This window comes from Rattus norvegicus, chromosome 5, assembly GCF_036323735.1.
Source record: "Rattus norvegicus strain BN/NHsdMcwi chromosome 5, GRCr8, whole genome shotgun sequence".
NCBI classification, from domain to species: domain Eukaryota; kingdom Metazoa; phylum Chordata; class Mammalia; order Rodentia; family Muridae; genus Rattus; species Rattus norvegicus.
Window position 1 is genome coordinate 86,622,627 of NC_086023.1, and position 72,089 is coordinate 86,694,715.

General features: G+C 37.3%; 1 pseudogene; it reads left to right on the forward strand.

The window, feature by feature from the left end:
• The first annotated feature begins 8,247 nt into the window (after positions 1-8,247).
• Tra2b-ps4 (transformer 2 beta, pseudogene 4) lies at positions 8,248-51,447 on the forward strand (annotated as a pseudogene).
• Positions 51,448-72,089: the final 20,642 nt, after the last annotated feature.

A 72,089-nucleotide genomic window follows, 5' to 3' on the forward strand; every position in this document is an offset into this window, starting at 1 on the left:
AACTTTTATTTTAAATATGAAAATGTGTTTATCTGTGTTGCAAGAAGTGTTAAGGAGAAATAGGAAGCACAATGAAGAGCAAATTTGTTTTTAAATAACACACGATTTATCATTTTATGTTGATATGGAAGAAGATTAGTACATAAATGAAATATAAGTAAAAAATGAAGTTATATTTAAAACAAGATATAAATAGACAAAAAGAAAAGGACATTGGAGAATGAAATATGAGAATAGGGTCAGGTCATGTCTAGCAGTAAGTTTTGAGAAAGACTCTTGTTACATTGAGTTACGGGTTGCCCTCAGCTATGTGCATAGGGAAGATGTTAAAGTTGTTGTTAAGTAACACAGGCTAGAAATGAAGAGGCCTAGCCCAAGTACACCTACTGTGCTTCTTCTATCAAACTCACCATCATGAACACATTCCTTCTCTTACAGGAAAGTAAATCAGGAGAGGATATGAGATGCTTTGTAAATAAGAGTTCTACAGAGAATCCTGATGCCAGGAATAACACATCTCATAAAAGATCTCTTGCAACCTAGTCCTAACTAAAGATTGTCTTCATCACAATTTGCTCTTTAGATTTGAGTTGAATGAGAACAGGACTTATTATCAAATCTCAAGGAGTTCATGAGTCCTGATTTAGGGAATCCAAATCAGAACCTATAATATGAAAAAAAAAGGTCTATTTTTTCCACCTTTATTAAATTGGGTATTTCTTATTTACCTTTCAAATGTTATTCCCTTTCCCGGTTTACAGGCCTACATACCCCTAACTCCTCTCACTCCCCTTGTATGTGGGTATTCCCCTTGCCATCGGCCCCCCATTACCGCCCTTCCCCCAACAATCCCATTCACTGCGGGTCCAGCCTTGGCAGGGCCAAGGGCTTCCCCTTCCACTGGTGCCCCTACTAGGCTATTCATTGCTACCTATGAGGTCAGAGTCCAGGGTCAGTCCATATATAGTCTTTAGGTAGTGACTTAGTCCCTGGAAACTCTGGTTGCTTGGCATTGTTGTACATATGGGGTCTCGAGCCCCTTCAAGCTCTTCCAGTCCTTCCTCTGATTCCTTCAATGGGGATCCCGTTCTCAGTGCAGTGGTTTGCTGCTGGAGTTTGCCTATGCATTTGCTGTATTCTGGCTGTGTCTCTCAGGAGAGATCTACATCCAGTTCCTGTCTGCCTGCACCTCTCTGCTTCATCCATTTTATCTAGTTTGGTGGAAAAATTGAAAACAAAAAAAGGCTGGCCAGAATAGTAGTGCATTAATAAGGAAAGTACAATTTTTAGATTATAAATTACAAACTATATTCAATTCCTCTTGGATGTGGCATAAGAGATGATTTATGATAACTTCAGTGGACTAAATAATTCTAGTTGTATTTTACTTTGTACACTTTGCTCATTTCAGGTTACACAAAGGGTATTTCACATGTTTTACATTTCAGCAAATTCTATTTAATCTGGAGATAACTAAGGAAACTCTGTCAACTAAAATTTAATGAAACAATTAAATTGTACTATAGGTTTTTATAAGTGAAAATGAAATATGAAAGAACTTTCCCTAGTACTTTTCTGGCCCTAGGTTCACTCTTTGCTTTAATCTTCTGGAAGTCAGCCAGCTAATGCACCTTTTTAAGAAAGTTGCTCTATTGATAGGGAATATGAAACTTGCATATAATATATTTGTATGAAGAACAATTGTGTACCCTGTGACTGTATACAAGAAAAAGGACTGTGAGAGCTAGGCTCAGTGCTGACTTCTCTACCAAATCTGTCCCTAGCTGTGTGATAGTTCTGTATTTTTTCACCACATTCTGCCACCATTACTTGTTTGTCCATATATACCACATTATAACTCACTAAAACCACCTAACCTACCTATGTGTTACTTTTTACCTGTGATATCAAAGAATCTTAAATTTCTTCTGCTAACAGAGAAATCAGACAAAGCACAGACCATATTCAGTCCACAAAACCTATAGCTCTTCACCTATATATTTCATTTGTTTTGTAATGACTCCTCACAGGACCTGACTCCTAGTCCAATGCCTTATGAAAACAGTAATAGCTGACCTTCCTATTGGTATAAATATAATATGTATTTCAAACCTCTTCAGGTTCTCTCATTTGACTGAATTTACAACCTTTTCTTCTTTTCTGGGACTCTCATCACTTTGTTCTTTTTATTTCAGAGTCAGTCTGCTTTCTCCATCAGCCATCTTACTCTTATCTCTCTTATTGTCCAGGAAATGTCTTCTGTGGCTCAAGAGCAGTTTGCATACCTGCTCCATCACTGTGACTTTATTAGTTCTGCCCATACCTTTTTAACAGGCCATATTCTACACTGAGTTCTACAGACGCAAACTTTATCTGCCTGTTCATCATTTGTCAGAACTTCGAACAGTGTCCAAAGTAACTTAAAAAAATTGACACTCTCACATGGGATTGAAGTGTTTTAACAGGACATGTATGAAAACTTCTAAAATAATGTGGCATAGAGAACCAAGAATTTCTTTTTAGATTGATTAGTTAAATTGATGAGCTTTAAATATATCTCTTCAAGGGGAAAAAAAAGTATCAGTAAATGCCAAAGGTCATTGCTAGTCAGAGTAACTTTAAACATGTCCTGAATGGAACATACCATCTGCTCAGAGAATTAATGTGTTGTGGTTTGTGGCAAAATTAAGGCTTCAAGTTCTTAGTGGATGATGTGAGAGAAAGAACAATCTACAAATAGGTTCCAATTTTTCCTTTTCTTCTATTATTATCAAAGTCAAATGATAGATTTTTATTTTTGGAGGAATGGTTTTAACTTTAGAGTCAATCAAACCTCCTTTTCAATAAATATTTCTTGAAAATGTTGTTGTCATTTAACTATTCACAGCTTCAATTTCTTTATATGTGAGCAGAATGACATTCATCAAAGCATCAACAAAACAAAACAAAACAAATGAATGACAAAAAAACTTCCAAAAATCAAAATAATAAAAAATGGAATCTAGCACCAAAATAAGTCAGGCTAATATAGTAAGAATAAGTTTTAAGTAAGAATGTAAACCTGATAGAACACAGTTTATGGTTTTATTCCTCACTTAAAAATAAAGTTCACATTTTTCAGGAGGTACTGACCATATGGAATACAAAAATAACTTTGGTTTCCTCCTTAGGGAGCACAAGCCAGGAGGAATGGCAGGAACTTTGACCTGATTATCTTATGATATACTATGTTCCAAAAATCTGTCAAAATTCAGGAAGTACTTAAGAACGAGTTAGCACAGCCATAGCAAATGTTGTCAAAGATTTAGGGATCAAAATACTGGGGATATGAAATAGAAGCTTATACAAATTCACAAGAATATTCCATCTGAACCCAGTTAAATCATTTATAAGAGTAGGAATATTAAATGCTACCCTTTCAACTACATACCTTCAAATAATTTTTAGTATAAAAATAAATTAATGAGAGCATGCTTCCTGAACAATAGAAAGAAATCCAAGTAGGAACATACAGGAATAAAGAAATAAATCATGACTAGGATACTGTAAGGGAAACCTGGGAGGATGTTGGTTAGATAAGCCTAAACACTGAGGAGGCAGAAAAGGCTTTAAAAAGCATTAAACAGAGTTGGGTTTGAGGTGAAGAGGACAGTGCCATAAAAACAGCACTTCTTCATTGAGGAAATATTTATGTTGTGCTTATAATGTACCCAGCAAAATTTATCAAGTAAGAAAACAAAGTAAAATAATGATATAGACCCATCAGAACAGATCTTCGACATTCTGAAGCTAATGGGGCTTGGATGTTTGGTAGGGAGGTGGCCTATAAAGAAGCATACTGGAAAACTAAAATGATGTCAAATATACTACAATTTCATATGGCAGAGCTGCTAAGAAAATGGCATACCCGTGAGAAAGTAGCCCAAGCATGGAAGATTCTGTGCCAATCAAAGTAGGGACGTCTTGGAAGTTTATTTTAATAAGTAATATTTGAACTGACACATAAATCAAAAGACAGGAAAAAGATCTAGTCCAAGCCTTCAGACTAAAGAGAATGATTGCAGCCATGAGGTATGAGCAGAGGGGTGGCTCATGGCTAGATACAGCAGAAGGGCATGAAGGAAGGAACAAGAAACTCATGAAGATTTGTAAAGGAAGGAAAATTAATCCTATGAAGACTTGCAATGGAAGGAACAAGGAGCAAAGCTATATGTAATTTTAAAACAGACCTGATGTAATGAGAAACTGTCCATAAAATTGAGCAGCAATTTGAGATACTTTGAGATTGTGTGTGTGTGTGTGTGTGTGTGTGTGTGTGTGTGTATGTGTGTGTGTGTGTGTGTGTGTGTGTGTGTGTGTGTGCAGGCATGTTTACTGTGCATTTGATGTGAATGCTTTTTTCTGAGTGTTCAGTAATGAGAGCCATGGACTGTGAGTAGGTTAGCATGTCAGTTACTATGTCAGTCCTCCCTTCACATCCTTTTGTGGGCAGGTACCTTGCTCACTGCTCTCTATGCCAGGTGAGTCAGCCTGCAGTATATGGGGATGCTTCTGTCTACACATTCATTCTCAACCTAGATACACTTTACATAATACCGTAGCTGACTTCACAAGTGTTTATATCAATATGACTGTTGCTCCTCAATTTTGTTCAAAAACTAGATAAATAACTGAGCCACCTTCCCAGTCCTTGATTTATTTTTAATGATTTCTGTCAGACAGTGTGAAGAGTGGAAATGCAAAAGTCAACCAGAAGCCCACTTCCTTCATTCAGACAGGATATTACAAAAGGCATGCTTTGGAAGCACTTGGACCTCCCTTCTTTTCTATGCACAATCTTAAGAACAGATATTTTAGAGCAGAAAGACTTCTATGACTCAGAGTACAGAATAAGTGAAAGGGAAGAAAATATCAGAGACTGAGGTGTGAGTGGGGGAAAATTGAACTGCCCACCTAGATGTTTGATTTCTTTCCCATAAAATTCGAATCTGTCAGGATTATGACCTCACATAACTTTGGCCTTTACAAACCTTGGAGGCTTGTCAGAGAAGGTGTGAAGGAGGCAGATGGGAAATTTCAGGAGAAAACAGAGATTAAAATCTTAGCAGGCTTTAAAGATAAGAAAAGATGTATTCACATAATTAATCATGTAAGACACTTAAAGCATTGCATAATATATATGGTAATTACATCTACTGAATGGTTTCTTGGAATTCTAAGTGAATTAATGCATGAAAACTAATTAATTAGATGAGGATCAGCCACATGGTAATTGCTCAATAAATATTGGGCATTATTTATATATTTCATTTAGTTTTAATACTTTTTATTCTAGCCTTTGTGTATCGGTGATGTCTCTATGCACTAAGCATAAAAAAACTATGCAAGTACGCAAATACCTATCATTAGATTGGGCCAAAATTTGCAAAAAAATAAAACAATAACAAAAATAAGCCAACGAAACAACAACAACAACAGCAAAAACAAAAACAAAATTAAACCCCCGAACAAACAAAATAACAACAACAACAACAACAACAACAACAACAAAAAACATGGCTGGCAGTAGGCATCATCAGATCTTAAATCCTCATAGTGCTATTATATTCTGTACAGGTTGTTTAGAGAAATCTGGAACCCTGATAATGATTTAAAATAAAAATACTATTTAATGGAGAATTGTTTTGTTTTGTTTTCTCATATCAGCAGGGGGACTAAAGACTTGTCAAGATAGGAAATGAACTGTTTTCTAGGAATATTTTTAATTGTGCCTATATGCATGTCTATCTGTGGGTATGAGTATGTAAATGAGGATCCATGGTGGTTAGAGTTATCAGATCCCCCTGAAGCTGAAATTAACAAGCAGTTGTAAGCCCTCTGACCTAGGTACTAGGATCCAGACTCAGATCCTCTGCAAGAGCAGTAATATATGTATACCCTCAAGAGCTGAGCTATCCCATCAGCACCAGAAGAAAATTTTAAATAGAAAGTAACATTGAATCAAAATCAAAATTTCAGAATCACACTGCCATTTAATCCTGTGCCATACCTGAGCTTTAAGTTCTTTTCTACTACCTGCTGTGAACCTCAATTTGGTCCTCTTTAAAAATATCACAATTCATAGGTCCTTCATGACACATTCATGATGAAACATTAAGCTAGCCCAGGTGGGATGCATAGCATTCTGTCCTAAGAAAAAGATAAACAATATTTTGCTTCTTATTGCTCAGCCAAGTCACAGGGAAGCTTTACCAGCTTCAAGCCACCAAAGTCTGTCTTCTTTTAAAAGCTGCCTTTCACCTTTTGTGAAGGGCAATTCCTGCGTTGACATTTGCATTTTGTTTCCTGGGTTTCCCCAGCTGTGGCCTCCACATCAAGAAAATCTGCCTTGGAAATGAAGGGGGATTTAATGTTCTTATGCATAGCTGATCTCCCTTCTTTTAGAAATGTGGCATTTGGCTATAATACCCACATACTTCTAGAATGAACTATGCTTTATAGCGTCTGCCCAACATGCAGACATAATGGGTCAAGGAACCAGTGTAAATATCAGAAATTTGAATGTGTCGATGGTTATTAGAAAATATGGTGAAATAAAAATTTGCTCTATGGTAAAGAAATTTCTTTCCCTGTTTGTCCTTCTGTATTCCTCTTTTAACTGTCAGACTCCTGAATCAGAATACACAGGGACAATGAGAAATTCACACAGGAATCTGACAATTATAAAAAAGAAAAAAAAAAATAAAAGACCTAAGGAGATCGTTAAAGCATTTCATTATATTCCTTCTCATTGTTGTATGTAGACACCTTAACCAGCTCCTGAAGAAAAATGTTTCGTACTTTTTGTTGTCCCTTTTAGGGTAGCTATATTTTGTTAAAATTGCTATTCTTGTAATTGTAGGATTTTGCTTGTATTTTTGTTTGCTTGTTTTGTAATAGAGCTGAATATGTGTCTCTCTCTAGGCTGTGTCTGTCTAGTGAGACCCAGATATCTGCCTCTCTCCTGTTTTACCCCTTCAAATATTTGAAACTTCATAGCTCATTGTCCTGAGTTTGTCTTACCTTGGAATTTGGGACTTTTTTTCTCATACTGTGAAACAAACTTCCCACCTATGAAATACTCACTTTTGTGTTGAATACTTATTAAAAGTGCAAAACTATGTTATTTTCAGGGACCATTCCTTATGTTTCTTTGTTTGTGTCTTTGTTCTCTTTCTTTCTTTCTTTCTCTCTTTCTTTCTTTCTTTCTTTCTTTCTTTCTTTCTTTTCAGTATATTGCACCTTTACGAACTTAAATCCAGACGAATGCAAACAACTTGAGGGCCACTCAACTAGTACAAAATTATGTCTGACTGCACCTGGAGATCTATTGATGAAAAGTTTGCAATGTTCCTACTAAGACCTTGTTAATAAAATTGTTTTGTGCAAATTCAGGACAGGATTACTGTACCTGTCAAAACACTACTTTTATTATCAGGACAAATAACAAAAGTTAAGTTCATAAAAGCAGTAAGTTTCTCAGCCCCATGAGTTTTTCATTTTTGAAATAGATTTGAATTCAGATATAGATAAAAAAAGAAAAGAAGAAAATAAAAGAAAAAGGCACACACACAGAGAAAGATTAACTACTGAAAATTATGAAGCTAAAACACAATAGTTGATTTCTGGAACTGTTCCCATTAATATGAAACAAACTAGCTAGTTTAAACCTGAGTCAGAAGCTTTTTATTTATGCTGACTATTGTACTAGTAATAGATCTGTGTGTGTGTGTGTGTGTGTGTGTGTGTGTGTGTGTGTGTGCTCTCTAACTCATAAAAATGCAGGGGTTGCTCTGTTGTAAGATAGCTGGGTTCTGCTGGTGACATATTGCACTGGCTTTTGATGATTGTATTCCTATGCAGGCCTTTAGCCATCTGATTTTCCATAGTGTTGGCAGGCCTGGGAGTCCCCAAGGGCACCAGGCCTCTGGGGCTGCAGATCGAGCTGGTAGTCCCTGATTTCAACTGGCCTCTGGGATTGTAGGTAAAGCTAAGGTTGTCCTTAGTGGAAGCAGGTTTCCAGGGATGCATGTAGAGCTGGTAGTCCTTGATGGTTTCAGGTAGCTGGTTATCCCAGATGGCTGCAAGCACTTAGGGATTCAGGAGATCATTGATGATTGCAGGGTTGTCTTTGACCTGGGCAGCAGCAGGCCTTCAGAAATGCAGGCAGAGTTGTGACCCAGAAATGGAATGTAAAGGTGGCAGGGCATGGCACAGCTCACTGTTGCTGGGTTTGCCCAGAGGAGCCAGCAGGTAAGAAATAGTGGTAGGTGTCTCACTTGGTGGTCACCAATGGCTGCAAGCATCTGTGATTGTACTTAAAGGTGTGGGCAGTCCAGAATATGGAGCACAGAGGGGACAGGGCAGACCCTGTGGCTGCTGGTCTTGTCAGGGATTCCTGTATCTAATTTTTAAAACTTGGGGTTTAATTTTGGAATAGAATCATGAAAATTACAAAGCTGTTGCAAGGTAGAGGTTTGAGGGTAAGGGACTATGGAGTTATATGGCTTTGTGTCTATGCTACTGGTAGGTTTTCATAGGGTGTGGCTTTGTTGGCTTGGGAGAGAAGAGTGGAAATAGCTCTTTTCAGTTTGGTGGGGGAATGTGGAGTAGAGGGGGGACTGGGGGTATTCATTTGTTTTTCTAATGAAGTCCTATAGAAGGTCAGGTCCTTGGGTGAAAGAAGGAGGGCTTGTTTAGCATTACTTCTGAATGGATAAAAGGGGTTAGGGGTGGTAAAATGGGTTGGATTTCTCACATTAATTTGTTACAGGCTGTGACATCTGAAATGGGGTGGTTTTTAAGACTTTGATCTTTAGGCTTATCTGGCAGAAGTGTGAAGAGTATCTGCTTGTCCTGTCGTAAGTTGTCCTATACATTGCTGGATTGCGGATAAAAATGGCTGAAATTTTTTTGGAGGGGGGTTCTTGGGTGTCCCTGCTTTGGTGAGTGAAGCTACTCAGGTCCATGAGCCAGGACTGTAAATATTACCATTGGCTATTCATTGTACAATCTGAAGGATTTCCTCCAAAACAAGGAGGCTTGTTTTTTGTTTTTTGTTATTTTATTTTATTTTATTTCATTTTTGTGATTTTTATTCAGTGGGTGTGGAATTTTAAATGACACATATTTCCCTAACCTGTTTTTTTTTGTTCCCCTTCATAGAAAAGAGAAGAAATGCCTGTTCAATGGGAACCTTCCCTTGGCCTTTTTGCCTTGAAGGGTTTTTAAGCCTTCCAGGAGATTTAAAAACTGGTATTGTGCCCAGATTGCAAAAATCCCAAAGAGACCACTAGGAGCTACAGCTCTGATGCAAGCACAGAAGAGTCTTTACTCAAGTGTGCAAGCTTGGGACACAAAACTTCCTGATGTAACAGGATAGGAAAAGATCGAGGTGAAGGCGGTTTATAAAAGGAAAAAAAAAACACAAGCTGGTGTGGGGGGGGGGTCTCGAAATCTTGGCATTTTATGATTGGGTAAGAGGTTTATGGGAAAGTTGACTATTTGAAATGATTGACCTGTTTTAGGCACCAAGGCTGGCACTGCCATCTCGAACCCCTAAGTGCAAAGAATATAGGAAAGGGAGTGTTGCTAGGAAAAGTTATCTAGTAGAACTGGTGACCCCAGCAGCTGCCAAAAGCCTTTGTGGGTTGTCTGATTTCAGTCAGGGACACAGGGATGTTCCGTCTACACCAGAGAGTGGCTCTGGCAAGAAGGCATCAGTTGTCTTTAATTTGTAAGAATTAATGCGATGGCACTGTTCAAAAACAAAGTAGGAAAAGAACAGGTTGCTGGTTGTCAGAGTTGGGGGTACTTGCACTTCTCTCTTTGAATCAGAGGTCCCGTGTAATCCATGAGGATACCAGCTGAGGGATGTGTCAGTTTCTTGTGTTCCATGTCTTGGCATCAGATGTTGTCTGCTACCTGCCCAGACAGTGAGGGAGAATCTGGACAAATAGTTTTCCACAGGGCTCTGATTCCTCCACAAACAGCCAAAGTGTTACAACTCTTAGAATGGAAGAGAGGAATTCTGTACAGCAGGTGAGTGGGCTGTGGGAGGGGTTCGCTGGGGTCCGGGGTCTCTCCTGCTATTGTAGCAGTGTCAGCGCCATCTGCAGGGGCGATGGTGGCAGCCTCCAGAGGAGCCTGTAGGCAGTGGAGGTGGAGTGAGCATGACCAGCCAGGAGGATCTGAGGTTAAGCCATGAAAGCTTCTGGAGAGAGAACACTTTCCCCAAGAGTTCAGCTCAATAAAACAAACACTCTCAGACAATCCTCTGTGAAATAGTTTGTGCATTTCATTTCATTTGGACAAGGACTTTATAAACATTGAGGAGGAGGGTGGGATTTAGGATCTTCGATGTTTCCTATTATGCTCTTGTTGCATGCAACAGGACTCCAGGCGGTTTCCCTATGTGACTGATTGTTATGGTCCTCTCAGTGAGTTGTCATGGTTACATGTCCTAGAGCAGTTAGAAGTAGGCAGGGAGTGGCCCCACTCATACCTTCTCAATTCTGAGATTCTCAGGGTCTGAAATCACTCAAACTTACCAATTCTTCCGTCAAGGTCCACTTACCCCACAGAGCTGTGTGAGAGAGGTGGACTTGGACGTGGGGAACAGATACTGGGATGTAAAATGAATGAATGAATGAATGAATGAATGAATGAATGAATGAATAAGAAAGAAAGACAATGTCTCTTCTTATTTAGCCCTGTATTCTCAATTCACCAAGATCTTTCTGACAATTCCTTTATTCCTGTTAATTATCAGATTCAGGGCTGTAGACTATTGACTCACAGTGAGGAAACGTATTTAACCCACTCATTGCTCATTCTTTACACACTTTTAAACTTTGCAGAAATTATGAAAATGATAAATACTTCTTCTAGCTCAGGACAGAACTTAGATTTACAGAGGGAAAGCATGCCTAGGTTTCTAACAGTTTCTTATTTCTTAATCATTTGACAAAAATTTATTAGGCAACCATACTGTGATAGATATCGTAATTGCTATGGTAAATGCAAAGATGAACCAAAATAAAATATTCCTTCTTGGTACTTATTGCTCACATGTGGGAGAAATTTACTTATCAAGCAAGAATAAAAACTAACAATAAATACCCAGTCTGTGGAAATGTTGATTGTGTTAAACTCTGAATAATAAACTGGATTAGCTTGACAAAAGGCAAGAAAGGCTGATGATAAGCCTTGGGACACTTCAGTTTTGGTTGTAAGAAACTGTACCATGCTTGTGCTATTGCCTTCAAAAAATAAAATGTGAAGTTGATAGAAATAAAGGATTTGAGTTAGCAAAACATTAACAATATTCTAGTTAACCAGATTTGGTGCTCTGTAGAAGATGCATATGTAGAGATATGTTATAAATTAGACACACATTGATTGAAAACTGTTGCTGAAACTAAGCAAGCTAATTAAATTTAAAATAGTTCCCTGACTACAAAACTTTTTTTTAATTCTTTCTTGTGCTTAATGATTTTGTAAACCATTAGGAGTGAATGGTAGAGTACACCTTTTCCTAAAACTTGTTGAACAAAATTAATCTTTCTATGTCAAATTTTTTTGTTTTTCTTTTTGGTTTTCTTTTAATTTCCAAAACGTAGTTTGGAAAATATATTTTATTTCATTTAGTCTGACTACTCAGATCTCAATATTTGAAGTTCTTGTAATATAGTTCAATCAAACTGAGTGATTCCTTTTTATGTGAGAAACACTTTTGAAATATTTTGTGTATTCAAAATAGTGGATTTGTTCCTTTTCTAAATTTGAAATAATCTCAATGTTCCGAATCAAATAATTAAAATAATTTGCAGTACTTAATCATCTTTGCCCAGTGGACTTTTCTCAATTACCATTGTATGGGTACACACAGATTAAGATGGCAGTCATAAACTAAGAACATAGTGGAACACATGCCCCTGTGGCATGGTGGGGCATCTTTGGGGTATATTCCCCAAGAAGGGTATTGCTGGATCTTTAGGTAGATCTATTTCCAATTTTCTGAGGAAATTTCTAACTGATTTCCAGAGTGGTTGTACCAGTTTGCAATCCCACCAGCAATGGAGGAGTGTTCCTCTTTCTCCACATCCTTGCCAACATGTGTTGTCACCTGAGGTTTTGATCTTAGCCATTCTGACTGGATGTAAGGTGGAATCTCAGGGTCGTTTTCATTTGCATTTCTCTTATAACTAAGGACTTTGAACACTTCTTTAGGTGGTTCTCAGCCATTTGAGGTCCCTCTGTTGTGAATTCTTGGTTTAGGTCTATTCCCCATTTTTTTGATTGGGTTGTTTGACTTTTTGGTAGTTAGATTCTTGAGTTCTTTATATTTTGGATATTAGCCCTCTATTGGGGTTTGTAAAGATTTTTTCCCAGTTTGTAGGTTGCCAATGTGTCTTATTGACAATTTCCTTTGCCTTACAGAAGCTTTCCAGTTTCATGAGGTCCCATCTATCAGTTCTGGATCTTAGAACATGAGCCATTGGAGTTTTGTTTAGGAAATTTGCTCCAGTGCCAATGAGTTCAGGGCTCTTTCCTTCTATTAGATAGAGTGTATCAGGTTTTATGTTGAGGTCTTTCATCCACTTGGACTTGAGCTTTGAGCAAGGTGACTTTGTTCATAGCAGCCTTATTTGTGAGAGCCAGAAGCTGGGAAAAAACAGATGTCCCACAACAAGGATAATGGATACAGAAAATGTGGTTCATTTACACTATGGAACACTACTCAGCTATTTAGAAAAGGAATAGTGTGAGTTTTGCAAGCGAATTGATAGAACTAGAAATTATCCTGAGTGAGGTTAACTCAGACTCAAAAGGACATGCATGTTATGTATTCACTAATAAGTGGCTATTAGCCCCGACAAAAGTGCAGAATACCTAAGATACAGAACTCAAAAATGTCAACACACTGTAGGGCCCAAGTGAGGACTCCTCAATCCCACTTGGAATGGAGAAGAAAGCAACCAAAATGAGGGAGGGAGGAAGGGAGGGACCTGGGAGGGAAAGGGGACTGGGTCAGAGACAGGGGAACACGATCTGGTATTGGGAGAAAAGTACTGAAGCCCTGAGGGCCAGCAGAAATAATGGAAAGAGGCAAGCTCGAGAGGTAGGAAGTTAGGAGGACCCTTCAGAATGTAACAGAGACCTGGGAGGTAAGAGCCTCTCAGGACATAAGTTGGGGGACCCTAGATAAAATGCCTTACAGTGGGGAGAAGGAACTTGTAGAGCCCACCTCCAGCAGAAAGACAGAGCATCAAGTGTGGGATGGGGTTGCTATCCCATAGTCTTACCCATAATTGTTCCTGTATGAAAGAACTACAGGGATGAAAATGGAGAAGATCTTGAGGAAAAGAATATCCTGTGACAGGCCCAAAATGGGATTTAGCACAAAGGGAGGACCCAAGGCCTGACACCAAGGACCTATCATGAGTTTCCCCCAAAAGACTCAACAAGAGCTGAGTCAGATGCAGATATTTTCACTCAACCAATGAACAGAAGCTGTTGATCCCTGTGGTTGAATTTGGGAAAAACTGGAGGAAGCTGAGGAAGAGGGTGACACTGTAAGAGGATCAGCAATCTCAATTAACCTGGACTCCCAAGACCTCTCAGACACTGGATCATCAACCAGGCAGCATACACCTGCTGATATGAGGCCCCCAACACGTATACAGCAGAAGACTGGCAGATCTGGGTTCAGTCAGAGAAGATGCACCTAACCCTCAAGACACTAGAGTTTAGAAAGAGTGGGGGTGGGGACATCCTTGTGGAGACAGGAGGGCAGGGAGTAGGTATGGGATGTGGAATAGTCAGAGGCTGGACCAGGAGGGTAATAAAATCTAGAGTGTATAAATAAATAAATAAATAAATAAATAAATAAATAAATAAATAAATGTTGGCAATTGTGTTTTGTTATTAATTAAATGATTGATTAATTAAGTGGAATTAGTAGGCAATATCTCTGTATTCTAAAGTTGAATACTTGGTTGGGACAGAATCAAAGGAATGAAGGTTTGTCACACTTTAGTTTCATAAGAAAATCTCTTTATACTCAAGAACCATTTTCTAAATTTCATTAATAAATAAAAAATAAAGAGCATTGGTATGAATAAATGATGAAAGTATCTCCCTTGGTAATGTTTTTAAAAGTTTCTAAAAATAGCTCCAATTTTATCTATAAACTTATTGTAGTTAGAAGAGGCACTGAGGGTGCCTCTGTGCTGCATGCTCAATGGGAGAAACAGGAGACAGGCAAAACCTCGAAGACCTGTGACAGAAGACATTTACCCTGTGAAGATCGTTTTCCCAGGGAGAATTATTTACAGTATTTTTCTTGATTGCTGTAGATTGTGTAGTGTCAACATGGGACAAAATTTATAGACCTAAATGTGTCAGAGTCAGATGGCCTTCTGGAGTGGAGCTGATCACTTTAATATGCTAATATATCATCACTGTTTCTAGGATATGCTTCTATTATTACTCATATATCACAGCAAAGTGTTTACATCTTTTTCTCAGTACTAGCTTGTGGCATTTTCTTCAAACTTTGTGGAAGCCATATCTGCTTTGCCTTATTTTCCCTGATATTTACTATACTTTTAGTAATGAAATACAGCACAAAGCCTCAAGACTGATTGGATGCTTCATTGTAAAAAGGAGGCGGTAACAAGAGTGGATCTTCTAAGACCACATATAGGTCCATCCTTGACAAGTAGCTATGCAAATTTGTACAAAATCATGTTTCATGGTATTAAGTGTTTGGTAGATTTGAAAGCAGTCACTTTATGTTTTGGTAAAGGTACAAATCATGCAACCCTCATGGTTTCTTTTAAACAGAAACCATGTTTCTCATGTGCTTCCTTAGCCTCCTTCTGTGGGTCATCAGCTCTTTTTTTTTGACCTCTGTGACCAGTGGTGGTGTCATTTGTAGGTAGCCTATAAGAGATTTGAATGTTTTGTTTTGAAACTTAGATAATTCTGAGTTACTCTCTCCATCTTTCTCATCTCTCTCACCTTTCTCTCTGTCAGATTAGTGATAGGTAATCTTATTGGATTGTTGTCTTTAACTGAAGGAAATCAATTTTGGTTTGAATGTCATAATTTAAAACAGTATAGAAAAAAGTATGAATTTAAGAATTGGAGTCCTGGCCACATCTCTGAGCTCTCTACTTTCAAGAAGCTACTGATCTTCCCCAATTCTCTATTATGAAATCCACAATACAGATGATAAAACTGTTGACATATAATACATTCTCATTATAGTTTCTCCTCCCTCAAGTCTTCTAAGATTTTCCCCTACATTCCCTCCCATCAGAATCCTGATCTTTGTTCTATTATCAGGAAACAGTCACCTAAAAATGATAATGCAATAAAATAAAATGAAATAAAACAACCTGGAATAGGAAAAAACAAACAAGCAGAAGAAAAAGAGACCAGGAAAAAGTAGGAGATGCATATGTAGATGAAAACCACACATGTTAATAGCACAAGAGCACGTGTTATGTATGTAGCATGCCCAGTCTTCTTAGTTCTTTTTAATTCTACATGTGTGTGTTAGTGTGTATATGTATGAGAGAGAGAAAGAGAGAGAGAGAGAGAGACAGACAGACAGAGAGACAGAGAGACAGAGAGAGACAGAGCCAGAGACAGACAGAGCCAGAGACAGAGAGACAGAGACAGGGAGACAGAGACAGGGAGAACAAGTAAAGCATTGAATTTGGGTGGATCTTGAGTGGAGAGGAACTAGGAAGATTAAGAATGAGAAACCTTATTCAGACTATTTTCTATGAAAACAATACATTTTCAGTAAAAATGGAATATATAAAAAAGTGTTCATAAAGAAGATAATTACAGTGGTGCTAATAAGAAAATAAAAATAAGCGAAATATCAGTTAGATAAAATTAAGTCTATTGGAACGTTTTTATAGATTAGCAAGCTCTGAAGGCACTAAACATTTTACAAAAACAAACATGAAGAATAGACACTGTATTACTGTCACTGATTATTTGGATTCTCAGCAATTTCCTTTATTTTGTAAGGTATTGCTAAAGCTTTAGTACTTATTCTTAATTGTGTGTGTGTGTGTGTGTGTGTGTGTGTAGGTGTGTGTGTGTATGTGTGTGTGTGTGTGTGTGTGTGTGTGTGTGTGTGTGTGTCAGATACTGACAGCCAAGTAAAAGGTAGGCATTATATCTGCTACAGCTAGGAGATACGTGATGGTTGTGAGATTACAGAAAAGTAACCAAAGTCTGGTCCTCTATAATAAATATGCACACTCAATCACTGAGCCAAATCTTCAACCCTGACTTTCTTTATATTTTATTTACAATAATATTAATATGCATACATTCACTGTTATATCAAATAATAGAAATACCTCTCTTACAATTGTATTTTCCTTATAATTTTTATAGCATATTGTTAAAGAAAATGTGGTACCATAACACAGTGGTTAATTCAGCTATTTAAAAAGTAACTTGAAATGTGCATCCAAATAAATGAAAGTATAAAAAGATATCGTAGGTGACCTAACCCAGATGCAGAATGACAAACTTGGTATGTATTCACTTAAAAGTAGATCATAGCTGTAAACTGAAAATATAATCCTGTAACAACACAGAGAACCTGAGAGACTAAGTAACAAGAAGGACTCAAGGGGAAACACATGAAGCTCCTTAGGAATGTTAAGTAGAGTAAATTTTGCTGGTAGCCTGGAGGCAGGTGAGGGATAGTAACAGGAGATATCAGGTAGGATGGAAATGGAGGAAGACAGTACTGAGAGAGAAAACAAGAATGAGGGGGCGGGCATTTTAAGCATAGGTAGAAACCTAGACCAATGACATTCCTAGGAATCCATTAGGGTGGCCCAAGCTAAGACTCCTAGTAATAAGGGATACAGACCCTTAAATATCCACCTTCTGTAACCAAGCAAGACTTCCAGGGAAGGACACCAACTCAGCCAATCTGCAATCTGTCCTGCCTACAAAATTTGCTGTGGTCAAGGTGGAACAGAAATCGGGGGAGTGTCTAGTCTTATTGCAACATGAAGGGAAACAGGAAGAATGTCTGTGGGACTTTAGGTGGGGGTGGAAAGACAGAAAGGAGGAGAAACTGGAGTAGAGATGTATATATGAGGGGGAAAAAGAATAAAAAATTTAAAAAAAGAAAAGAACAAGTAGTGGAGTTCTCAGATGTGGGATTACATTGAGACTCTGATGGCGATGCAAGCTATCAATGTGTTAAACCTCTTGTGCTATGTAATAGCTTGGTTTTGTAAAGTTTTTACATTAAGTGTATATTAATTTCACAAGGAGAGGAATATTATTGAAGCCCAACCTTGAAACATATTCAGTCGTAGCGAAAAGAATATTCTAAACCAATTCTCGGTCTTAATTCATGTTCTCTGTCCTTTTCCTGTGAAAACTTTCCACACTTCAGCATGGACTATGGGGTAACCAAACTATGTGTGCTTGGTTGATGGTTCCTCATATTTGGCTCCAGAATAACTCTTATCTCTGTTGATGAGAGGGTTGTGTTTTTGTGTAGACATAATTGGCTACAGAGAATGGATATACACTGATTTTGAAGAGGAATCATCTACAACTATGTGCTAGGGAATTGCTACACTGGATTTATATAATGTACTGATATACCTTAAGTGTGTAACATGATTTAAAGTAGGCATTCAAGACAGTGAGGGAATTCAAAAGCTAACGAGAAAGACAGATTAGTGATTGACTCCTTCGCATTTGGCCAAGGTGGTTCTTGGGCATAAGCAGGTATGCGTAAAAGTGAATATAAAAAAGAATTGCTGAAGAATGAAACAATTCTTTGTTGTGAAAAAGACATAATTAGCACTGTTATAACATTTGCATGTCCTCAACACACATTACTTGTATAGCTTAATCTAATGGCTATCACAGTGCTTTCAATCACTGATTTTTAAAAATCAATATGATATCTTCAATCATCTAAAGATACAGGGAAAAGCCATCACAGATAACCAGAGCACAATTAAATGTCATACCTATTAATTATAAAAAAATGTTTGTAAGTGGTAATATATGCCATTGAATTAAAAAGATGGATTTTAAATTGCCACTTCTTTGTGGAGGCTGGGAACTGCTGATTTGGAAACTGCAGGATCAGGCAAATAAAAATATCAAAAGATTGGGGCAGAAAGAGCTATGCTTGTGATGAGGAGAGATTGAGAGCTGGTGACAAAAGCTGTTGAATCGAGAACACCTTGCCACTTATAGTTAAGATAGCTTGCCTTGCCTTAGGCTCTTTATTTTAATGTAGGTGTCTAAGGGTGAGTGGGTGATTGAGGGAATAGGAGAAAGGTTATGTGTCTTCCCAGGGCAAGATAGCAATTGAATGACTACTAGCCCCTTCCCCTGTGATGCTAATATATGCGTCCATTGTTCCACCTTCTTTTCTAGTAATAGTAAACAACATTTGTCACCTGCAACAGACTACTTATCACTTCCAAACTGATGGTGAACTGACATTTGTATGTCGAGTAAGAAAGCTCAGGCTTTAGAGGCCTAAGTCCCAGAGAAGATGTATGTGTTAGGTGGAAAGAGAGAACAGGACAAGGTTCGCATGCGCGATTCAGCAAATCCTTCATAAGTCTGGCCTCCATGACAGAAGATGGCCTAATGCCTCATTAATTCTCACAGAGATGACTGTGATGTATCACCCCCTTTCAATCTGAAACTAACTAATGCAGTTTAAAAAAACTAATTTGCACATGTTTAATGCATTCATTAAGCTATTATAGTCTTTCAACAAGAGATTTAATAGCAAATTAACATTTCTTTAAATAAAACAACCACTGCCTCCCAAAGTCCCCAGTAAATACAATTATTTTGCGTTCTGAGTGCAGTGGGTGACAAGAAAAACATTTGGTGCTCCAGTGGGGGTGAAAAGAACAATGTTAGGTCCTTTCATTTATTACATGATTACTCACCTCAGGGCATTAATTTCTCCCTAATAAGGAAGAATTCACAGAAACAAAGAACTCTTGAAGTAGATGTTGAGCAAATCAACCTCCTCCCAACAGACACACATGCACACACACACACACACACACACACACACACACACACACACACAAAGAAAAGAAATTTTCAGGGGTGACTTTTGCCAATTGGTTTTAATGACCTGAGGAGAGCAGTTTAGTAGAATGTTAGTTCAATAAGAGAAGTTAAATTTAGTTAATAATCAAATATCAATATTTAATAATAATTTAATACAGCACAGGCCCATCAGTGATAGTGGTGTAAGATACTTGCTATTAACGTGAAAAAAATGGATGAATGTATTCTTTGACTCAATAATTCACTGTATTCAATACATATGTAATACTTTCTTTGACAATGTAATACCAACAGACTATATTGCATATGGACAAAATCTATCTACAACTTACTAAATCTTACACTGTAGTAGCAATGTGTTTTCACAGCAAAGAGGAGTCTCTAACTCAAATGAGATATTTGAAGTAATGTGTGTGTATAGGATAGAGTATAGTAGACGTCATTTTTGAAAATCTATATGTATAGGAAGTTATATGACCATATAAAATCTAGAAACCACAAATGAGAGAATATATTCTGCATTTGCTTTTCCTGGACTGCCTTAACTAATGTAATGCAATAATCTCCAGTTTCTTCTACTTCCTCATAACTGTATCATTCTTTGTAGCAAAACAACAACAACAAAAACTTTCAAAATCTTTAAAACCTTTTAATTATTTATCTATATCACATTTTTCATATCTATACCTCTGTTATTGTACATCTAGATTGGTTAGATATTTCAGCTATCATGAATATAGTTGTGTGGAATATGAGTATGTCAATAATAGGTTGAATTGAAATATTTTGGGTTAATATCCAGGAGTGGTATAGATGGATGATATAGCTGGTGCTATTCTGACTTGTATAACACCTTGATTTGCTTGTATTCCCCCACCAAAAGTGTATTAAGTTATTCATATATTTTTAGTGACTGACATTCAGAAAAGCATCTCAGTTCTGTTTTGTTTTGTATTTCTGTACTTAATCTTTATGCCTGGAGAATGATAGAAATGCATAAAGGAGTAGAAATTAACGACCTGAGAAATTGTGTAAAGCTTAATGGACAAAACAAAAGACACTGTCTCTTGCCTGTGGTGTAAGGTTGGGATTCAGCAATAGAGTATTATAGGGTATGACTTAAAACACAAATGGGTTTCATATATTTTTGGAAATTGAGGATACAGGGTACGTGTCTGCAGAGAGTTTCCCTTCCAGTTTCTAAGGAGTCACCTTCTTTTCTCTGGTCCTTCCCATTGCAGAAAGAGAAGAGGGGAATAGTTTGCAAGGTCTCTTTTTACAAGAACTCTAATCACATTAATGAAGATTTCACTTACATGAAATAATTTTTCTGACACCCCCTTCATGCTATCACATTGGGTATTATAATTTTCCCCTTGATTGTTTCTCTTTAATAGCTTTCTTTCTGGATACTCATCTTTTTTCAATCCTCAACTTAAAAGGTTTTTAATACATGAGGTTCTATTCCCTTTACTATAGGAGTTGAGAAGATAAGAAAATAATGTTCACTGATTAATGTCAAAAAGAAATTCACACTATCTACTGAATGTCACTTCTACTCAGCAATACAACTATTATGCTCCTATTGAAAAGAACATGTTTGATTCTAACTCTCTGTAGTTAATCATCTAATACTAAAACAAATCATAATTAATTTGCTAATATTGTATATTTTGTAATTCTATTATAATTACAATATTTCTCCCTTTTCTGTCTACCTTAGGAACATTCCCATATGCCCTTCCTTGCTCTTTCAAATTTCACTGCCTTCTTTCTCATTGTTATTTTATGTATTATGTTTATGTGTATATATCTGTATTTGTATACATACATATTTGTAAATATAACTTTCTCAATTTTTATCATTTTATGTGCATACATGTTTTTTAGGACTCATCATTAGGTACTGGAAAACCAATTGATTTGCTCTTCCCTGGGGAAGACAATCTGGCCGCCTCAGCATAAGTGTATGTAGTTCTTTTTTCACGGTTGACACCTCATGAGCTTTTGTATATCTCCTTTGGTGTGTATTTTGGTGTCATCCTTGTGAAGCTGCTGTTTTGGCAGTCACATTTGTGAGACTTTATGGGTGTAGCTTCTGGAATTACTGGGAGACACAATCTCACAGAAAACGCACTCATCTTCTGACTGTTACAGGTTTTCTGCTTCATCTTCTCTAATGTTCTCAACAGAGTATAAGAAATCTAACAGTGGAAATGGAAAAGGGGGGCTGTTTATGGTATAGAAAGAGAAAGCTCAGATACAGCAGAAGAATGGTCAAAGAATAAAATAGATGTCTGGAAAGAACATAACTAATTATACCATTAACTATTTGCATATATGTATATCTACATATATGTGTAAATAAATGTATAAATTATTAGCTACTTGTAAGTGAACATTAGATTTCTACATGAGTCTCCCTAGCAGGAGAAAATTACACTTAAGTGTAGGCCACATACAAAAGCATTAGATGGCAAAAAACAAACAAACAAACAAAATTAATCCTCAACATCTTTTAGAGGCCTTGTTGTCTCATAATGTGTCAGGGTTTTTGTTTATTTGTTTGGTTGTTTTTTGTTGTTGTTGTTTGGGGTTTTTTTTGTCTTTTTGCTTTTTTTTGAAGCTTTTAATCCTTTCCTTAATGAATTTCTTCATCAAGGAAACATCTCTTGACAAATGACAAAGATCACTATGTAAATTACAACCAATCAAGGTGCAGAATTGTGGACTCTAGCCCCCAAACTGCCCAATATAACAAAGGTATTTTATGTCAGCCGAGTCAAAGCAAAACAAAACAAAATAACCCACAGCCTCATAGGTCATGAAGTCTGTTAATTCATTGTATCATTAAAAATATTTTACAGACATTTTTCATGATAGATATCAGCTTTGGACATGGGGTTTAGGGCAGAAGTAGAGGTCAGAGCTCATTATCACTTGTAGTTCCCTCAAGAGATCACTTGGGGTTTAGAAAACTTGACTCAGACTAAACATTTTTTTAATCTTAGTAGGAAAGAGTTTTATGAATAAGTTTATGAGGGAGATTTGAGGTTTAATAAAGATATTTTACTACAAGCTCAAACACAAGACTTAAAAGAGTGGTAAAGTTTCAGAAGATAGTAAAGCATTCAAGAGTGTGGGTGACTGCTTCTCTTATAATTAGCACAATGGACAAGACATAATCAATGGTGAAAACTGACTTCTCAAGGGAGCATGCAGGTCAGTGTAGTTGTATGATAGCCTCATACAAGTTTTTTTGTGGAATTTCACGTTATTATTTTTATAGGATTGCTAAGGAAACTAAATGGAATCATTCATTACAGAAACACCTGACAGGTTGATAATTTATGAGACATCCAGGAAGCACAAAGTAGGAAACTTACCAGTCTTTTTTAGTGATTCTCAGAGGAAAATTCATTAGGGAAAGCAATCAAGACCCAAGACAATGTAAATTTTAGCATTGATTCTGTTTCTTTTTTATCTTAACATAGAGTATTTATGTGGTTGGAAAAATGGCTCAGTGGTTAAAGGAACTCGTTTTTGCAGGGTACTTGGGCTTGATTCAAGATGGTGAATCACAACAGTCTATAGCTCCAGTTCTAGGAGATGAACCATCCTCTTTAGTTTTTTCATGGGCATCAAGCATACTTGTGATGTGTGTGTGTGTGTGTGTGTGTGTATATATATATATATATATATATACATATATATATATATATATATATATATATATTATTACCAAATCACTCAGACACAAAAATGTATGATTCCCTCAATTTTATAATTTCTGTGTACAAAAAGAATATTAATGTTATGTTAATAGTCTTCACAACAATGTTGTCAATGGCCTTATATTCTCTTCTCTCAGATAGCAAGAGGCTTTACTCTGACTCCAAGATGAGCAACTTTCTTCGCCTTCTCCTATCTCTATATTTCATTGTCTTTCTACCCAGTCTCAATGTCATATGCTTTCCCCTTAAACATCTTCCTTGAAAATAAAAATGATGGTTTGGGGGGAGTTTTACTATAATGATATATTTAAAATTAAAATGTCGAGTAAATTTTACTTTATTAATTAGCCTCATAATTAATCAGCATGTACTTTAGTTGCCACTCACACACTGCTTTGACTTAAAGAAGATTCATAATTACTTCTGAGAAAAGACTCTATTCTGACTGACAACTGCACAATATCTGTTATTAATATGGTTCCATGTCTGATGGATTTCTCCTGTCCATGATATACTTTGAAAGTTCCTGGGGTGAACGTTGATTTGTCACCTTGGGAGCTAAAGAAAGAAGAAATAAATCTTGAAAAAGCTTGACATCCATCTTTTTGGAATAGAGTAAAAAAAATCAAATGAGTAAATAACACGTCCATCAATATTCCATGTCTACATGCACACCCCGAACTTTCAAGAACATCTGTCTTCCTGCCACTAATGATTTTGTTCCAGATGTAATCTAAATCTGTTCACAAATGGGGACCAAAGAGGTTAGCACAGTTTGCACTTCAGACAGTTGGCGGTTATCACTGATATTTTTTATTTCTTTTAAAGATATATACATTTAAAAAGTGATATGACAACCTGGATTGCCTTTTTTTTTTAAATGACAGTAAATATATAAGAATTGTGCCTTTGGCATTGCTCTAAGGTTGATTTTTTGTTTTTGTTTTGTTTATTTGTTTTATTTTTCATTTAAAGAAAGACAATATGGAGAAGTGGGAAAATTGTGAAATTAAGAAACAAATATGAAATCAGAGCCTAGATGATTAACATTTTTCATGTAGTAATGTGAACATTTATTCCAAGAATATCTTATATGATTTTGAAAAGAACATATTAAGGAATATTACAATTAGGGACTGTAGAGGTGACTAAACAACTGTGAGCAACTGATGCTCTTCCAGGGAGATGTGAGGTATGTTCTTAACATATATGTTAGGGGACTCACAACTGACTGCAACTCTATCTCCAGAAAGACCCTGTTACTGATTCTGATACTCCATGGGTATATACTCTCATACATACAATACACACAAAACCACAGACAACCATATGAATACACACATTTTCAAATGAAATAAATACAACGGATTTTAAGAATAATACTTGTTCACTACACACTAGGTATTCTCATAATTTATATGTAAGAAGTCTTTCATAATCTTGCTACATTCCTCTAGAAGTCCCTACTATTAATTAATATTCCATTTTATGAGAAAAGTCATATAGAAGTAAGATTATGTAATAGATTAAAACCCCCCTCAAGCCTAGAGTGAGAATCACAACTTGTCCAACACATACTTTAATCTCACCTTAAAGAAGCTACATCATACTACTGACTTTAGTCCACCACTTTGCGTACTGTGTCTACAGAAATGCTGAATTGGCCAACAGTGACATCAGTAACCATAACAATAACACTTGTTGGGTATTTACTAGTGACACTGTCCTGAAAATTATTCTCATTAAACATCCAACGATACAAAATAGATTATGTTATGTCTGAGGACCGAATGTTCATCCTTAATGTCTGGGGCGCAAATTCCATGCTATTTGTTTTGATTTGATAGTCTCTAATTCACCTTTTACATACTTATTGAATGAGTGATTCCTCAATTTTAAGAGAATTTTTCCTTCCTGATTAGAAAATAACAATAATCAATAATGGATTTAATGAAATCTATAGTTCACAGTTCTCTGAAACCAAGTAACATTACATTTCTGCTTTATGAAGTTATCAATGTTAGATAAAGTTTTTGAAGTGTCACCAAGTTTTGTATTTAGCTAAAGGCAGGTCAGAACTTCAAGCCTGGCCTAGTCTTCAGTTTCTTCCTGTTGCCTCATCTGAAGCATGACTGGTCTTATTTGGAGTTTCTCATGTGCTAAATGTTTTATAATAGTAGACTCATGTTTTTCCTGATACCAAGTATGCCTTCATTTACTATAACCCCTTGGCAGTAAATAAATTCACTTCAGTTCTAGACAGTGGTACAAGGTATAGGCTTGACTCATTGGGATGTTCAAAAATTTTCTAAAAGCCATTTGCAGAAAGTGCTGCAAGAGAGACTTGATGCATAAAAATTCAAATATATCTTTCTGGCAGCAAACTATCTCTGGGTCCTGGGAAGCCTGAGTCTGGGTAAGCCAGGGAGTAATGAAGCCCTGCGTCTCATGCCATTGACTCCTGCATATCAAGCACCACATTCATAACAGTAGATGCAAGTGGCTGAGTCCCTCTCTCCTTCACGAAATTGAAATGGTTTCATAGGGGAATATAGCAATGGATTTAAAAGAAAAATAACACTCTCTTTCGCAGTGTAGGAAGAAAAGGTTGCTCGTGATGTTCAGTCCAAAAAGGAAACAACTGGAAATGTTGCTGGAAAATAGTGAGATTATGGCTAACCATGCAAATCACAGGGAGATGATTATATGCAATGTTATGGGACATGAGCATGTGTGTGTGTGTGTGTGTGTGTGTGTGTGTGTGTGTGTGTGTGTGTGTGTTTGTAATCAGGCAGTTCAAAACTCTGACCATTTTACACGTTCATCAGTTGCTTCAGTGTATCAGTCTGAGCTTATGGTCACTAGTAAGTAAAACTAGGACTTAAAGTAGCTGAGGTTAAATTTATATATTAGATGCTATAAGTACAGAGTCCTGCTTACTGGCTTGCTTCCCAGGGCTTGCTCAATCAGTTTTCATATAGAATCCAGGATGACCAGACCAGGATGGCACCACCCATAATGGTCTGATACTTTCCCCAATCAATCACTAATTAAGAAAATGCTATAGAGGCTTGCCTGCACCCAATTTTATGCAGGCATTTTATTAATTGAGGTTCTGTCCTCTCAGATGACGGTAACCTGTGTCAAGTTGCTATAAAACTAACCAGCACTTTCTTTGCCTCTTTTCTGATTATATTATCTAGAAGTCTTGTTGTCACTGGTTCCAATATGTTCTGGAGGTTAATCTTTTTTCGTTCCTGTTTGGCAGAAAAGAGGATTCTGTTTCCCTACTGGCTTTTGAAAATATCTCAGAATTTAGTCTCTGTTTCCAATTGGCTTTTATTGAGTTTATATCTAGCTTCGAATGTCTCTTGCCAAAACACAGGATTTGATTTTCTTAAGCTACCCTTAGAGGTAGATATACTTAACTCCAAAAGAACATATAGATTGAGAGGAGAAGAAAGATCTTTCATCTCAGATAAAAATCTGGAATTGTTGTAAAAAAGAGCATAAAAGGGATACCAGGTTACAAAAACAACTATGTTCAATGTACCTCTCCTTCTATAAAAAATAAAGGACATAATGGCAAATTAAATCTCAATCAATCTCAAAACTAAACGAACCTTTACATCTTATCCATCTAGTGCAGAGACGCCTGCCTCTGGTCCAAAGACTGGATTTAACCCAAAGATGTGTTTTACCAAAATATTTTTTAATTAAATTTAAATTATTCATATATTTTAAGTTAAAAATTTCCAATTCAACCTAAGAAACTCAAAAGCTCAGAATCTCTCCTAGCGTTTATCTCCTATTTGGGATCAGTTGCTTTCTTTTTCAGCCAAAACCACAAGCTTCCTGTTCACTTTAATCTCAGTTATCTCCCCAGCACAGAAACCCAGTCTATTACAAATTAACATGATACAAAATATTCATCTTAATGACATTCTTCCAATGAAAAAGTTAGTCTCTGTTGAAACATAGGAAAAAAATCTAGAAAAATATTACCACCTCTAATGCGCTTGTTCCTTAAGAATGAGGGCTGGAGTTTGGATGTCCAGCATTCACACAAAGCTTGGCATGGTACCATTGCTGTAATTCTTTGATGGGAATGAGAAACCAGAAGGATCCTTGGGACTTGCCAAAAGACAATCCTGCTGAATCAGTGAATCACAGGGTCATGGTGAGACCCTGCCTCAAAATATAAGGTGGAAAGTAACTGATGAATACAACTAATGTTGTATGTATGTCCTAACCCATATGTAAAATACACATGTCTATTTCTTCCCTCATTCAAACAAGAGATGACGAGAAGGAACAATGAGTACTTGTATGTATGAGTAAAATGTAAGTAGAGATCTTTTTAAGGTATAAAGAATTTTAAGTTTAATATGCAAATATTAAGTATGCATTATTTAAAGTAAGGAAAGTAGGCTTTTGCTTTTGGCCCAGAGAAATTTGTATTCATTATCTATTTACAGATTGCAGATGCACCCTAGCCAGGAACTCAGAGTGGAGATAGGATTCTACATGCAGATCCTATTTCTCACTCTAATTTTACTATGTACATGTAGCATAAACATACTTTAGAAAATGAGGAAAAGAAGGTTATACTGTTTTACTTGTTTTAACTGTTAATGTAGTGTAAATATCTGCAGGAAAGAAATATCACTTATAATCACATTGAAACTAACACAAAGAAGTTGATTTTCTTTCTTGTCAGTCTTAAGTTGCCTCTTCCTGTTTTATATGGCATTTAAAGCATGCATTGCAGCACTATATTCTGCTCTGTTGAGATGTTTCCAAAGCACTTTTGCCATGAGAATTTATTCATTATTAAATATGTATATAATAGCTCAGAACTAGTGCAATATATTTGCAAGCTTATTTTTTTCTTTTTTCCTTTCTTTCACCTGTTTTTTCTCTTCTATTTTGTCTTCTCTTTGACTCAAATTCAAAATGTTTCACAGAATTCTTCTTTTCTTCCTATGTATCCCCAATAAATGGCCAAGACTGCAAAACCATCACAAGGGTTAAGGTATTAATTAGTATTTTAGAAACAAGCAAAGATATAATGAAAGCTAAGAGAATGTTTCCAAATAGCAGTAACTAAGGTCATAGAAGGGCATAGTGACTAAGTTGAGAAGCCTTCCATAGCATATAAAGAAACACAGCATTATTCAAAATCACCTTATTGTGAATAAAATGAGATTTAAAATGAGATTTTTGTAAATGGAAAATGTACATAAACAATGGGAAAACATGATACCTGATCTAAGGCTATAATGAATTGTTTAACAGTTTCCTTAGCACATGCTAATTTATCCATATTTTTGTGGGCTCTTTTGTATCCTTCCATAAGTTCTATCTATAGGATCTTCAAAAATTTCACTGCTAGTACTACCTTCTTCTATTGAAGTAACTACCATGGAAAGATTCAGTAATTTCAGGCAGAAATTGCCAGAGGGGATATAAATGATGAAGGTCCATTATATATGCATGAGTATGACAAAATGAAATCTAAATCTATTATTGTGTACAATGAGTTTAATTTTTTAACTAGCATATTCATTTGGGTCAAACATAAGTGATCATAAAATATGAAACAGTGTTTCAGGATTCTAATTAAAAGCAGTCTGGAAGGAAAGACAGAATTGTAAAGAAGAAAGGATGAAAGTGTCAACAAAAAAAATCAGAAAATCAGACTTAGCAAAAATAGCTAAATGAGTAGCAACTTGTACTTTTGCTCCGAGGTTAAGTTTCCAGAAGAAAATGTAACAAAGCCAATAAAATTATATGTATATCTTACTTAAATCTAAGAATGTGTTTCAGGCAAATATGGGGTGAATTGATATGTACTTTTACTATAATTTGGCCAGGAGAAAAAAGTAAAACTAGCCTATATAGGTATTAAATGGAATATATATATACTCAATGAAATATTTAAAAAGAATTCAATTGTACGCTCTATAGTATCAGATAATGTTTATGCATGTATTTTCTGATAAGATCAATTTGATATACTGAAATTTAAATTCAGATTTTAATATTTGAATGGAAATTGAATATTACATAATTTAAGGACCTGGGAAGTAAGACAGGGACAGATAGTGTTTCATTCTTGTTCGTCAAGACAGTTAATCTTGATTATCCACTTAACCGTATTGAGAGATAATAGAAGCTCAGGAAAGAACACTTCAGGGGATATTAGCAAGGGCTTTTCTAGGTAAGATTAACTCAGAAAACCGCACCCTAAATCTGAGGATTACACTTCAGTATGCTGAATATGAATAGAATAACTGATGAAAACACTAAAGCTCTCTAGTGCAGAATTCTATCTTATTGCTGGTCAACATAAGGGGAAAATCCTTAGCTATCTGTTGGTGCCACCATGATATGTTGTTAAACTATAGACACCAAACATGGCGTCCAATGATAATGAACTACAACTTTTTATTCTATTGGCCAAAATAAACTTACCCCTCCTTTATGTTGTCTACTTAACTGTCTCACAGAGATCCAAAGTTCAACAAATGCAGTGGTGTAATTTAGGTTCCGTATAACAAAATTTAATCTAAAAGTTCAGTCTTGGATGCTTTTTTTGGCTGTGAAGAGACACCAAGAGCAACTTTTATATAAAAGACAAATAAGCAAACAGCCAACAAAAACATTTATTTGGGTGTTTGCTTATAGTTTTAGAGGACTAGTCCCTGGTCATCACGGCAGGAAGCAGATATCTATGGCATGGGAACAGTAGCTGGGAGCTTCCAATCCTGTTCTGCAGGCAGAAGTCTAGACAGAAAGAGATATAATGTGAACATCTAGCTCAGTGTCCCTCGCACCGTGCATTCAAAAGCCATGATTGACTGAACCTTTAAACTATAATCCAAAATAAGTGCTTCTATCTTTACGTATTTTTTATTGGGTATTTTATTGCTACCATAGGAGAAGATGTTAATTACCGTGTTGTGGAGGTTTGAATGAAAATATTCCCTTATGCTGATGTATTGAAGTACTTGGTCCTTCATAATTGACTCTGCTTGAAAGAATTGGGGGAGTATCCTTCTTGAAAAATATATGTCACTACATGTGGGCTTTGAGTGCTTAAAGATTCAAGCTGTTTTGAGTTCATGTTCTCTGCAATACACATGTGGTTTGAGGTATGAGATTGCAGCTTGGTTCTGTAGCTGGCATGCTTGCATCTGGCTTCAATGTCTTCTCCTCAAGATGGTGGATGATTCTTGTCCTTTCAAAACCATAAACCAAAATGAAACCAAAACTTAACAAAAACTTAACCAAACCAAACCAAATCAAAAAGCAAACAAAAAACCCAAAAAACTTTTATTTCTATAAATTACCTTGGCCATGAGGTTTTATCACAGCAACAGAAAAATAGCTAATACATCTAGTAATTGTGGTTGGATCTACTAATACTAAAAAGAATAGTTGACAACAGTGTAGTGAAACTGATCAAGGGACACAGGCTTTAAATCAACTGATTTTTTGGCTTTTTCCCCCCATCTTTATAATATTGGTTATTTCTTTTTTTTTTTTTTATTAACTTGAGTATTTCTTATATACATTTCAAGTGTTATTCCCTTTCCCGGTTTCCGGGCAAAATCCCCCTCCCCCCTCCACTTCCTTATGGGTGTTCCCCTCCCAACCCTCCCCCCATTGCCGCCCTCCCCCCATAGTCTAGTTCACTGGGGGATCAGTCTTAGCAGGACCCAGGGCTTCCCCTTCCACTGGTGCTCTTACTAGGATATTCATTGCTACCTATGGGGTCAGAGTCCAGGGTCAGTCCATATATAGTCTTTAGGTAGTGGCTTAGTCCCTGGAAGCTCTGGTTGCTTGACATTGTTGTACTTTTGGGGTCTCGAGCCCCTTCAAGCTCTTCCAGTTCATTCTCTGATTCCTTCAACGGGGGACCTATTCTCAGTTCAGTGGTTTGCTGCTGGCATTCGCCTCTGTATTTGCTGTATTCTGGCTGTGTCTCTCAGGAGCGATCTACATCCGGCTCCTGTCTGTCTGCACTTCTTTGCTTCATCCATCTTGTCCAATTGGGTGGCTGTATATGTATGGGCCACCTGTGGGGCAGGCTCTGAATGGGTGTTCCTTCAGTCTCTGTTTTAATCTTTGCCTCTCCCTTCCCAGCCAAGGGTATTCTTTTTCCTCATTTAAAGAAGGAGTGAAGCATTCACATTTTGATCATCCGTCTTGAGTTTCGTTTGTTCTAGGGATCTAGGGTAATTCAAGCATTTGGGCTAATAGCCACTTATCAATGAGTGCATATTCGTTATTTCTTATTTACATTTCAAATGTTCACTTTCCTGGTTTACAGGTCACCATCCCCCTAACCACTCCAGGTTCCCTTCTATATGTGTGTTCCCCTCCCCATTCTCGCCCCATTAATGCACTCCCCCCAATAAACCCGTTCACTGGAGTTCAGTCTTGGCAAGAAACAGATGGAGCACTACTGAATTCCTTCTATGAAGCCACAATTACTCTTATACTTAAACCACACAAAGACACAACAAAGAAAGAGAACTTCAGACTAATTTCCCTCATGAATATCGACACAAAAATACTCAATAAAATTCTGGCAAAGCGAATCCAAGAGCACATCAAAACAATCATACACCATGATCAAGTAGGCTTCACCCCAGGCATGCAGGGATGGTTTAATGTACAGAAAACCATCAACGTGATCCATTATATAAACAAACTGAAAGAACAAAACCACATGATCATTTCATTAGGTGCTGAGAAAGCATTTGACAAAATTCAACACCCCTTCATGATAAAAGTCCTAGAAAGAATAGGAATTCAAGACTCATACCTAAACATAGTAGAAGCCCAATACAGCAAACCAGTTGCTAACATTAAACTAAATGGAGAGAAACTTGAAGCAATCCCACTAAAATCAGAGACGAGACAAGGCTGCCCACTCTCTCCCTACTTATTCAATATAGTTCTTGAAGTTCTAGCCAGAGCAATCAGTCAACAAAAGGAGGTCAAGGGGATACAGATCGGAAAAGAAGAAGTCAAAATATCACTATTTGCAGATGATATGATAGTATATTTAAGTGATCCCAAAGTTCCACCAGAGAACTACTAAAGCTGATAAACAACTTCAGCAAAGTGGCTGGGTATAAAATTAACTCAAATAAATCAGTAGTCTTCCTCTACACAAAAGAAAAACAAGCCATGAATGAAATTAGGGAAACGACACCCTTCATAATAGACCCAAATAATATAAAGTACCTTGGTGTGACTTTAACCAAGCAAGTAAAAGATTTGTACAATAAGAACTTCAAGACTCTGAAGAAAGAAATTGAAGAAGACCTCAGAAAATGGAAAGATCTCCCATGCTCATGGATTGGCAGGATTAATATAGTAAAAATGGCCAATTTACCAAAAGCGATCTACAGATTCACTGCAATCCCCATCAAAATACCAATCCAATTCTTCAAAAGTTAGACAGAACAATTTGCAAATTCATCTGGAATAACAAAAAACCCAGGATAGCTAAAACTATCCTCAAAAATAAAAGGACTTCAGGGGGAATCACTAAACCTGAACTCAAGCAGTATTACAGAGCAATAGTGATAAAAACTGCATGGTATTGGTACAGAGACAGACAGAAAGACCAATGGAATAGAATTGAAGACCCAGAAATGAACCCACACACCTATGGGCACTTGATTTTTGACCAAGGAGCCAAAACCATCCAATGGAAAAAAGATAGCATTTTCAGCAAATGGTGCTGTTTCAACTGGAGGTCAACATGTAGAAGAATGCAGATCGATCCATGCTTATCACCCTGTACAAAGCTTAAGTCCAAGTGGATCAAGGACCTCCACATCAAACCAGATACACTCAAACTAATAGAAGAAAAACTAGGGAAGCATCTCGAACACATGGGCACTGGAAAAAATTTCCTGAACAAAACACCAATGGCTTATGCTCTAAGATCAAGAATCAACAAATGGGATCTCATAAAACTGCAAAGCTTCTGTAAGGCAAAGGACACGGTGGTTATGACAAAACGGCAACCAACAGACTGGGAAAAGATCTTTACCAATCCTACAACAGATAGAGGCCTTATATCCAAAATATACAAAGAACTCAAGAAGGTAGACCACAGGGAGACAAATAACCCTATTAAAAAATGGGGTTCAGAGCTAAACAAAGAATTCACAGCTGAGGAATGCCGAATGGCTGAGAAACACCTAAAGAAATGTTCAACATCTTTAGTCATAAGGGAAATGCAAATCAAAACAACCCTGAGATTTCACCTCACACCAGTGAGAATGGCTAAGATCAAAAACTCAGGTGACAGCAGATGATGGCGAGGATGTGGAGAAAGAGAAACACTCCTCCATTGTTGGTGGGATTGCAGACTGGTACAACCATTCAGGAAATCAGTCTGGAGGTTCCTCTGAAAATTGGAAATTGAACTGCCTGAGTATCCAGCTATCCATCTCTTGGGCATATAACGAAATGATGCCCCAACATATAAAAAAGACACGTGCTCCACTATGTACATAGCAGCCTTATTTATAATAACCAGAAGCTGGAAAGAACCCAGATGCCCTTCAACAGAGTAATGGATACAGAAAATGTGGTACACCTACACAAGGAATATTACTCAGCTATCAAAAAAATGACTTTATGAAATTCGTAGGCAAATGGTTGAAACTGGAAAATATCATCCTCAGTGAGGTAACCCAATCACAGAAAAGCACACATGGTATGCACTCATTGATAAGTGGCTATTAGCCCAAATGCTTGAATTACCCTAGATGCCTAGAACACATGAAACTCAAGACGGATGATCAAAATGTGAATGCTTCACTCCTTCTTTAAAAGGGGAACAAGAATACCCTTGGCAGGGAATAGAGAGACAAAGATTAAAACAGACACAGAAGGAATACCCATTCAGAGACTGCCCCACATGTGGCCCATACATATACAGCCATCCAATTAGACAAGATGGATGAAGCAAAGAAGTGCAGGCTGACAGGAGCCGGATGTAGATCTCTCCTGAGAGACACAGCCAGAATACAGCAAACACAGAGGCGAATACCAGCAGCAAACCACTGAACTGAGAATGGGACCCCAGTTGAAGGAATCAGAGAAAGAACTGGAAGAGCTTGAAGGGGCTCGAGAACCCATATGTACAACAATACCAAGCAACCAGAGCTTCCAGGGACTAAGCCACTACCTAAAGACTATACATGGACTGACCCTGGACTCTGACCTCATAGGTAGCAATGACTATCCTAGTAAGAGCACCAGTGGAAGGGGAAGCCCTGGGTCCTGCTAAGACTGAACCCCCAGTGAACTAGATTGTTGGGGGGAGGGCAGCAATAGGGGGAAGATGGGGAGGGGAACACCTATAAAGAAGAGGAGGGGGGAGGGCGATGTTTGCCCGGAAACTGGGAAAGGGAATAACACTTGAAATGTATATAAGAAATACTCATGTTATTAAAAAAAAAGTTCTCATGTTAAGTTCCAGGTCAGTCAATGAACCTCTCTAATAACTTAAGGTGTCAAGTGATTGCAAAATCCACCCAGTGTTGATGTGTAGGACACTCAAGTAGCCTAGCAGGCACACACGTGCAAACAAACAGAAATACATGAAACATATATAACAAGTAAATAAAAAATGAACACATTTTTAAAGTTAAACAGAAAAAAAAGTCCTCATGATCAGAGACATGACTCTGACATAATGGTGAGTAATAGAAGCTGACAAGTGAACAGAGCTATGATCTGCAAAAATAAAATATTATGTGCAATTCCCCCTAAGCGATATATTGAATATCTAACCATTAATCCTCAGCTATGACGTTGTGTGGAAATAATGTTGTCATAGTTCTACGTAGTGATGATTAAGTACTATAGAGTAGAGTACACCCTTAATATAATGTTGATATCCTTAAAGAAGATAGTCATAAGAGGTCAGAGGCAGTAAGGATGCCCACGTCACAATTGAGTGATGCATGTATCTGCCTATGACTGTGAAGATTATCAGCCAAATACCAGAGGTAGAAAGAAGCAAGAATATAACCCTACTGATACCATAAGAATATAAACTTTTGGTTTTTGTGCTATTCAGTTTGCCATTCTTAGTTGTAGAAGCTTTAGGAAACTAATTTCCAATTTTAAAAATACTGTTTTTGTTCCTTTCTAAAGTAAAGAATTGGCCAATGAGTAACAGATTACAGGGCAGGGAGAAATTAGTGACACTATTTTCAAAAGCCAGATTTTTCTAGGTAATTTTTTTCCTTTATTATTACAGTTTTGTTTGTCTTACACACACACACACACACACACACACACACACACATACACACACACAGATATATACATACATATAATTGATGTTCATGTGGAGGTCAACAAGAGAACTCTCTCTTTCTATGATAAAAGTCTTTTGAGACCAAACTCGGGTCATTAGATTTAACAGCATCATCTTTACATGAACAATCTAAGGGGCTCAAAACACAATTTGAGTTGCACTGAATAGTAAGAAAAAATATTTATAGTAGTCACATGGAATAGTCATAAAATATTCAGCCAACAAAGTACAAACCAAAGTTAATAATAACACTAATATTCAAAATATAATAATATTTAGAACAATAGTAGTGATAATAGAATAAAAGTGGTTGTGTAATGAATGTTTCCTCCTTTTATACAATTAAAAGCTGTGAATAAAACACACATCTGATATGATTACTTCTATTTATATTGAATATTATAATGATAATGTGTGCTGAAGAAGATCCAAAGAAAGATCAAGGTTAAGTGTTGGAAATAGGCTTCAAGCTGAAGTAGATATTCAACACCATAACTTTCTGAAATTTGCCCCATGAGGTGGGAACATTCAACAAAGAAAATGTTTACATGAAGAAATAAAATCTTTAGACTTTAGAAGATCAAATAAATAGAAATGGATTATGGTTTGCACAAAAGCAGCTGAAATTTGAAGCAGGTGTCCTCCTGTGAAAAAGGACACTGGGTCTTTTCTATCAGGGACAAAATTACATCATGTCTACCTCGGTGGATAACCTTGGCCATTTCCTCTGCTTGCAGTCTCCACCGTATTTCAACCACTTCATGAGTGATGTGCAGCTGCATGCTCTCCCCTGTGTTCCAGGAACACATCTGGAAAGGAGTACCACTTAGCCCTGCTGCAGAGACAAAGCCATTGTTTCTTTAACAGCCGTCTCTTTGGAAACCATCTCCAGACCCACTTCAAAAGCCAGGCTGTGCTGACCCTGATGTGATGTAGCTGGCTTGCTTATTTCTAATGGCAAAAGAAATATAAATGAACTATGATTATCACCAAAACAGAAAGGAATAAGAGACCTTGAGGTGTCTTTAGTGAGAGATATTTAGACTGAAAGAGGCAGGGACTTATTTCAGAAGGAGTGTGGAGGGGGACATAAGCCCCACTGTTTCCCTCTCTGTCTCTCTGTCTTCGTTTCTGTCTTTTTCTGTCTCTCTCTCCTCTACTAACCCTCTTTGTGTGTGTGTATGTCTCTCTCTCTCTCTTTCTCCCCCCTTTCTCTCTCTTTCTCTCTCTCTCTCTCTCTCTCTCTCTCTCTCTCTCTCTGTGTGTGTGTGTGTGTGTGTGTGTGTGTGTGTGTGTGTGTGTGTGTGTTGTGGTTTTATCTGGAAACTCAGGAAAATGGAGCATCATATCAACATGTGTGATAATAAGAATACAGGTTTTCCATTATACCTGCTGATTTTACAGTATACAGATATTGGTGTTGGGAAGGGCAAAGACACCATTTGTTTTATAAGCTGAATTAAAAACAATCAGAGACATAAAATAAACATTAAGCAATGCCTACGAAACCTAGAGTTAAGTAGCCAATTATGCTGTCTTGAACTAGCTTTCGTAGGACATTTTCAACTGTCTGGGTTCCAAGGTGTTTCAGGCAGACATCTGCATATATTAGGACTTTCTCTTAGGTGTTTGTTTCTACTAGTATCCAATAACTAGTAATATTCAACTTTACTATAAGTGTTTCATATTCCAGCCCATTGTCTTAAGCATGAGAAGATAAATGATAGATAAGACAGCAATACATGCATTTTTTCTGTTTTTGTTTTTATTTTGTTTTGTTTTGTTTTTCTTAGATTTAGATTACCTGCATAGATGACATATGTTATGTCAGTAGAATGGCAGAGAACAAAATAGTTCTTTGGGAAAACACCGAGGAAGTCAGAGACATCTTTAGCGGGGGCATTGAACCAATCAAGCTACCATAAAAGTTATTCCTGTTAATCATCATAATAATCTTTGATTATATTAGAACTGTATGATCAATTTACATCAGATTTTATTTAAAATCATATCACTAGGAAGTTAGAGAGCTAGGCGATATGATTTTTTTTGGTGTTTCAATTCAGGGATTGATGATTAAGATTTCGTAGAATGAAGGGACAGACTCAGAAAAATGGTGCATTGGACTGTATGCCAAGTATTGTTTACACCAAGTTAAACTGTGTGCCATTCCCACATTCCAACATGCATACAGGGTACCTTGAACTTCTTTTTAATGCTCTTTATATTAGCGTGTATTTGTTTCATGTTTGGTGTCTATCTACAGCAATAATGTTACTTGATGGAGCCACTCAAAATATATGTTGCAGACTTAGTGAGATACACAGTCTTTAATGTTCTATTTTCCTTTGATATTATAATAAGGAAACATTCACAGTGAACAATCAATAAGAACAGTGGTATACAAATACAGTTTAAAAAATGAATGTGATGGACCACATTTGATTAATGGTGGGGTGACCCTACCTTTAGAAAAACGATGGCATATGGCATATGTTCATTACTTATACTTTGCAATTAGCATGACCATGCTCTACAGTAGATATGAAATTACTATAAGTTCAGATAAATCACAAGACCATATGTCAAAATGAGAGGAATTATAAAAAGAAATGCGTACATGGATTTCATACAAATACTTAAAATAGAAAGGAGACTCTGGTTTCTTGTGGCATCACATAAGGACTAGGGTATACTTAAAAGAAGTGGGACGGGAAGTCCCACACCCGCGGATCCTGGCCCGCAGCAGCTCTCTGCTCCCAGACCCCGTGAGAGAGAGAGACCTCACCGCCTGGTCAGGTGGGCACTCCTGAGGCTGCAGAGCAGAAGAGACCACCAACACTGCTCACCCCTGCCCACATCCCTGGCCCAAGAGGAAACTGTATAAGGCCTGTGGGCTCCCGTGGGGGAAGGCCCAGGAGCTGCAGGACCCCTGCCTGAGACACCGCCGAAACCTGAAGGAAACAGACCAGATAAACAGTTCTCTGGAACCAAATCCCATGGGAGGGAGAGCTAAACATTCAGAGAGGCAGACAAGCCTGGGAAACCAGAAGAGACTGCTCTCTGCACACACATCTCGGACGCCAGAGGAAAAAGCCAAAGACCATCTGGAACCCTGGTGCACTGAAGCTCCCGGAAACGTCGGCACAGGTCTTCCTGGTTGCTGCCGCTGCAGAGAGCCCGTGGGCAGCACCCCACAAGCGAACTTGAGCCTCGGGACCACAGGTAAGACCAAATTTTCTGCTGCAAGAAAGCTACCTGGTGAACTCAAGACACAGGCCCACAGGAACAGCTGAAGACCTGTAGAGAGGAAAAACTACACACCCGAAAGCAGAACACTCTGTCCCCATAACTGACTGAAAGAGAGGAAAACAGGTCTACAGCACTCCTGACACACAGGCTTATAGGACAGTCTAGCCACTGTCAGAAATAGCAGAACAAAGTAACACTAGAGATAAATTGATGGCAAGAGGCAAGCGCAGGAACCCAAGCAACAGAAACCAAGACTACATGGCACCATCGGAGCACAATTCTCCCATCAAAACAAACATGGAATATCCAAACACACCAGAAAAGCAAGATCTAGTTTCAAAATCATTTTTGATCATGATGCTGGAGGACTTCAAGAAAGACATGAAGAACTCCCTTAGAGAACAAGTAGTAGCCTACACAGAGGAATCGCAAAAATGCCTGAAAGAATTCCAGGAAAACATAAATAAACAAGTAGAAGCCCATAGAGAGGAGACACAAAAATCCCTGAAAGAATTCCAGGAAAACATAAATAAACAAGTAGAAGCCCATAGAGAGGAGACACACAAATCCCTGAAAGAATTCCAGGAAAGCACAATCAAACAGTTGAAGGAATTAAAAATGGAAATAGAAGCAATCAACAAAGAACACATGGAAACAGCCCTGGATATAAAAAACCAAAAGAAGAGACAAGGAGCTGTAGATACAAGCTTCACCAACAGAATACAAGAGATGGAAGAGAGAATCTCAGGAGCAGAAGATTCCATAGAAATCATTGACTCAACTGTCAAAGATAATGTAAAGCAGAAAAAGCTACTGGTCCAAAACATACAGGAAATCCAGGACGCAATGAGAAGATCAAACCTAAGGATAATAGGTATAGAAGAGAGTGAAGACTCCCAGCTCAAAGGACCAGTAAATATCTTCAACAAAATCATAGAAGAAAACTTCCCTAACCTAAAAAAAGAGATACCCATAGACATACAAGAAGCCTACAGAACTCCAAATAGATTGGACCAGAAAAGAAACACCTCCCGTCACATAATTGTCAAAACACCAAACACACAAAATAAAGAAAGAATATTAAAAGCAGTAAGGGAAAAAGGTCAAGTAACATATAAAGGCAGACCTATCAGAATCACACCAGACTTTTCGCCAGAAACTATGAAGGCCAGAAGATCCTGGACTGATGTCATACAGACCCTAAGAGAACACAAATGCCAGCCCAGGGTACTGTATCCAGCAAAACTCTCAATTAACATTGATGGAGAAACCAAGATATTCCATGACAAAACCAAATTTACACAATACCTTTCTACAAATCCAGCACTACAAAGGATAATAAATGGTAAAGCCCAACAGAAGGAGGCAAGCTATACCCTAGAAAAAGCAAGACACTAATCGTCTTGGCAACAAAACAAAGAAAATGAAAGCACACAAACATAACCTCACATCCAAATATGAATATAACGGGAAGAAATAATCACTATTCCTTAATATCTCTCAATATCAATGGCCTCAACTCCCCAATAAAAAGACATAGATTAACAAACTGGATACGCAACGAGGACCCTGCATTCTGCTGCCTACAGGAAACACACCTCAGAGACAAAGACAGACACTACCTCAGAGTGAAAGGCTGGAAAACAACTTTCCAAGCAAATGGTCAGAAGAAGCAAGCTGGAGTAGCCATTCTAATATCAAATAAAATCAATTTCCAACTAAAAGTCATCAAAAAGATAAGGAAGGACACTTCATATTCATCAAAGGAAAAATCCACCAAGATGAACTCTCAATCCTAAATATCTATGCCCCTAATACAAGGGCACCTCCATATGTAAAAGAAACCTTACTAAAGCTCAAAACACACATTGCACCTCACACAATAATAGTGGCAGATTTCAACACCCCACTCTCATCAATGGACAGATCATGGAAACAGAAATTAAACAGTGATGTCGACAGACTTAGAGAAGTCATGAGCCAAATGGACTTAACGGATATTTATAGAACATTCTGTCCTAAAGCAAAAGGATATACAATCTTCTCAGCTCCTCATGGTACTTTCTCCAAAACTGACCATATAATTGGTCAGAAAATGGGCCTCAACAGGTACAGAAAGATAGAAATAATCCCATGCGTGCTATCAGAACACCACGGCCTCAACGTGGTCTTCAATAACAATAAGGGAAGAATGCCCACATATACGTGGAAATTGAACAATGCTCTCCTCAATGATAACCTGGTCAAGGAAGAAATAAAGAAAGAAATTAAAAACTTTTTAGAATTTAATGAAAATGAAGGTACAACATACCCAAAATTTTGGGACAAAATGAAAGCTGTGCTAAGAGGAAACTCATAGCGCTGAGTGCCTGCAGAAAGAAACAGGAAAGAGCATATGTCAGCAGCTTGACAGCACACCTAAAAGCTCTAGAACAAAAAGAAGCAAATACACCCAGGAGGAGTAGAAGGCAGGAAATAATCAAACTCAAAGCTGAAATCAAACAAGTAGAAACAAAAAGGACCATAGAAAGAATCAACAGAACCAAATTTGGTTCCTTGAGCAAGTCAAAAATATATATAAACTCTTAGCCAGGCTAAGGAGAGGACACAGAGAGTGTGTCCAAATTAACAAAATCAGAAATGAAAAGGGAGACATAACTACAGAATCAGAGGAAATTCAAAAAATCTTGAAATCCTACTACAAAAGCCTATATTCAACAAAACTTGAAAATCTGAAGGAAATGGACGATTTCCTAGACAGATACCAGGTACTGAAGTTAAATCAGGAACAAGTAAACTATGTAAACAACCCCATAACCCTTAACAAAAGAGAATCAGTCATTAAAGGTCTCCCAACCAAAAAGAGCCGAGGGCCAGACGGGTTCAGTACAGAATTCTATCAGACCTTCATAGAAGACCTCATACCAATACTATCCAAACTTTTCCACAAAATTGAAACAGATGGAGCACTACTGAATTCCTTCTATGAAGCCACAATTACTCTTTTACCTAAACCACACAAAGACCGAACAAAGAAAGAGAACTTCAGACCAATTTCCCTTATGAATATCGACGCAAAAATATTCAGTTAAATGCTGGCAAACCGAATCCAAGAGCACATCAAAACAATCATCCACCATGATCAAGTAGGCTTCATCCCAGGCATGCAGGGATGGTTTAATATACGGAAAACCATCAACGTGATCCATTATATAAACAAACTGAAAGAACAAAACCACATGGTCATTTCATTAGATGCTGAGAAAGCATTTGACAAAATTCAACACCCCTTCATGATAAAAGTCCTGGAAAGAATAGGAATTCAAGGCCCATACCTAAACATAGTAAAAGCCATATACAGCAAACCAGTTGCTAACATTAAACTAAATGGAGAGAAACTTGAAGCAATCCCACTAAAATCCGGGACTAGACAAGGCTGCCCACTCTCTCCATACTTATTCAATATAGTTCTTGAAGTTCTAGCCAGAGCAATCAGACAACAAAAGGAGATCAAGGGGATACAGATCGGAAAAGAAGAGGTCAAAATATCACTATTTGCAGATGACATGATAGTATATTTAAGTGATCCCAAAAGTTCCACCAGAGAACTACTAAAGCTGATAAACAACTTCAGCAAAGTGGCTGGGTATAAAATTAACTCAAATAAATCAGTTGCCTTCCTCTATACAAAAGAGAAACAAGCCGAGAAAGGAATTAGGGAAACGACACCCTTCATAATAGACCCAAATAATATAAAGTACCTCGGTGTGACTTTAACCAAGCAAGTAAAAGATCTGTACAATAAGAACTTCAAGACACTGAGGAAAGAAATTGAAGAAGACCTCAGAAGATGGAAAGATCTCCCATGCTCATGGATTGGCAGGATCAATATAGTAAAAATGGCCATTTTACCAAAAGCAATCTACAGATTCAATGCAATCCCCATCAAAGTACCAATCCAATTCTTTAAAAGTTAGACAGAACAATTTGCAAATTCATCTGGAATAACAAAAAACCCAGGATAGCTAAAGCTATCCTCAACAATAAAAGGACTTCAGGGGGAATCACTATCCCTGAACTCAAGCAGTATTACAGAGCAATAGTGATAAAAACTGCATGGTATTGGTACAGAGACAGACAGATAGACCAATGGAATAGAATTGAAGACCCAGAAATGAACCCACACACCTATGGGCACTTGATTTTTGACAAAGGATCCAAAACCATCCAAGAGAAAAAAGATAGCATTTTCAGCAAATGGTGCGGGTTCAGCTGGAGGGCAAAATGTAGAACAATGCAGATCGATCCATCCTTATCACCCTGTACAAAGCTTAAGTCCAAGTGGATCAAGGACCTCCACATCAAACCAGACACACTCAAACTAATAGAAGGAAAACTAGGGAAGCATCTGGAACACATGGGCACTGGAAAAAATTTCCTGAACAAAACACCAATGGCTTATGCTCTAAGATCAAGAATCAACAAATGGGATCTCATAAAACTGCAAAGCTTCTGTAAGGCAAAGGACACTGTGGTTAGGACAAAACGGCAACCAACAGATTGGGAAAAGATCTTTACCAATCCTACAACAGATAGAGGCCTTATATCCAAAATATACAAAGAACTCAAGAAGTTAGACCGCAGGGAAACAAATAACCCTAATAAAAATGGGGTTCAGAGCTAAACAAAGAATTCACAGCTGAGGAATGCCGAATGGCTGAGAAACACCTAAAGAAATGTTCAACATCTCTAGTCATAAGGGAAATGCAAATCAAAACAACCCTGAGATTTCAGCTCACATCAGTGAGAATGGCTAAGATCAAAAACTCAGGGGACAGCAGATGCTGGCGAGGATGTGGAGAAAGAGGAACACTCCTCCATTGTTGGTGGGATTGCAGACTGGTAAAACCATTCTGGAAATCAGTCTGGAGGTTCCTCAGAAAATTGGACATTGAACTGCCTGAGGATCTAGCTATACCTCTCTTGGGCATATACCCAAAAGATGCCTCAACATATAAAAGAGACACGTGCTCCACTATGTTCATCGCAGCCTTATTTATAATAGCCAGAAACTGGAAAGAACCCAGATGCCCTTCAAGAGAGGAATGGATACAGAAAATGTGGTACATCTACACAATGGAATATTACTCAGCTATCAAAAACAACGAGTTTATGAAATTCGTAGGCAAATGGTTGGAACTGGAAAATATCATCCTGAGTGAGCTAACCCAATCACAGAAAGACATACATGGTATGCACTCATTGATAAGTGGCTATTAGCCCAAATGCTTAAATTACCCTAGATCCCTTGAACAAACGAAACTCAAGACGGATGATCAAAATGTGAATGCTTCACTCCTTCTTTAAATGAGGAAAAAGAAAAGCCTTGGCAGGGAAGGGAGAGGCAAAGATTAAAACAGATACTGAAGGAACACCCATTCAGAGCCTGCCCCACATGTGGCCCATACATATAGAGCCACCCAATTAGACAAGATGGATGAAGCAAAGAAGTGTAGACCGACAGGAGCCGGATGTAGATTGCTCCTGAGGGACACAGCCAGAATACAGCAAATACAGAGGCGAATGCCAGCAGCAAACCACTGAACTGAGAATAGGATCCCCGTTGAAGGAATCAGAGAAAGAACTGGAAGAGCTTGAAGGGGCTCGAGACCCCATATGTACAACAATGTCAAGCAACCAGAGCTTCCAGGGACTAAGCCACTACCTAACATGGACTCACCCTGGACTCTGACCCCGTAGGTAGCAATGAATATCCTAGTAAGAGCACCATTGGAAGGGGAAGCCCTGGGTCCTGCTAAGACTGAACCCCCAGTGAACTAGACTATGGGGGGAGGGCGGCAATGGGGGGAAGGTTGGGAGGGGAACACCCATAAGGAAGGGGAGGGGGGAGGGGGATGTTTGCCCGGAAACCGGGAAAGGGAATAACACTTGAAATGTATTTAAGAAATACTCAAGTTAATAAAAAAAAAAAAAAAAAGAAGACATTGTGGGTAAAAAAAAAAAAACAGATCCTACTTGGAATTTAATTCTCAAGTAAACTAGAATATTTGATCCCATAAAACTATTTTGATGATGATGGTGGTGGTGGTGATAATGATGGTAACAATGATGATGATGATGCTTTTCATGGGTTTTCACTTCTGCAAGGAAAAAGTAAGAACCTGCCAATACTATCTTCATAGATTTATTATAAAAGTTAATTTAATCACAAATCTTAAGTGTTCTGGATCTTCAATGTTCAGTAAATACTGATTATTTCAAAAAATAATTAAATGCCACAATGCTACAGGTTAACATAATGGCACATCAAATTTGGACCTGCTGGTTTCTCAGGGGTAGCTTGAAGCTATTTACACTACAAAGTAAGCTACAGAAGAAAAGAGGTAGGAAAGGTGAAGTAAGCACATTGATAAATAGTTCTAAGTGAAAGCAATTTTAGCTTGAGAACCCTTAGGCTGTGTTCTCTCTTTGGGTGACTGTCAAAACCCAGAGAAGTAGCCTCTTACAACAACAGACATAAAGACAAATTATCCTCTGGATAAGGTAAGACTTTCTTTAACTAAACTTGAAGTCGAGGTTGGTTAGCTTACTGTCAGAATAAATCGCATGAGAGCTTGAAAAATGTGAAGTAAATGGTATGCTACGTTGCACACTTGTGTATATGTATAAGAGTAGGCAAATAAAACCATGCACATGTGTGCATAGCTCAAGTAAAACAGGTTTCTTTTTGGAAAATAAATCATGCCTGTCTTCATCTTTTAGTATTTATTAAGTCAGTCAGACACTTTTCCAACTCACTTCATTCTCCATTGCCCATTTATCCCATTTGCTAAAACCTCAGGGGAATCTACAGAGAGCACCCACCAGTGGTGCTGATCATGCCTAGGGCTTCACAACTATCTATTAAGAATTTGATGGCATAAGCTCCTTTCAGACCCGTTATGAGCACACTTTTTTTTCCTTCTGATGACTTCTGGTGGCTACTGGCTTGAACAAACAGCTTAAGTGGAGCATTAGACAATTTGTGAGATTTAAATTTGGAGCAATAAAGAAAATAAAAGAAGCCAAAACATAAACAAAGCAGAAATTCAACTAGTTCTGAGTTTAATGGAATAGGAGTAGTTTTTAGCATGCACTGTAGCAGTTTATCAAACCAATTAGTATTTTTCTATTTGCAAAAACTATTTGAGTTTTGTGGTGTTTTCTTCACAGGACATAAACTAACCTTAAGAAAGAAACAATAACTCCAAGTCTCTGTTGTTCCCATCCCATAATAGGCATTCATCAAATGAAAAAAAAACACCCTAACAAACAAAAAGCAGAAACCTGATTCTCCTATCTAGTACCTCTACTATTTATTGTGACTTAAATCACCCTCTCCATACGTAATATCACTCATTTTGAGACTCATCTTCTATTCTTCAAATTTGAGAGACAAAAAGAAAGCCATTCACCGGAGTGCCTTTGGAAGTCATTGCCTGTTCAAAACTAGAGCCCTATAAAATCTACATCATATTCAAGAAGTCCTTGGTTTCCCTGTTTCAAACTTGGTCCTATGCTCCATACAAGTGCTTGTTAAATTAACCAGGTTTAATGAAAATTGATTAGGAACACTAGTAAATAGTTACGTGACTTGAATATTCATACTCAATAGCAGAATGGACACTAAGTAATAAACTGAGATCATAAGAGTGAAAAAAAAGGGGCCAAAATCTAAAATCCCAAAAGGAACATGATCAGAGTCCACTATCGTTATTAAGGTTGTTGATTGTAAAGTTCTCAGGAATAATTTCTCACATTAACATTAACAGTTGTTAGTTAACATATTATGGTTTAATAAGAATTGTGACAGACAATGCTACTCTTAAGTTTTGGTTTCGGGGTGGTGATTGTGGAGTCTGCGTGGATGTGTCAAAAACCTACAACAGACTAAAATAGTTGATAGAGAAAGATACATACAGATATATAAAAATATTTTTGAAACATCTCATAGAAACTTTATTTGATGAGGAATCATGGATAAAGCAAGTGCTGTGGCCACCACGGTGGGAAGCAGTGAGCTGAAAGAGTGATTTAGATCCTGTTCACATCAATGAGAGGAGACAAGCCTGCTAGATGTGCGACAGCCTTTCCCCAAAGTTTAGACAAGCCAAAGATGTTTCTTTTCTCTATGTCAGTCTCTGCAGCCTGCAGATGAGTATTTCGTAGAGGAATAATTCAAAGTGAAAGAAGCCATGGGTAACACAGCAACAGTCATCAAGCAGTCCTTAAGCCATTTGATCTCACTGAAGCATCCACATGCCTTATCTGTTCTTTTGCAGACAAATTCCACACATCCAATTGGATTTAAATCTTTCTTTGCACTCTCCATTCTTCAGTTCCTAGATCCTGAAAGGATTATCTAGCACTGGGGGAAACACTAGCATAAGCTGTAAAATAAACTTTTTCCTAGTGTGCATCAGTTCAGAAGTCAGAGTCTGATTAGCCCACAATCAGAAGTCCACATCCATGAATGCCGAGTGTATGTTAAGGAAATTTTAATCAGTTGCCTTCTCTTTTACAAAAAAATCTGAATTTACTAACATTATGTAATTTATTTGAATTCATATTTTATTTGTTTGCTAAGTCTATCAAGTGAAGAAACTGATGTTGATTCTTAGTTTGTTGGGGAAAGTTTGAATTTCTAGTTCTGTTGTATAAACATTTGGTTCACATCATGAAAATCAAACATGGTATCTTAAAATGTTTCGAATTATAGAAGAAAACAATGAATAAAATTGTCAGATACATTTTAATGTTATAACATATACTCTGTTTTAATCCATATTCACATGGGCTTCTTACCTATTTCAAATGAGCTTTTCTGGTTCAGTGAAATCGCTTTCTGTTTGGTTCTGAGACAAGTTGTTAATGCCTTACCATACTCTCAGGAAATCATATTCAGCACCATGGGCAGAGCAGACCTGCTCCTTTCTGAACTACAGCTGTTTCTTGAATTATTTTTTCCTCCACTCAAGCATCCAGACACATGTCTCTCTCTTAATTACAGAAGGAACTGTTACAAGACATCTTGAATTTTAACATCTGGTTTTAAAATGAGAAAAATGCACTAAAAATCAAATGATGAGAAATCTTAAGCACGTCTGAATGTTCAAAAATTAATATTTCTGATATTACATAGACACTTAGTTCTAGACATTCACACTATACAGAGGGGAAAAATAACAAAGGTGTTGTAATTGACCAATGATCTACAAATAGGAGATATTGGAGTAGTAATGCTGACAGTTATCAGTGGGTCAAGATGAAACTAGGTGTTGCCATGTTAAAAATATTGAGGCTCATTTAAGGAAGTTTCATTTATGAGTCTTTGAGGAATATTGTATTTTGAATTTAAAAAAGCAATCACAGTGATATTTCAAAAGCAATAAGACCAAAGTTCTGACCAGCTCTTCATTTTGAGAGGAGAAGAGAAAGATAGACAAGTACATTTCTTTATGAAAGTGTCAAACATTTATTAAATATGTACTGCATTTTAAAATCACTGAATGGGTAATAAGTCTACAGGAGTTGCCAATACAGACTTTATAGGAAATTATAGCTGCTGGAAAATGCAGATGATTATGTTGATCAAATGCAAGAAATGTGATATGGAAAGTGTCAGATATTGCATATCTTTTTGTTTGCATTGCATACATAATAGATAATGCAACTTGCTTCACTGAGTTTTGTAATACTCATCTGTACAAATGGGTAACTTCCTATTGTCGCATTGTGTGTGTGTGTGTGTGTGTGTGTGTGTGTGTGTGTGTGTGTGTGTATGTGTGTGTGTGAATTTGGTAATATGGATTTTGAAAAGTCCATCACACTGTTATTTGAAATGCAATAACAGTAAAAGCAAAGTTTTGACCACCTCTCCATTTTTGGAGGAGTCAGGAAAGACATAGCAATTTACATTTCTTTATGAATGTGTCAATATGCATATACATATACATATGCACATATATTATATACACACAATATAATTTATTATATATAAATGTTTTTCCTATAAAATACAATTTTTGCTGTTGAAGAGATGAGTTAGTTAGATTGCCTGAGGATCTCTGCTCAGTTCTCAGCATTTAAATAGTAACTCAAAATCACCATTACCTACAGTTCTGGGCCATATGTAACTTTCTTCTGACCTCATAGGTCACCAGACACACATGTGGTAAACATACATAGTTCCAGGCAAACCACTCCTGTACATATACTAACAGGGTGTAGAGGCTGAAGATATGGCTTAACAGCAAAAAGTACGCACTGCTCTTCCAGAGGACCCAAGTATGTTTCCCAGACCTGAATCAACTTGAAGACACTCACCTCTAAGCTATTTCCAGGTATATCCAATTCCTCTAGCCTCTGAGGGAACTTGTTACAGACACACACACACACACACATACACACACACACACACACACACACACACACACACACCAGAAAGCACACACAATTAAAATTAATAAACTAAATCTTTAAAAATAAAGTACCTTTAAAGGAGAATACTACTTCTGTTAAGAACATTATTGATTCACTTTTAATACATATTTATTGCTTTATTTATGTTAGTAATAATTGTCTGAAAAAACAAGAAAGAGACACATATTTAATTGAATAATGAACTATTGTAAACTCTTTAAAAATCAGTTCAGTAATTCAGATTACTTTTGTTTTCAATGAAGTACATACTAATTCTTATTCAATTTATTTTAGTATTAATTTAATTTTATTCTGGATCAATGCATTATATAGCCTAGGCTAGCCACAAGCTTGATATATAGTTTAGAATATGCTTCAACTTCTGATCCTTGTCTCCCACTTCCTGAATTCTGATATCATAGATATGCTGTAGCAATTCTAATTTGTGCAGGAATCTGAATCCAGGCCATTCAGCATAAACTCTATTAACTGAACTATGGTCATATCTCCTGATGTATAAAATATAATAGTTCAAAGGAACACTATGCCTTTTTAAGTATATGATAATGACACGATTAGTCTGCCCACTATTAACAATGTCTAATGCTGCATCAGTTTGTTTAAATTTATAAAATCATTACAACTTGTGAGGCATATGTTCTTTCCTTCTGTACACAGGAGACTTATAAACTGAATCTTAGAGGGTTTATAAAATCTGTGCAGAAAGACAAACAGCTGCTGATTATCAGGCAATTTAGACTTCTATAGCCAAATATTTTAGATTGTGTGTGTTTGAAACAATAGAGTTCTAGCTGTCATGGTTGCAGAAGATGACAAATCCAACCTCAGGGTACTGAAAGACAGTATTTGATGAGATCTGGCTATTTCCAAGATGACACCTTGTTTTCAAGATGACATCTATATACACTGGAGGAAAAGAGATTAAGGGTATGAACTCCCTCCTTCATGCCCTTTTTATAAGGGCACTTGTCCCATTCATGAGGGCAGAGCACTCAGCATAATCACCTCCTAAAGGCCACGCATCCTATTACCATAGCCTTTGTGTTCAAGTTCTAACATGAATTTTAAAAGGATATATACATTCAACCATGGTGGTATTTCTGTGTATCTCTTTTAATCTTTGTTATTAAGGCTATCTGAGTCCTTTTATATTCCTAGTAGATTAAAATGAACATTCAGAGAATCTTTTTAGATTTTATTTAAAATAAATTCTTTCTTATACATACATCAAGACCACAGTCTCTCTTTTTTGCTTCCCCAACCTCACCCCATCTACGCTTTCTCCAAGATCCACTCAGTGTCTCTTTTATTCAGAAAAGAGCAGGCCTTCAAGAGACAATAAACAAAAAAGACAAAACAAGATAGAGTAAGACAGGTAAAACCCTAAAAATCCATCCTGGACCAAGCAACTCAGTGGAGAAAAGGATTCCCAACAGCAGGAAAATGAGTGAGAGACTTTACTGCTTGAAATCCCAGTGGTGTAACATCCAGTAGCTTTAGGCCTGTGCGAAAGTGATGTGGAGCTTGTTGGCTTTGAGCTACTCTCATAGTGTGGTGTCCTGAGGCTGCAGTGGATCCTCTTTAAGGCGACAGTGAAGGGCAGATCTACAGTGAGCAAGAATTGCTCGTTCTTCTTCCCGAAGTGGAAGTGCTCATGGATCAGGGAAATCTGCACAGCATATACCTGTAAGGTCTCTGTTCAAGGAAAATTAAGGCGTTCTAGGTTAAAGTCAAGATCCAGATCTGAATCTAGATCCAGATCCAGGAGAAGATCTAGAAGGCATTATACAAAATCATGATCACGATCTGGCTCTCGTAGACAATGCAGGAGCAGGCCTTACAGCTGAGATTATCACAAACACCACAGCAGTAACCATTCTCCCACGTCTACTCGAAGGCATCATGTGGGAACCAGGAAATCCTGACCCCCAACTATTGTCTTGGAGTGTTTGGATTGAGCTTGTACACCACAGAAAGACATCTACGACAACTGTTCTCTAAATATTTTCCCATTGCTGATGTGTTTATTGCGTATGACCAGCAATCTAAATGGTCAAGAGGATTTGTCTTTGTATATTTTGAAAATATAGATGATGCAAGGAAACTAAAGAACGTGCCAATGGATTGGAGCTTGATGGACATTGAATTGGAGTCGATTTCTCTATAACTAAAAGGCCACATACCCCAACACCAGGAACTTATATGGGAAGACCAACTTGTGGCAGTTCACGATGCTTGGACTATTATGACAGAGGATATGATCAGAGTTATGATGACCGGGACTATTATAACATAGGAGGTAGTGAAGGAGGAGGTGGATGGAGAGCAGCTCAAGACAGGGATCTAATTGGCAGAAGGCAGTCAACTTCTCCTTACTACAGTGGTGGATGGTACAGGTCTCCTTCTTGATCATGAGCCTATACATCTTGTCACTATTAAAGCATGAAGTCAAAGACTTTCTGAAACCTGCCATAGAGCTGCGATATTGTTTGTAGATGATATTGTCTCCTGTTTAAAAAGTTAACATTGCCTAGTAAAGCTAGGTGACTTTTACACCTTTCATGATGACTAATTTTGGTGGAGTTAAAATGCTGTTTTCATTCTGCATTTGTGTAGTTTGGGGCTTTGCTCAAAGTTAAGTGTTTTCAGAAAAGTATGTTTTGCATGTATTTTTTACAGTTGAAATTTTGAATGCTGAGAAATTTCAAATATACAAAACTTCATTTAAAATGCTTTTTTCTACTGAATCCACTGAATGCAGGGTATTCTGAAGATCAAAGCCTGTAAAATGTTACCGGATGGCAAAAAGTAACAACACAGTTTGATTTATAAAAATATAAGGAAACCCCACAAAACACTAAGCTAACAGTCATAACACATATACAGAGAACCTGGGACATACCAAGAACCTGAATAGACTAGGCTTTTGACTATTTGCGAACCCATGAGTCCTGTTAGTTGATCCAGTGGGCTGTGTTCTCCAGGGATTCTCCATCTTCTCTTGGTCCTATAATCATTTTTTTCTTTCTTCCTAGGTGTTCTCTGAGCTTCAAGAGGAGAGATCCTATGAGGGTCTCCAAATTAGACTGTCTATCTGCATAATGTCTGGTTGTGGATCTTTGCATCTACTTCCATTTACTATGGAGGAAGCCTTTATAATGACAACTGGAAAAGATACCCATTTATAGGTATAGGAAAACATCAGGAATCATGATACTGAATTTAATTTTTATTTTAATTTAACTTTATTTTATTCTTGGCAGTTTTGTTTGGCTCTACTTTAGATATCAGAGCTATCCTGTCTACAGTTTTTGGCCGTCTCTGGATGGCCTTTCGTTCAGTTTCTGTTCCACACTTGGTCTTCATATTTCCTGTTGTGAGCATTTTTGTTCCCTCTTTTAAGAAGTACTGAAGCATCCTCACTTTGGTCTTCCTCCCTCTTGAGCTTCATGTTGTCTGTGAATTTTATCTTTGGTACCCAAAACTTTTGGGCTAATATTTGCTTATCAGTGAGTGTATGCCGTGCATGTACTTTTGTGATTGGGTTACCTCACTCAGGATGATATTTTCTACTTCTGCCGATTTGCCTAAGAATTTTATCAGTTCATAAATTTAACTAAGGCTTAATATTGCTGCAGCATAATTTGTGAATTATACAATTAATAACAGGAACCAACCATATTATATCATATAGAATATATGATTTGTTCCCACATCTTTTTGTTCTGCCTATTTTATTTCTCCTCTCACAGAGCACTTAACACCGTGGACACTTTCAGTAAAAGAAATAAAATAATATAATATTGCCTAGATATAGCACCCAAAGTGAAATACTTAGATATGTAACACAAACATATGCACATCATTTATTTCTGGGAAATGACAGAATTCTGAGGAGATAAAGCAAAGGACTTAATATGTAGAAAGACACAGTATTTATATGAATTACATAATCAAATCCTGTCAGATTTTTCAACTGTGACTTTTAGATTCACTACAATTACTTTGAAAACCCAAGCAGAGGGGCAACCACTAAAGGAGATAATATATGAAATGGAAAGAAGTAAAATATAAAATAAAAAATTTGAGATGTTTAATAAACTAGAGTAAACTACCAGAAAGGAAGGAAGTAGAGAAAGAAAGAAAGAAAGAAAGAAAGAAAGAAAGAAAGAAAGAAAGAAAGAAAGGAAGGAAGAAAGAAAGAAAGGAAAACCAAACACTTCTTTATTGGGAGTTCTAAAAGGATCACATGTTTGTGTGAGGATGCAAAAGAGTCATTATTACAACACTGTGTTCATGGTTGGATAACATTATTGATTACTTTTCTTCCATAGCACCTGGAAATTACATTTTAGCACTATGAAACCTAACCTGTAAGAAATATGATTGAAGGTTTGGTTTGATCTATATTCTGTGATCAAAGTGTAGTGTCTTCCAGAAGACAGTCCTAATATCAACTTTTTTTTTTTTTGTAACTTGAGTATTTCTTATATACATTTCAAGTGTTATTCCCTTTCCCGGTTTCCGGGCAAACATCCCCCTCCCCCCTCCCCTTCCTTATGAGTATTCCCATCCCAGCCCTCCCCCCATTGCCACCCTCCCCCCAACAGTCTAGTTCACTGGGGGTTCAGTCGTAGCAGGACCCAGGGCTTCCCCTTCCACTGGTGCTCTTACTAGGATATTCATTGCTACCTATGAGGTCAGAGTCCAGGGTCAGTCCATGTATAGTCTTTAGGTAGTGGCTTAGTCCCTGGAAGCTCTGGTTGCTTGGCATTGTTGTACATATGGGGTCTCAAGCCCCTTCAAGCTCTTCCAGTTCTTTCTCTGATTCCTTCAACGGTGGTCCCATTCTCAGTTCAGTGTATTGCTGCTGGCATTCGCCCTCTGTATTTGCTGTATTCTGGCTGTGTCTCTCAGGAGCGATCTACATCCGGCTCCTGTCGGTCTGCACTTCTTTGCTTCATCCATCTTGTCTAATTGGGTGGCTGTATATGTATGGGCCACATGTGGGGCAGGCTCTGAATGGATGTTCCTTCAGTCTCTGTTTTAATCTTTGCCTCTCTCTTCCCTGCCAAGAGTATTCTTGTTCCCCTTTTAAAGAAGGAGTGAAGCATTCACATTTTGATCATCCGTCTTGAGTTTCATTTGTTCTAGGCATCTAGGGTAATTCAAGCATTTGGGCTAATAGCCACTTATCAATGAGTGCATACCATGTATGTCTTTCTGTGATTGGGTTAGGTCACTCAGAATGATATTTTCCAGTTCCAACCATTTGCCTACGAATTTCATAAAGTCGTCGTTTTTGATAGCTGAGTAATAATCCATTGTGTAGATGTACCACATTTTCTGTATCCATTCTTCTGTTGAAGGGCATCTGGGTTCTTTCCAGCTTCTGGCTATTATGAATAAGGCTGCGATGAACATAGTGGAGCACGTGTCTTTTTTATATGTTGGGGCATCTTTTGGCTATATGCCCAAGAGAGGTATAGCAGTTCAATGTCCAATTTTCTGAGGAACCTCCGGACTGATTTCCAGAATGGTTGTACCAGTCTGCAATCCCACCAACAATGGAGGAGTATTCCACTTTCTCCACATCCTCGCTAGCATCTGCTGTCACCTGAGTTTTTGAACTTAGCCATTCTCACTGTGGTGTGAGGTGAAATCTCAGGGTTGTTTTGATTTGCATTTACCTTATGACTAAAGATGTTGAACATTTCTTTAGGTGTTTCTCAGCCATTCGGCATTCCTCAGCTGTAAATTGTTTGTTTAGCTCTGAACCCCATTTTTAATAGGGTTATTTGTCTCCCTGCGGTCTAACTTCTTGAGTTCTTTGTATATTTTGGATATAAGGCCTCTATCTGTTGTAGGATTGGTAAAGATCTTTTCCCAATCTGTTGGTTGCCGTTTTGTCCTAACCACAGTGTCCTTTGCCTTACAGAAGCTTTGCAGTTTTATGAGATCCCATTTGTTGATTCTTGATCTTAGAGTATAAGTCATTGGTGTTTTGTTCAGGAAATTTTTTCCAGTGCCCATGTGTTCGAGATGCTTCCCTAGTTTTCCTTCTATTAGTTTGAGTGTGTCTGGTTTGATGTGGAGGTCCTTGATCCACTTGGACTTAAGCTTTGTACAGGGTGATAAGCATGGATCGATCTGCATTTTTCTACATATTGACTTCCAGTTGAACCAGCACCATTTGCTGAAAATGCTATCTTTTTTCCCTTGGATGGTTTTGGCTCCTTTGTCAAAAATCATGTGACCATAGGTGTGTGGGTTAATTTCTTGGTCTTCAATTCTGTTCCATTGGTCTATCTGTCTGTCTCTGTACCAATACCATGCAGTTTTTATCACTATTGCTCTGTAATACTGCTTGAGTTCAGGGATAGTGATTCCCCCTGAAGTCCTTTTATTGTTGAGGATAGATTAGCTATCCTGGGTTTTTTGTTATTCCAGATGAATTTGCAAATTGTTCTGTCTAACTCTTTGAAGAATTGGATTGGTATTTTGATGGGGATTGCATTGAATCTGTAGATCGCTTGTGGTAAAATGGCCATTTTTACTATATTAATCCTGCCAATCCATGAGCATGGGAGATCTTTCCATCTTCTGAGGTCTTCTTCAATTTCTTTCTTCAGTGTCTTGAAGTTCTTATTGTACAGATCTTTTACTTGCTTGGTTAAAGTCACACCGAGGTACTTTATATTATTTGGGTCTATTATGAAGGGTGTCGTTTCCCTAATTCCTTTCTCGGCTTGTTTCTCTTTTGTGTAGAGGAAGGCTACTGATTTATTTGAGTTAATTTTATACCCAGCCACTTTGCTGAAGTTGTTTATCAGCTTTAGTAGTTCTCTGGTGGAACTTTTGGGATCACTTAAATATACTATCATATCATCTGCAAATAGTGATATTTTGACCTCTTCTTTTCCGATCTGTATCCCCTTCACCTACTTTTGTTATCTGATTGCTCTGGCTAGAACTTCAAGAACTATATTGAATAGGTAGGGAGAGAGTGGGCAGCCTTGTCTAGACCCTGATTTTAGTGGGATTGCTTCAAGTTTCTCTCCATTTAGTTTAATGTTAGCAACTGGTTTGCTGTATATGGCTTTTACTATGTTTAGGTATGGGCCTTGAATTCCTATTCTTTCCAGGACTTTTATCATGAAGGGGTGTTGAATTTTGTCAAATGCTTTCTCAGCATCTAATGAAATGATCATGTGGTTTTGTTCTTTCAGTTTGTTTATATAATGGATCAAGTTGATGGTTTTCCATATATTAAACCATCCCTGCATGCCTGGGATGAAGCCTACTTGATCATGGTGGATGATTGTTTTGATGTGCTCTTGGATTCGGTTTACCAGAATTTTATTGAGTATTTTTGCGTCGATATTCATAAGGGAAATTGGTCTGAAGTTCTCTTTCTCTGTTGGGTCTTCGTGTGGTTTAGGTATAAGAGTAATTGTGGCTTCATAGAAGGATTTCGGTAGTGCTCCATCTGTTTCAATTTTGTGGAATATTTTGGATAATATTGGTATGAGGTCTTCTATGAAGGTCTGATAGAATTCTGCACTAAACCCGTCTGGACCTGGACTCTTTTTGGTTGGGAGACCTTTAATGACTGCTTCTATTTCCTTAGGAGTTATGGGGTTGTTTAACTGGTTTATCTGCTCCTGATTTAACATCGGTACCTGGTATCTGTCTAGGAAACTGTCCATTTCCTGCAGATTTTCAGGTTTTATTGAATATAGGCTTTTGTAGTAAGATCTGATGATTTTTTGAATTTCCTCTGAATATGTAGTTATGTCTCCCTTTTCATTTCTGATTTTGTTAATTTGGACACACTCTCTGTGTCCTCTCGTTAGTCTGGCTAAGGGTTTATCTATCTTGTTGATTTTCTCAAAGAACAAACTTTTGGTTCTATTGATTGTTTCTATGGTCCTTTTTGTTTCTACTTGGTTAATTTCAGCTCTGAGTTTGATTATTTCCTGCCTTCTACTCCTCCTGGGTGTATTTGCTTCTTTTTGTTCTAGAGCTTTTAGGTGTGCTGTCAAGCTACTGACATATGCTCTTTCCTGTTTCTTTCTGCAGGCACTCAGCGCTATGAATTTTCCTCTTAGCACAGCTTTCATTTTGTCCCATAAGTTTGGGTATGTTGTACCTTCATTTTCATTAAATTCTAAAAAGTCTTTAATTTCTTTTTTATTTCTTCCTTGACCAGGTTATCATTGAGTAGAGCATTGTTCAATTTCCACGTATATGTGGGCATTCTTCCCTTATTGTTATTGAAGACTAGTTTTAGGCCGTGGTGGTCCGATAGCACGCATGGGATTATTTCTATCTTTCTGTACCTGTTGAGGCCTGTTTTTTGACCAATTATATGGTCAATTTTGGAGAAAGTACCATGAGGAGCTGAGAAGAAGGTATATCCTTTTGCTTTAGGATAGAATGTTCTAGAAATATCTGTTAAGTCCATTTGGCTCATGACTTCTCTTAGTCTGTCTACGTCTCTGTTTAATTTCTGTTTCCATGATCTGTCCATTGATGAGAGTGGGGTGTTGAAATCTCCTACTATTATTGTGTGAGGTGCAATGTATGTTTTGAGCTTTAGTAAGGTTTCTTTTACGTATGTAGGTGCCCTTGTTTTTGGGGCATAGATATTTAGGATTGAGAGTTCATCTTGGTGGATTTTTCCTTTGATGAATATGAAGTGTCCATCCTTATATTTTTTGATGACTTTTAGTTGAAAATTGATTTTATCTGATATTAGAATGGCAACTCCAGCTTGCTTCTTCCGACCATTTGCTTGGAAAGTTGTTTTCCAGCCTTTCACTCTGAGGTAGTGTCTGTCTTTGTCTCTGAGGTGTGTTTCCTGTAGGCAGCAGAATGCAGGGTCCTCGTTGCGTATCCAGTTTGTTAATCTATGTCTTTTTATTGGGGAGTTGAGGCCAGTGATGTTGAGAGATATTAAGGAATAGTGATTATTGCTTCCTGTTACATTCATATTTGGATGTGAAGTTATGTTTGTGTGCTTTTCTTCTCTTTGTTTTGTTGCCAAGACGATTAGTTTCTTGCTTCTTCTAGGGTATAACTTGCCTCCTTATGTTGGGCTTTAATATTTATTATCCTTTGTAGTGCTGGATTTGTTGAAAGGTATTGTGTAAATTTGGTTTTGTCATGGAATATCTTGGTTTATCCATCTATGTTAATTGAGAGTTTTGCAGGATACAGTAACCTGGGCTGGCATTTGTGTTCTCTTAGGGTCTGTATGACATCAGTCCAGGATCTTCTGGCCTTCATAGTTTCTGGCGAAAAGTCCTGTGTGATTCTGATAGGTCTGCCTTTACATGTTACTTGACCTTTTTCCCTTACTGCTTTTAATATTCTTTCTTTATTTTGTGCGTTTGGTGTTTTGACTATTATTTGACAGGAGGTGTTTCTTTTCTGGTCCAATCTATTTGGGGTTCTGTAGGCTTCTTGTATTCCTATGGGTATCTCTTTTTTTAGGTTAGGGAAGTTTTCTTCTATGATTTTGTTGAAGATATTTACTGGTCCTTTGAGCTGGGAGTCTTCGCTCTCTTCTATACCTATTATCCTTAGGTTTGATCTTCTCATTGAGTCCTGGATTTCCTGTATGTTTTGGACCAGTAGCTTTTTCTGCTTTACATTATCTTTGACAGTTGAGTCAATGATTTCTATGGAATCTTCTGCTCCTGAGATTCTCTCTTCCATCTCTTGTATTCTGTTGGTGAAGCTTGTATCTACAGCTCCTTGTCTCTTCTTTTGGTTTTCTATATCCAGGGTTGTTTCCATGTGTTCTTTCTTGATTGCTTCTATTTCCATTTTTAATTCCTTCAACTGTTTGATTGTGTTTTCCTGGAATTCTTTCAGGGATTTTTGTGACTCCTCTCTATGGGCTTCTACTTGTTTATTTATGATTTCCTGGAATTCTTTCAGGGATTTTTGTGACTCCTCTCTATGGGCTTCTACTTGTTTAATTATGTTTTCCTGGAATTCTTTCAGGCATTTTTGTGATTCCTCTCTGTAGACTTCTACTTGTTCTCTAAGGGAGTTCTTCACGTCTTTCTTGACGTCCTCCAGCATCATGACCAAATATGATTTTGAAACTATATCTTGCTTTTCTGGTGTGTTTGGATATTCCATGTTTGTTTTGGTGGGAGAATTGGGCTCCGATGGTGCCAGGTAGTCTTGGTTTCTGTTGCTTGGGTTCCTGCGCTTGCCTCTCGCCAACAGATTATCTCTAGTGTTACTTTGTTCTGCTATTTCTGACAGTGGCTAGACTGTCCTATAAGCCTGTGTGTCAGGAGTGCTGTAGACCTGTTTTCCTGTTTTCTTTCAGCCTGTTATGGTGACAGAGTGTTCTGCTTTCGGGAGTGTAGTTTTTCCTCCCTACAGGTCTTCAGCTGTTCCTGTGGGCCTGTGTCTTGAGTTCACCAGACAGGTCACTTGCAGCAGAAAACTTGGTCTTACCTGTGGTTTCAAGGCTCAATTTCGCTCGCGGGGTGCTGCCCACGAGCTCTCTGTGGCGGCAGCAACCAGGAAGATCTGTGCCGCCGTTTCCTGGGAGCTTCAGTGCACCAGGGTTCCAGATGGCGTCTGGTGTTTTCCTCTGGCGTCCGAGATGTGTGTGCAGAGTGCAGTCTCTTCTGGTTTCCCAGGCGTGTCTGCCTCTCTGAGGGTTTAGCTCTCCCTCCCACGGGATTTTGGTGCAGAGAACTGTTTATCCGGTCTGTTTCCTTCAGGTTCCGGTGGTGTCTCTAATATCAACTTCTAGTTGGTAAGCAAAAGCCTTGGCAATAACGTTACATTATTTTGGGGTATCTGAGACACATCCTTATTAGATTTTCAGTGGTTTATCATGAATCTATCAATGAGAAATGAATCTTTTGTTTGATTGCCTGTACCTTTGGTTTGGTTGGTTATGTTTGTTTGTTTAGATTTTTTTTTTGAGACAGAGTTTCTCTTTGTAATAGCCCTGGCTGCTCTTGATCTCACTTTGTAGACCAGGCTGGCCTGAAACTCAGAGATCTCCCTGCCTTTGCCTCCCAAGTTCAGGGATAAGAGGCTTGAACAGACAGGCCTTTTCTTGATTGTCTATACCTTTACGGGGAGGATTCCTGGCTTTCTCTGAATTCTGCCTGTCACTTTTAAATGAAACCAAAATATAATATTACTACTACTTTACCATACTTGGCACTTGATCTTGAATGATACAGCTTTCAAAATCCATTTGGAAAACATTTCAAATTAGATAATATCTCCAACAATATCAACAACTAATATTTAGTAATCTCTACCTGTACATCAGAGATATAAAAATACAAATTACTAATGTCATTTGTGAAACACAGTTATAAGCAGCTTTAATCTGTTAACTCACAATCCCCATCATGATAGCAATTAATTTGTTTCATTTTTAATGAAAAGGCATATATTGGACAAATAATCTTTCAAGCTTACATGTCTATTAATAGCATAGAATTTAAGAATGAATGCCTGAGAATATGTCCGTAGGCTTCATGTTATGAACTATGTCAGAGTCATGCAAGCTTTGATTTCTAGCCTGAGGAAAGTTGTGTTTTAATGGGAAATTCAGATAAGTGGAGAAGTCAATTATACTAGATAAATAAACAGTCTAATCACCATTCAGAGGAGTTGTAAGATACATGCTAAATGCAGTGCCTAAAACATAAAAAAGGTATTTTCCCTTTCATTCAATATTTATTCAAAATTCAGAGGCAAAGTAAAAGTATTAATAATGGTAATAAAAATGATAGGCTAGTTAGTGACCCCTCAGATATTGAAATTTACGAACTTGAAGATTTTTAAATAAACATATTTAAATCTTCAATACTATGTGCAGAATTACACATACAAAATATCATATTTATGCCAGTTTGAAATTTCTTGTTCAAGCCTTATTATTCACTCTCTGAAACCCTGAAAATATTTCCTTTGACAATTATTATCTCAATAACTCTTAAATTTCCTACTTTCAAGGATAGGGAAGATGAAGGAAGGCATTGGAGACTTAGAGGAGGATCTTCAGTAGTACTCTTTGTTAACATTAGACATTATTTACTATGCTCTTTTATTATTTGTCTCTAAGGGGAATTTCTGTATTGTGCTTGCCTTTTAAATGATTTAAACACTCCTATTCACTTCCACTCTTAATTCTTCTACTTAATCTCTTTATGCCTAAATGCCAGGACCTTCATTTTCCTACCCTCCCCCCAAGAAACTCTCCAAGTTCTCAAAGCACACAGAGAGCACAAATTTTCTTTGTTGGGCTTTAAAATCTCTGAAAATATGATGACTTCATATACCTATTAATTGTTTCAATATTGGAGAACATAGATATGCCATATTCTTTTAGTTTATCTATATTTGTATGTTCCTTAATGAGATTGCTAAATATACTTATGTTTCTCTTTCTCATGCTAATATTCTCTTTCTATATAAATCAAATTTCTGACCATCTCTGAAAAATCACAAATTCACATTAACAGATTTCATTATATTTTGATTTTTAATATATGTATTCTGTTGCTTCATTCCTAATCCCACAGATCTTGTATATGACTAAAATGGTTACTTAAACTCTCTAATTTTGAGTTTTTGTTCCTTTCTATGCCTGCCCCCTGTTTTTAGTTTTGGATTATTTGGTTTTAGAGTCAGGATTTCACACAATGTATCCCTGAAGTACTTTTAAAATTACACATTACTTGTTCCATTCTAGGTTACACTTATTTTATTCTTCATATATTATTTTTTCAGTCTAGACTCATGTTGAAATTACTATGTACCCAAAGCTTCTATTGAATGTCTCATCTGTCTAATTCTCCCTCTCCTGTTGGGAGGTTCTAACAGCATTTTCACATACATCAATTTTCTCTTGATTCAAATACAGAGACAATCCTGTCGCACAACACGAGCTATCCAGACAACTAAAATATCCCAGGGACCAGCAGTGTCCATGTGATTGTGAGTACTTAGTAACTGTGACAACTGCTGCTCTTTGGCTTTAAGTGGCAAACACGATCTGGCTGGCTACTGCAAGTAATTATCACCTATGAGGCAGACATGTAGCATTTTTTACCTGATATTTCCTAGTAAATTAAATATTATTCTGAACAGCAAATTACAGGAGTCAAAAATAGTTACAACACTTGCTTTTCCAATTTTCTTTTATTTCTTGCATTTAAATGACCACAAAGGCCTGTTTTCTCACACTTCAAATCGCAAGAATCTGTACTTTTTTTCTAGTCTGTCCCCAACATCACGGGAAAGCCATCATTGCCTGATACATTGTCCTTGACAGGAGTTTACTAATAGGTTTTCAATGACTCAACTATTCCTATTGAAGTTTTAATGAAACAGCTAGAGTAATAATTTAAAAGAAAAATTTAAATGAAAAAAATCTATATGGGTCTTCATTAATCTATAATAAAATTATATCCATCGTACCATAATGAAGGGCAAATTCATAATTTCCTTCTTTGTCCAACTTTATTTCAAATATTTTTTCTAATTACCTCTGAATCCCTAACAAAAATATACTTTGTATTCCTTCATTATGACAATGTCTTTGTTATATTTGAGACATTCATGATATCTCACATATTAAGAAAATGATTTTATATTTCATTTATTGCAAGTCTACCTAATTTGTAATACTTTAAACTTTTCAGAGAGAATTTCTTTAATATTTTTTCTAAATGTCATTTTTTCTGCTTTTGTTTCAGTAACTTATAGATTGTTTTGCTTTCTTAGCATATAAGTGAAAAGCAATGATCTTGATTTTTAATATTACTTTAATATATATCATCTATCTGTCATATATCTTCCAATATGGAAAACATCTTGTCTTATTCATTTTATTTTAAAATCTTGCCCTAAATTTCTCTCCATTGAGTGAATGAACCACCCATGTCTTTCCTTTTGAATATCTGTTATTCCACTTAGCTGGTAAAGTATTTATTATTCTACGAAACAGTAAATTATGCTTTGAAGTTTTCAAATAATCATTTCTTCCTTCTCCTCCTCCTCCTCTTCTTCTTCTTCTTAAATTTTCTGATGTTATAGGTTTTTCCTGATCCCATGATATCACTAATGATAAACCCACAACCTGATAGATTATTGTTCTTCACTCAATGATGAGATTTTAAGCGTGTACATGTTTATAGCCACTCAACACTTTAAAACATAGTGTACATTAATCAAGTTTTAGGCCATGAGGAAATAACAATGTTGAAGATAGGTTTGGTAGCTGACTCTCATCAGGTTTTAACTATGCTCAGAAGTTGAAGCTACTGGTATCTGTTGCCCCAGGGTCTGATAATATCCCGTAGTGTGAAACTCATGTACATTCGAAGGTGTTTAACAGCATTCTGGACTTGAAACACTAGATTCTGAATTTTTGTACTTTCTATTCCTCTCAGACAGATTTAAAAGCAAGGTATATCCTTTGTCATTATCAGGTCTGGAGAGGAAGAAGGTCACCTCTAGAGGATGATCACTAGTCTAGTGAAAGGGGAATATTGCTAGAAACTACACTTTCTGGTCAATGTCAAGGGAAAAAGACAAGAGATGAAATGTTAGAATGTAATTGGGGGAATTGACTCATAATGCTGGGAATGGGCTGTTCATTGAATTTGGCATTACCAATGATAGAGTAAGTTAGTCTTTGACCTGTAAGCTAAACTTTGTACCATAAATAGTGTAGCAGAATATGTCAGGCAGAGAGAATAGCATAAATGGAGAGCCTCCAAGAGTGACTCGATTCAGTTTGTACTGAGAGCTGGTACAAATAAACATAAAAGAAACAAGAGAGTTAGTGAGAGCAAGGTTAGACATGTCACCTATGACTAGAGCTTATTCTGCAACCAGTGGAAGGAAGTAAAATTTAAGAAGCAAGTAGAGGACCAGAAAATACAAATCAGAATTATTTTTTGCAAACTGACAGTTTTGGTTAAAAGCTTTCATTTTGTGTAAGGTACTATTTCAATATTTAATGTGAAAGATAATGGTGATTTGACCTAGAAAATAACCTTGAATATGGAATAAGGTAGATCACTGATGAAGCTACCTTACTGTAGTGTATTTACTAGTCAAGATTCTCTAAAGTAATGGTTTTCAACTTTCCTAATGTTGCAGCCTTTAAGTATATTTTCTCATGTTGTGGTAACTCTCATCCACAAAATTATGTCATTGCTATTTCATAATGTAATTTGGCTACTATTAATTGTGTAAATATCTAATATGCAGTTTATCTGACATGAAACCTTCAAAGGCATAGCAAGGCAAAGGGTGAGAATCACTGCTCTAAAGGATCATAATTTATAGAATGAATCTATATATAGAAAGGTTATTAGAATGGTTAACAGGCTGTGGTTCAGATATTCCAACAATATCTGTCCACCTATAGAAGGTTGAAGAATCCAAAATTATTCAGTCCACGAGGATACGATTCTCAGCTAATCTTCAGTGTTTGCAGATCCCACATAAGTAGGTTCTAATATCAGAGATGGAAGGGCATCCAAGGGAAATCATGAACTAGCAGGCAAAGAAGAAACACTTCCTTCTTCCATGTACTTTCTGTAGGATCCCAGCAGAAGGTGTGGTCCAGATTAAAAGGTTATCTTTCCACTTTAAAAGATCTGGATTAAAGTTGTATCTTTCCACCTTAGAACAGGTGAATTTATTTTGGGTCTTCCAACATTCAATGATTTAATTAAGAAAATAAAATCTGTCACAGGTGAATACAACCTCTTGGGTTTGAATGAATTCCAGATATAATCAAGTTGATAACCAGGATTAGCCATCACATGCTGGGACAGATACTTGGGTGAATTAATTTATTAGTTCCCATAATTTTCTCTCCTTGTGGGACAGTACTCTGTGTAAGGAGTCATCTGTGTGGAGACTTTGGAGACCATTTGGTAGCATTCCTGCTTTCTACTTTGCCTGGAGTCTACCTCCTGGGTCTGTCTAAAGGACCCCTTTATTGCCATCATCACAGATTGCTTCTACGTTCTACTATCTGAGAGGCCATTCCCCTGTCTTCTAAACCTGAGACGGGGTTGTAAGATTATGTTCAAGTTGAGAGCAGAAAGGAAGTCAAACAGAAGTTATTTGGATTAGAGTCCAAGACCTAAAGCAGACATGAAATTACAGGTTTCTTCTGTTAGACTTTTCCTTCTTTGAGTTCAGTTAATTAACAATAGGAAATTAAGCTGACAGCATTGGCAAGGAGCAATAATGCTGTGGGAGGTAGAGAAAGTACTCTGGCTGTTAAATTTATTCCTGTTTTATAAATACCTTCTTATTATAGAGGTACCCCTTTGTTGTTTCCTATGTGTGGGTCTGACAGCTCGTATCCTTACCTATTGCTTGTACAGGTTTCAAACATATAATCAAACTTGGCATACAGGCCCTGTTTTGTTTTCAAACATTCAACTAAATCTGTTAGATTAACAAGGCCATTTAAAAGGAATTTGTTACTTAGTCTCACAAGCACATTTAACTGAGTGAGTTCCACTAGAGATTACTTATTGTTTTTTACCTATTTGCTCATTTTTAACCATGAAGCACATGGTGACTTAACAGGAATGGACAACTACAATCTTGTTTGAGAATTATTTTAAAAGACTGTTACAGTGAGAAGCACAGCTGTTACTTTAGGAAATACATTCAGCTTTTACATTTGTCCAACAGTCACTTATTTAAAAAGATATTTAACACTGGGCACTGGGCCAAGAAAAGGGCAGATAAAAATAAAAACAAAGTAATGTCATTTTTCATATCTTAAAATTTTGAGGAACGCAAATATAGTTTATATATGTTTAAAATGAAATGAGGTACGTATAAACTGTGTGAGTGTTAAATATTACTATAGACAATGGTCAGGTTTCCACACAAGCAAGCAAAGAACGAAACAACCTATTTCTTGTTGTTTTTTATTGTAGTTGTTTTAGGAAAGCAATAAAGAGATCACTGAAAATGAAGAAGGAATAATCTGGGCGTATGAGTAGTAAAAGAATCTTTGAAAATTTCAGACTAATTTTGGATGGAAAATTAACTCTCTACTGTCATAGAGAAGAAATGATAGAGGAGGAGAAATGCCTGGAAACTGAGTCAGAACAAAACTTTGTTCCCTTCAAGAAGCATGTATCAGACTTCCATGTTGTAACTGCTGTCTTAGAGATCAAAATCAGGATCCTGAGCATTCTACTCGAGTACTGTACCACTTACAACTGTAGTGCAGTTTTTTTTTCTTTTTCTTTAACTCTGTCTCCTAATACATATGATAGTATCAGCATCAGAGAAGAAAGAGGCTGATGCAATTCAATTATGAAGATTTATCCAAATGTAGTTTATATGTAGACTATTAATGATATTCTACCAAGGAGAAATATTAAGAAAAAGAAAAGTATGTACCTCCGTGATTATTCAATTTGTAAACATGACTAAGCTATGAAACATGAAGGGACAATTCCAAACCTGAATACCATGCCAGTGGTACCTGCTGGGGAAGTTGATCTAAGGAAGACTAACTGTCTATGTTGGCCAAGTGAGTTTTCCCTGAAGCTCATGTTCTGAGTATAGCTCCTTTCACTTTGCCTGAGATGAATCCTTTGCAGGCTTTGTGTATATGAAACAGGAAAAGCCTGTTTCGTGAACCATTGAGATGCTTGCATTTCTTTAATCACCTTACGGATTTTATATCAAGCATCCTTCCTATTCAACAACGTTGCTGAAATTTGATGAGCAGCACATGAATTGACTGTAACACCTTTGGTTTCCCCTATGAAAATGTTTCTTAGTATCTTCAAAAAAATGAAACTACCAGAGACAAACCCTGGACATAGTGTATGGAAGAGATCCTATATCTAGAAATAGAGGGGACTCTGAAATGAATTTGATAAAAATTCTGGAAAAGGGGTTAGGGTAGGAGATGGAGTTAACAAGATTAAGGACAGCAAACAAAACTGGGATGGTTAAACACTTTCTTGCCCTTTTAAAAAGTTCCTTTAGAAGAAGAGTTTTTATTAACTTGTGGACCAAATCCCCTTTGGGGGACAAATCACCCTTTCAGAAACATTGGACAAGACCATCAGATTCATTACAGTGGCTAATTACAGTTATAAATAAGCAATAAAATAAACTTATGGTTGAGAACAATACAACATGAAGAACTGCATGAGATGGCAAAGGTTTAGAAAAGTTGGTAACTGCTACTCTTGAACAAGGTTTTCTCTGAATGTTCTCTTAAGAACATATATTCAAAATGATATGTTTTAATATCCATTCTATTTGAGATTGTTGTAGGCAAAGCGGTATCTGTGATCAAAGAAAGCTTGATGTTATAGGACATGAAGTCACATTTTTATAAACAACATTTCTTCAAATATCTAATATAACTAAAGTAAATTATTGTAAGAACAGATAAAGACAGATTATTGAACATGCAACAGTGACAAGGACATTTGTGGCTAAGATTCACTGAAAATTTAAGACATTTGCTTACTTTGGATACACTGTAAGGCCTACCAAGGTGTATGCAAATGAAAAGCTCAAGTTTCATTAATTAGTCAGCACATATGATAATTGCCTTATCCTCATAATCCAATCATTCTGTCCTTTTGTTCTGAATCAGTTACAGGGCAAGAATTTTATTTGGTTTTCAAACATACCCCCCATCCAATAGCACACATAAGTCTTGTAAGTTTCATGGAGTCACCAGTGTGTTCATTCCCACCTGTTCCTAGATCATTGTCCTCTGCCATTAGCCCCTCAATCCCATACAGTGACCACCGTGACCACTTTCTCTGAGAAATGCCATTTCCTCATCACTTCATTACTAAGAAATTTCGTGAACATTATCTTATGTTTTCCATTCACTCAACATACATGTTTATTTTCATATATGTTTTCATCTAGCCCAGAATGGTCATGAATTTCCTATGGAGTCTGAGATTTCCTAAACCTTTTGATTTTCTTCTGTGTACCTCCAAAGTTCTGGAATTATAGGTATGTACCCCAAACTCAGTGTCTGTAATTCTGAGGATCATATGCATGGCTTCATACATGTGGGTAAGTACTTACCAATTGAACAACATCCCTGCCCCATGCTTTATTCTTCATAAAACATACATTAAAATTTGACTCTGCAAGGAATCATTGTATTTCACTGATACATGAATGCTTTGAGAGAGACATTGTGGTCTAGATCATATACAAGTTCTCAGATGTAATTTTCACACATGAAAGCATCAGATAAGTAGAAGTCTAAAGCTTGCAAAAGGAGTGTAATTAAATTCTCATTTTCTCATTGCCACTAAACACAAGACACTGTTTTTTAGTAACCCCATAACCTATCTGTGATGATCCTGGCTGACCTATTCCCCAAATCTAATACTGTCCACACAACCTTATCAACAGCTTAATGGTACCCTAGACACTGTATTTCAGACCAGTGTGAGCCTTATAACCCATTGGCCCATTAATACACTTCTAATCATTTCTTTATAAAACATAACCCACCCAAACAACCCCATAACCTTTCTAATGGATTCAGAACCAGCCAATTACTAAACTTGATCTCATCTGCATATTTTCCATCACCTTTTAATGAGCTCTAACTGGCTCTGCAAGTTTCAGCATTAACAAAAGCTATTCCATTCAATTTATGGCCCTTTATTTAATTTTTTAAAGCATCAAATACTGTACCATTTTAAAAGTCACTTCTTTGCAACATCTCCAATTCTCTTTCTTTTTTCCTTGCTTGAAAATATTGGAATATCTCCCAACATTTTACTTCATTATCTTTCCAGAGGAATATGAAAGGTGTATAAATGCATATGTATAGGGTTCAGTTTCACCACTGCATTTACATTTTCCACTGAATTTAATGGAGGCGTTCTAGTGTGTGACCAAGGACAGGCCTGATTAATTTATTTTAATAAAGATACCTGGAGGTGAAATGAGTTTAGCTTATTCCATGTGAAATGTTCCTTTGACTCAGTCACAATAACAAATGAAATGGCTGGGAGGGAAACGAATATGAGAGTAGAGGGGAATGGGGCAGGAGATAAAAGAGCAGGAGTTAGAGAAGTCAAAGAAAGAGAGGAGGAGAAAGAGTGATCAAGACAAAGGAAAAAGCCAGTTTTGAATTTGAATCCAAATTGTCTTTCATACAGGTCTAGACCTGTACCTGGACCTATGGCAATGGAAGGTGATCACATGCTCACTTGATCCCTGACTCCATTGGGAGAGCTTGTGCCTAGTGTTTGCTCTCCTAGTCCACTGTCACTGCCATAAAACACAATAGCACGTATGCCTTTCCTAGTAATCATGTGCATACTATTATTATAAGGGCTAGACGTCCAAGTTCAAAGGTCCTGCAAGTTCTCCAGGTGTATGTTTTGTTATAGCTTACAAACATCTGCCAACTTAGTGTGTTGCTACCTGGCAAAGTGCAGATTTTCTGGTCTCCTAATAATGTCTCAGAGACCTAACTTTAAAATTACTGGGTTTGGGTGTTCAGGCTCCAACATAAGGTTCTGAGATGGAGAGCAACACTTAGTTCATTTTGTAAAGCCTGCGTTGATGTAGCTCTTTGCACCTGGAACACATAGTTTGTACTTTTCTAATCCCAGGTCACATCTTTAATTTTCTAACATATTTTTTTACTTTACCTTAAGATTAAACTTTGCAGGAAGAATAGGCAAGAATAAATGTAAATATTTAATTGCTTGATTATATACACACTGGCTTAAATTAAATTGCTCATATAAAGTTCAGCCAGGCCGCAATTATTTACTAGGGGGCTCTGTGTCACCAAGCATACACAATACCATATCAAAAAGACATTTTAATCCTTATCCTTTGTGATGGTGGATATTGGTTGTCAATTTCACAAATCTTTGAAGAAGGAATAGAAATTCAATTCTTACCTATGGCATATGGGTATGTCTGTGTGGGTACTTTCTTAATATATCACTGACATAGGAGGGCCCAGATAACAGAAAGCAATACCATCACTATGTAGGTAGGGTGAGCTCAGCATAGTGCTTCAGGCTGCTGTCCATACCAGAAACTTTAGTATGCGTTTGGTGGTAGTGCTGACCTGGGACAGTAACACAGACCCCAGCTGCTATACAGACACAGACCCATACATAAGCTTTGGCAGCAGCCTGGGCCTGGTTATCCCCATATCCTCAGGTGGCAATACAGGGTAATCAGATCAGTATGTGTACCTCCTACTCTGATATCTTATGGTATCCAGTGGCAACTCAAACCATAGACATTTGCTTGGTCTGCGTTAATAAGATGATCTACAGACATCAACCCAAACCTTGGCTACAGCAGAAGTCTCAGAAATTGTCCTCATTGGCAGCCTAGACCAGGACCTCACCATGGCCTACTCATATCTCTGTCCCTTAGTGCCATTAAGTCTCTAGTTCCACCTTTCTCCACAGTGTATAAATTCTTGGCTCAACTTTCTCTTCCATCTTTTTACCACATACTCTATCCTTTCCATTTCTCCATCATATTTGTGCTAAGACAGATGGGTGTCTTTTTTCCAACCTCTCTGGGTTACTGTGGCTGAAGCAAGTGCTTGGATGACTTTCTTCTAGCCACCCTGGGCCCACTTGAGTGTCTTTCTTTTATATACTATGGTGAGCATATTGTTTTTAATGGAGAGTTCCAATACTCTGAGGACTTATAAAACTTTTTCAGAATGTGACAAGTACATAAAGCAAGATTCAAATGCCATTCTCTTTAACACAAAATCTATGTTCATTATCTCATATCACATGGCAGTGAAACTGACTCCTTCTGGAGACGTAAGACTATCTCTTCCAAATTCCCACATTTACATGAGAAAATAGGGTTAAAGAAGGGAAATGATTGGGCCCAGGCTTTACGTGAATATCTCTAATTAGTTTACATAAATTGAGCTCAGAAAGAGGATGGGTGCCCTTGTAAACAGATCACCCTAACCTTTCAGACTGGCTCTGTCATAAGCACAGCGAGAAGGAAGCATGGATGCTCAATCACTAACTTCCCTGCTAATGACCCTCCTGGAGATGATTCATTGAGGCACTGGCCTCCTGGAGAAGAACACACTGTTCATCATTATGCTCCAGCCATATCGTATTTACAGCTAAGGAACACCACATATCAAAATTAGCATTTGTGTAAATGATCACACAATTCCTTCAGGCCTGCTGTGTCCTTTTAATAAGGCCATCCCTCAATTATGAAGTGTATATCAGTCATTGCTTTTCCAAATTCTCATTCTTCTCCTCATAGCAACTGTTCTGAAGGATGTGTTTTCCTTCTATCTGAAGGAAGCTCATTACGTGAGGTAGTTTTTGAGTCTGTGAAAGAGGAGATATACGTTGAGAATTTTTTATTATTATAATTACATCTTACTTGTGGGACATATCTGAAATGATCCTGAGTAAGAACAGAAACACTCAGCAATCCTCCCAGTCTCCCAAATAATTTCAAGACCACATCCTAGGTCTGGGAAGAAAACTCTGTAGGAAAATCTTTGAATTTTGCAGTGGGGCTTGAGTTAATTCTTCAAGACAAATATTTAAAAAAATTCAAGCTGGTGGCATACGCCATAATCCTAATACTGTGAGTGTACAGTGATAGGTGGATCTCTCAGGTTCACTGCTCACCCACTCTAGATTACTTGATGATTCTCAAGCCAGTGAGACAGTCCCAAGCTCGTCTCCCAAAAGTAGGAAGGCAACTGAAGGACTGCACTTTAGGATTTCTTCTGTCATTCTGACCTCTAAGTATACATGTACAAGCCCTCACATACATGCATGCATGCCCGTACACAAACACACACACACACACACACACACACACACACAAGCGCCCACATGCACACACGCACGCACACACGCACACACGCACGCACACCTAGACTCTATGTCATTAACCCCACCTGACGGCTCCAATTCCATATTCTTTGCTTAGAGATTCATGAGACTAAAACTTTATGTCAGACTGAGGATTTAGAAGTTAGATTGTATTTTGTTATC